Raw genomic sequence first — 72,089 nt, forward strand, 5'->3', positions numbered from 1 at the left:
TAGCCCAGACTTAAAAGAAGCAATGCTAATTATTATTCTGTTTAAAGAGGATAAAACAGTAAAATCTGAAAATATTGTAAATAATAATTATCAGGCAACATCAAACCTAGGGCATCCCATCTGTTATCTAATTTGTAGCAATAAACAATGTAAAAATACTAGTGAGATTGAAAATTAAGAAGTTTTAGTAAACTTGGCTAAGTTATCAATGGTCTTATATTTTGGTTGTCCATAATTATTCCTGTGGAGAAAACTAGATGTGATATTTGATGAGTCTTGGGAGAAAATAGTAAGCATGAAATAAAAGTTATCATCCCAGGATTATATTGTGTTTTTAATTGTTATAATGTATTTTGATGTGTACAGAGCAGTTTAAAAATTGCTGTTTTCAGATGCTATTTTTATGATAAAATAAACTGATTAGGGTAACATTCTTAATCAGAATATATTTTAAAAGACTTTCCTGGGAGAATAATTTTAAAAGATAAATTTTTTTTAAAAAGTGCTTTCATTATAAAAATCACATTTTGCTACCTGTGCTTCCACCTAAAAGGGAAAATACACTACTGCATTTAATGTCTATCTTAGATTATGTTCTTGAATGATATTGTAGCTTTTGCTGCAACATCCATCAAATCAAATTTTAACTATTTGCAGTTTGCCTCCCTTGAAATAGCAATAACAACTCTTTTCCTGGGGGTAGGAGAGAGGGGTTATGCTATAAAAGCTATCTTAAAATGAGCATTTTATTTGTGCTGTTTTTCTTGAGCCTAGGGAAGGTTGGAAGTGTTGAAAACTATTCAGGACTTTATGCCATCTGCCCTTATTTCATATGTTCCCTCATATGAGTTGGAACAAAGGAGTGGGCTGGATAGAATTAAAGAATGTATATAAAAAAAAAAGAAAGTCGTGATCAAACGCTACTGATAAGGGAAGCCAGTGTGCTCCCGGGTGATGTGTGTATTCAACTCCAGGCTGACTCCTCTTATGCTAATACAGCCAATTTCCTCTTTTATTTCATTTCTGGAGCCTGAATCTGCGATCTCTGATAAGGTTCCCAAGGATACCGCCTTCACTCACAAACGGGGAGGTGGAAGGGGGAGTGGATGATGGAGATGTGTAACTCCGAGAGAGCACTAGTGGATGAATAATTTAAAGCTCCGCCCGGAGATTTGAGGCAAAATGCAGAGATAAGAGACACCACAGGGTCCTCTCTGTTTATTCAGAGCTTCATCTTCCAATGACAGCTGACCTCCAAGGTCAAGGGCATGATGGGAAATGGAACCGACAGTGGGAAAAGGTACTGCATCCCAGAAGAAAGTAATGATTTACTTTGTGTCAAATGAAAAATTGATCTTTTTATTTAACTACTCCTTTTTTTGTTGTTGTTCATCAATGGAAAAATCTGTGATGGAAGACACTTTGCATAAACCTCGATGTATCCCCATGATATTGAGACATTCCCATAAGCTCTTTCTTAGCAACTGGCGCTTGACATTTTTTTAATACTGTGTTTCTTACGGAAATTGTTAAGGTCAGAATTAACTTTGATTGATGACCAAAAGTGTATACAACTTCAGATCTCAAGCGACAAACACAATATCTGGATTCAAAGTCAGTTTGGTCTTTAGTTCCTCTTAGGCAAAGGCTGCATTTCCTTAGCTTCCTACCTTTTAAACTTTGTATGAAAAAGGCTCCGTGTTTCCCTCATTACATTTTTCTGGAGCCTTACATAATCCCTTTTGCAGCATAACACAACATTACATACATTTAGCCTAATCAAATCTTTGTGTTTTCACTAGTTTGCTGCCTTAAATCCCTGAATCTAATAACTCTTTGCAGTTCGGAAAATTTGAAGCCATTTGTCCCGGGTAGAACCGTGTTGTTAGTTTTAGGATCTTACAAATTCTGACAGTAAGACACACACCTAGGGAAAGCTCTGGTCCCCATTATCAAAACCGTCTGCTGGGTCGCTCCTATTTGTTTCAATAGAATACAACCATGACCTCTACAGAGAGAGCGGCAATGTCAAATGTTTCTCAGGGCTGGTTTACATTTCCCTCATAGTCTCAAACTGCTGTTTCTGCTTTCCTCTGTTTGAATGTTACCCATGTTTTCATTCCTGAGCAATCATACCTTTTATCTTTTTTAGATAAACATGAAAACATACTAAGGTCACTGCCAGGTGAGAGGTAAGATGTGCGTGACTGCCACCCAGCCTCACCAAGCTTTTTTCCCCTCTCCCTTCCTTGGCAAACAGTCCTTGAAGGTTTCAGTGGAGTGAGACAAGTTCTCAGTATGATTCACAAGCTTGCCACATAGAGTGCCCATACAGGTTGTCCCCCACAGGGCCCCATTAGTGTGGCGCCAGCCTGCTTGGATTTCAGCACGCACTTTGCCCATGTCCCTCTTTCTTCTTTTTTCAACATTCTTGTTTTTATATTTATAATCTATCAAAGCAAATGCAAGGTGCACTACATTTTATTACTTCCTGGGTACATTTTATGCATTTTTGCCAAGGCTTTTTAAAAAACCCATTAGTTCTGGCCTGGCCTTTTTGTTTTTTTCCTAATTCTTCTTCTTTCTCCTGAGTAGTATAAAGAAAAATGGGAGAGAGAGCCCACAAGCTGAAACACAAAGTTTCTGATTAAAATGGACCCTGACAACTGCTACAAATAAAACTAAAACACAAGCTTTTCAGTAAGAATGGAATGTGGGTCTTCAAGTCAGCCCTACTGCAATTTTCTTTTATTGATTTAGAAATCAAGCATACAGTTTAATTTTGACATTGAGGAATATCTTTAAAACAACTGGGTATAACTTTTATTAACCACTAGTAAGCACAGCAGGTCAGTTTCTTAGCATTTGCCTCTTTTACAGAGATTGAAGTTTGATGTTATATTCAACAATTTTTACTGTCCTGTGACCATTTTTAATAAACCAGTGAGAAGTGTGCCTATTTTACTAGATAATATTTTACTAAATTATGTTTCTAAAATGTAGAGCGCAATATCACAATAGGCAAAATATCATATATAGCCCCACAATACATAATATTCATTTTATTCTAGAAAGTAAATTTGGCTTTCAAATTATTGTCTTTCTAGGGGTATGTTTCTACTCATTTTTCTCCCAAACTACAATTCTATGTAATTTCTTTTACTTGTACCTTGAAAGTAGCTAGTGCTCAAACGCAGAAGCTCAATATTTTCAGTTAAAAGTGATATTCGAATTTCAGGGTTAATTTCTATTAAAATAGAAAATTAATTTATAATAAGAAAGAGACTAAACTATAAGAAAATAAATTGTTAGTCTTCAGCTAAAAGACCTTTTTCTCAAGGCAGTTTTTAGAAAGTAGTATTCCTGTTCAATAAAATAACTAGGTTTTCTGTTACAGTCCATTTTCACATGCATATATATTGATAATCATAACATATTAGGTTTAGGGCAGACATCACAGATAATTTGGTATAAACTTTTTAAGAGATGTTAGCAGCAAAGCCAGGACTGAAACCTCTTTTCCCCTTAGCCAAGTGGTCTTTTCTCCCTATCATTTTCTAAAATTATTTTCGTTGATGTGAGTAAGTGGGAAAACTGCCAGTTATCACTCTGTAGAGAGGTAAAAGGGCCAGCATTCATTCATACGCTTCAACTTTAAAATCCCTGAGCTTCCGATTCTTCTTTAGAAGAAACAACTCAACTGCGCTGTTTCAAAGCTCAACTTTATAAAGCTCTTAGGCCAAATGATTCAGTACACAGGCATGAAGAGGTTAAATAAAGTATGCAAGTATCAAGCTTTTAAATTTTTCTAACTTTGCTAGTTCATAGAAATTTATTCCTACCACAATAAAAACTAGTATTACTGGGGATTATGAAAACAGTCATGTATGAACAGATAAATAAGGAAAGGGGGGAAATTAGTTTATAGAACTTTTTAACAAACATCTGTATTTACTATAGGTACTTTTAGTTTAAAATAATTAAATAAAAATAAAATATTAAAATGGCAACAGAGGCTATTATTATAGACAAAGCATTGAAATTACTTTTGCTTGGAAGAACTGAATTCAAAAACATTCATTAGAATTTTAGACATTTAGAGAATATTTAGTCTGATTCCTTCATTTTAAATTTGAAGACCCTGAGAAATTAAGTGATTTGCCTAAGACAGCATAGCTAGTTCTTAGCAGAGTTGGAAGTAGAACTCTTGTCTCTTTGCCCTGTCGAATGGAAATATAGAGAAAGGGAAGAATTAGAGACCAAAGATGCCTACATGATGGACCTTTCTTTCTATTCCAGGATCTGTTTGAAAATGGAAATGGATAATTTTTCCTGCAATGACTTTTCCTGCAGAGATCTTTTTCTGCAATGTCTTTGCAATTCATTCATCATGCCTCAGATTACCATAATCTGTGTTTTCTAGCCCCAAATCAATGATTCAAAAGTAGGGAAATATATAACTTTCAGTTATAATAAAGATATTCCTCTGTAGCTTAGTATTACAAACTCTGAATTTATCTGTGGAATAATTTGTGTAAATCTTAATGTTTAAAAAAATACAAGGAAAATAAAATATACAAACAGTCATCATACCTGTATTCTGCTTTGGGGTATAGTTTTTTTATGCTTACATATCACTATATGTCCCTGAGTTCTGACTATCCACTTAACATGCTTTAGACTTGGATTCAAATTTACTGAGGGCCATCGCTTGTTGTACAGAAGATTACTGGCATCCAAGCACTGTTTGCAGGTTTCTTATGACAGGGGCATTTTTACTGAGTGTAATTGTGCACTTTACTACACCTATGGGAATATTGGCAGGAGGGTGTTCAGTCATTAAATTAAGGAGAAACACATTCCCCTGGGCTCTTTCCTGTGGAAATGAATCTGGATGTCTGTGCCATACCCTGTTTTGTTTCCCCTGGGTGAATTAATCTATACATAAAACCAAGTCTAGGGGTGGTTTCCCTCTTATCTCTACTATTTGGATTTAGTTTCTGATTTGGGAAATTGGTTTGATCTAAGATTTTAACTTCCAAGGCCATTCTTATTCTCTACGGCACTTAACGTCGCTAGAATCCCAATCACAGTGTGCCGTTTGCTTAAAATCCTCTAGCTCATCATTGAGGTTTGTGTATTTTGATCATTTGTTATATGTTAGTATAATAATATAAATAACATAGTTTTGTGAAATATTTCTCTATACACAATTTAGGATTTAACTTATGTCGTAGTACATTTTTGGCAAACTCATTAAAATATACTTTACAATTTTATTCTTTTTAACTTACATCTACTTCTTACATTTAGTTTTAGTTATATTGTACATGCTAGTTAAAATATCAAGTATAGAGGTCAGTGAATTTGGAGAAGAAAGTATTACATTTAAAGTTGTTTTTCTTTTTTTTCCCACTCAATTGAACTCCTTCACTTACAGCTTATTTTTTTTTCCTTTTTCATAGAAGTAAAAAATTCCCACTGCCATTGAAATATTTTTTCCTGTCAGATTTAATTAATTTCCTTTAAATATTACTTTTGTAATATGTGTTTATAAAAAGGAGACTAGCAGATACTTAATAGCTTTACTATCTAAAATCTTCAAAATAATTCAACTTCATCCATATGCAAAATCTACCCCATAGTTTTCAGAATTAAGTTTTTCTAAGTTAAATCAAGCTATTAACTAAAACAATAGTTTAGCTTTCCATAAGGAGATGTTTCCAACCTTAATTTTTCTTTTTTTATTTTGAAGGACATGACTTTGGGGAAATGTTTTTAATCAACTTAAAAAAGTAAAAAGCAGGTATGCTTTAGTTTTTTATACAACAGTATGAAAATTTGTTTATTCCATGTAATTGTGAGTGGGCTAAAAAAAAAAGCAGTCCTTTAACATGTCCAAACTATGACCTTAGTAGGGCTTAGTTCTTTTGGTTACTACAATATTTCTATGTGTGTTAATCACATGACTCACTATTCTTCCAACAGAAAATGCATTCGTGCTGGTTGAGGCTTATAAACTGGACTTTATTCATTACAGGTCCTGTCAATTCTGAACTGAAACATAATAACCCTCTGTGTGTGTGTTCTGTGAATAGAACTCATGTTTCATATTCACCCACCTACCCAAGAGTTCACCTGTGTTTCCCATTCATATTTGTATATCCTGGGCTGTACATCTTTTCACAACCAAGATTCATAAAAATCAAGTGATGTAATGATCATTAGGGGAGCCTGGAAAGTCTTACAAAACATTAGTTTGCTTGTCAATTATAAAAAACTCTTATAAAATTTGGAAAACAGATTGTAAAGCAATCACATAGTATTTATGCATTATAATGTAAATAGTACAGTACTGCTTTAAAGAGTATCTTAAACATATTTCCAAAACTATGCATAGCAAAAATCATTAGATATTTTATGAGGCTGTATCTTCTTTTTGGACTAAAAATATTTAGACATTACTAAACTGATTTTATAAGTTTCAGCAGGGAACAGCTGTAAAGGAGATTGTTTTTAAAATAGTAAATACTACTTTGGAGGTATATTTAGGAAAGAGTCCTTGTTTCATCTCAAAAAAACTATAGATGATGTCATATAACAACTATTCTAACAAAATAAAGCCATTTTGATAAGATCTTCCAAAAGCTTTGTATTTATCTATATACTAACATATTAAAAATGTTAACTGTTGAGAACAGCAAATATGAAAATTCTAGTTAGTTGTGTATGAATAAAGAAACTATGAGGTGAACATAATATAGCAGAAAATTAGAGGTCACTTTCATATTAAAATTCCAAAAAAAAATTTTTGCATAGTTTTGAAATGTAATACATTGACAAATAAAACAATTTTTATAATTTTTCCCTCTGTAAATAACAATTAATGTAAAATAGTGTATGTCACCCTGCATTCTTTGTAAAAACACAGCAGACGGACTTAGCTTACCCTATGCCTTTGTAACTAGGTATTCACTAAAGGAACACAACTTTATTTAACATGTCTTGTTTAGAAAAGCCTTTTATGTGAAATTATATAATTAGTCAAATAATTAAAAGAAGAGAAGAGAGAAGTAGATAAGCAAATTAAAAGGCAGACAATTAAAATACAGAACGTGAGTTCCTAATTCAGGGTGTCTTTAAATGTTATTGATCATAATACTCTGAACCAATATAAAGTGGTATAAAATGCTAGATATTAAAAAGAACACTAATAACAAGAAAATGTCGGCCAATATTACTTTCATCCTTTTTCCCTTTACCAGTGATTTTTTTTACACACCCCAATGCCTTATTGAGTCAGTGTCATATCCTGTCTAACTGCATGATACATTTTTTTTATTTGGTTCCACGGGATGCAAGACTGACACTCTGATTTCACAGAGAAGATATGGATTCATAACAAAGGGCTTAAAATTAGGGTGTTTTTCCCCCTATCAGTATTGCAATTACAGATGACACTCAGTTTTCAGAACAAAATTATCTGTAGTTTAATTTGATTCTGTACCATGTTTAGAGGTTGAAATTTAGGTTCACTGATAAAGTAACTTCTTGTGGATGAAACTTTGCAGATGAAGAGACAGATAAAATAGCCAGGCCAATATCAATACAGAGCAGGTACAAATGGCATAGATATCAGGACGGAACAGTGAAAGGGACAAGGGGCTATCCTCCAATCTCTTCTTACTTGGGATCTTACTCTCTTTACTTAACATTACGGTGGCCCCATTTTCTTGCTTATCTATTAATATATTTTTATTTTGTTCAGGAAAAAATGTATTGATAGCACCCAGTGGTAGTGGTGGAGCACATTTTTTTCCTCCACTAGTGATTATGAAAAGGTAGATGGTGCAAGAAGGAGAAAGCAGAGTGGGGTGTTCATGGCTTAGCAGTTATTTTATCCTAATTGAATAGGCAACCGCTATAGGTCAGGTAGGTCAAAGGAGGACAAAGTGGGGCATCCACTTAAGCTTTAGCATCCCCTGAGCCCTGAGCCTGGAAGACCTCCCCACGGTGCCATCCCAGGGTTGGTGAATGTCGGGAAGGTGAGGATGAGAAGGTGGAGGAGGAGAGAATCATCAAATAAGGCGCTTCCTCTCTCAGCTCTTGCTTTAGATTTTGGCCTTTAGGACTCTAGGAAATTTGTACTCAACTTCTCTCTATGACTGTGCCAAAATAAACTGTTAGAGAGAAGAAAAACACTCTTAGAGCCATAATGGATCTTCTCCCTGGGATTGGATCACTGTTTTGTGTTGTTTTATTCTGCCCTCCAAAATCACTTTACATTTGCATGGCTCTGTGGAGCATCAAGGAGCCATGATGTTCAGAATGATCTCATTATCACAATCTCTCAAAATCCTTGTAAAACAAGGGAAAGATGATATCATAATTCCCATATGGGCATTGGAGACTTAGAAGGTTAGGTGGTTCTTCTCACAGTTTTGTGACCCTGATCCAGCGACTTTTCAAAAAGTCTTTTCTGTTTCTCAAAAAACAGGCATTTCTCAGTCCGGTTCTTAGAGATCTTTATTTTCAGCCTTGGTGATCTCATCTCTTCCAATTTCAGTTCTGACTTTCTGTACTACTCATTTGATAGTCAATAAAATACTTTTGACAACATATTTAATTATTTAACTTGTCGTATACACATACTTAGGCTGTGCAGAGAAGTCTGTTCATACAAGGGTAAAGTCATGATGTTATATAATTTGTACCTTTGCACTTTGCAAACAGTGAGTACTTAATCTAAGTACTAGTGTACATTGTTGCTCTGCTCGATGATCATCACAAAATAAAAGTAGTTATTGAGTGGTTTAACTAGAAATACCCATAAACAGGATTTGTGGTAGCAGAAGTTAGCACATTTCTCATTCACTCGTGAAGGTGGAGAGAAGGAATATACTCAAACTCTAAAGGAGATGGAGTTATATTTCACATTATAAACCAAACTTAGGGTAAAGTTTTCTATAAAAAAATTAAATATTTAAGACTTCAGAAAAACTGCCTATGAATCTTTAGATAAAACATTGTTCTTAAGAAACAACACATATATAGTCAAATACATTTGGCACTGAAGTTAAAAAAAAAAATAAGAGCCTTCAGGCTTTGTGAAAATACAACTTACCGCATAAAGAGGGAGTAGATTATTATCCGAATGCCTGCATGACCAACTTCCTTAGTTCCTTTCCTATTATACTTGTTTCAACCAATTTTCTTTTACTCATCTGATTCCCCCAACCTTCTATATTTTTTTTCCCTTCACCAATTCTTCGCTGAAATTCAGCATAAGACCCATCTCCTCCAAGTGACCTCTTTTTTCTCACACAGGGCTCATAGCAAAACATTTTCTCACTTTGCATGCCTGTGGCACTGATGCATATTATTTATATAATAGTATGTAGTACTTGCTCAATTCTGCCTCTCCGTAAAAATAATGTGTTCCATTTCTTTCCTACACAACTGTGTGCTTCCCCAGAGATTCTAGTTTTGTTTCTTTTTTATTCCTGAGGAATTGGGTCAGTGTTATGACTAGAAGGAGCACTTTGCAAATGCTTGATGGATTAATGCACACACAAATGAATGGACCAGTAAGGAACAACTAGATCTAAGAAGATTTGCATGGAGGAAAAAAAATGCAAAGAACTAAGTTGGAGCAATGAGTGTTGTTAATTATCTCAGTACAGACTGGATTGCATTAGGATGGGGAGGCTGGTCATAAAGGATTGTTTCCTAATTTAATATGCACATTGGCAAAGAAGGAAGGAGACTGTGCTTAATTTGTGATGAAGTATTGAAAGGGACATTACTGGATGTCTGAAGATAGGGAAGCCCTGCTCTGTGAACTCACACACTCTTTGTTTTAGTAAAAACAATTAGTGTTGTGGGTAAGGGGATGCAGAAGGGATGACCCTTCCATTTAGATCTGGGGAGTTAAGTATAGAAACAAAATAACAATTTCTAGTCGAATAGACAAATCTGAAGCTCTCTCTTTTCATGAATTCCTTTTACATTGACAGGCCATTGCAAATTACTTCTACTCCAACTACCTATGTAACACTACCAATGCATGTTTCCGTGGTCAAAGGAAAGTATAAAGGTCAGAAAGAGCAGAGTGTTGGATGGAGGAGTCCTTTGTGTTTGCCTTGAGAAAGGAAAGCAAGCTGATAGTTAATATCAATCAGCTTCAATAGCATCATCAAGCATTTGTCTGTTAGTGTTACTGTGTTAGGTCCCATACAGAGTAAATTTATGAAGCCATGACCTCTACTTATTATTAGTTTAAAGTTAAGACATGCCACGAGAAAACTCATGTTAAATTCGCAGAGTAAAACAGTGAACAAGTACAAAAGGTAAAGCACTTAAATGAATCAGGGCATTCTGAGGAATGAAGATTGACACTGCAACAGCAGCATTTGTAGTTTCAGTTGGTGAGGTCAAGTGGAAATGGCTACATTTCTCCCCATGAGTCAAGGAAAGTTTTATTTGTGGTTTGACATCTACTCCTGCCAGATGTCTAAGTAAATCCAGGTGAAGCCAGGAAAAGAATTCCCTTCCAAGAGGATCCATAGATCTCAGTGGTGTGTAGTGGTCAGTTGGAAGATTGGTGCAAGGAACAAAACAGGAAACCTGTCCAAATTCACGATGGGGCAAGGCGTTTTCAGACTGTGTGTTCTGGAGATTCTACAGCTTTGATCATTGGTCATTTTGTAGCCAGTGAAGGAATCTCTTACATTTTGATAACTCCTAAAAGCAATTTCTTAAGATGATGTATCAATATCACTTCAGAAGGCCGTGAACAGTTCTGTGTCTCTCTCCTGCACCTACTTTCCCGTGTTGTGTCTCCATCACCCAATTGTTCTAGAGCAACTACTATCTTGATATTTCGAGATGGGAGTACAAAAGTTTGCTGCCAACCAATGGACAGATACGTGTACTTAGGGTTGTTTTGTTTTTAGTAAGAACACATTCTAGTTCCTAGTTACCATTGCAGCTAAAACAAATTTCATTTTAATATAGATATATAACAGATTAGGCCAGTGTTAGTTTAATAAATGAGAGACCTGTTTAGTCTTTCCTTAAGAGAAAAAGAAAATTGTAAGGAAGTATATTTTTGAGCTGTTAGTCAAGAAAACTTCAAAGCCCCAAAATATACTACATTATAACTTAGCATAAAGAGTTTTAATTTCTCAGAGCAGCACCAGTTCCTCCTCTTAGCTCACAAGCAACACCCTCTTATTTTGGTCCAGATTTTTCAAGGACATTAAAGTGGCAGACAGGGAACAGGCCCTATCAGGAGAAATAGATGCAATGAATGTCTCCAGATAAAACAACAATCAAGGATATTAAATTGAGGAAAGTAGATCAAAGGGAGTTAAAATAAAAGGGATCAAGAAAAACAGTATTCCCAAGGACAGATAATTTGGGAGTGAGTCATAACAGCCATGGAGGGAGGAGAGTGGGTGATTCCATGACAGAAGAATTGGACGTTGCCAAATCTCAAATAGATTCGCTTCAAACTTCTCCAGATAAGTTAGAAATCTGATCTTGATGTTGCTTATTTCTCATGATCTCCATGCACACACAACACACACAGTGTTTCCAAGACAAAAGGAATTTGCAGCATGTCCTAAGTCATACAGAAAGCGGGTAATAGAAACAGGGCTAGAATTCATGATTCTATTGAAACTAATCTGTGACTAAAGTGAGAAAAATTGAGTAAACTGTGGTTATTTGTAGTAGATTCCAGTTTTATCATTAATATTAGTCTCCTGTCTACATAAAAATTATCCCTCATTGGGATATTTCGAGACTACTTGTGACCTATAAAGACCAGTCAACTACTGATCAATGTCTATCTCAATGTCTATCTGAAGTTTCAACTACCATTAACAGTACATTAGTTGCCACTGCTATTATTTATTATTTGTGAGAGGATTACTGCTCAGTAATGACCCAATTACATGAACAAGTGGCCATTATCCAAGGGAAGAAACTGTGTGAAAAAGGGACGCTGTAAAAAACAAAAATGATCCCTTAGGTTGGATCCAAGTAGACACAGTGCCACCCAGCAAACATCTTGTTCCAGTCATTGCTCTCTCTGGTCAGGAGTCCCCACACGCACCTTGTACTACAGCCTCGAGGCTTAACATCTGTTCTGCGGAGCCCACATTCTCTGCAGCTAGGACATATTGTTCTACAGAGGTCTGCCATGTCCCCGACTGTTGTTAGGGTTGGCTGGATTTTGGCGTTTCAATGAGGCTCACAGTGACTTCTAGACGCTTGCGCTTTGTGTGGTCATCATATGCCCTAGAGGAAGGGAGAGGCAATGTTACCCTATTTAACCCATTTTTGTGACTGGTCACAACGTGGCAAGTTACTAAGCAGATAGTTGTTTTTCAGATCTAAACAACTGATTTCAAGAGAAAAGTCTTGATGAATTTAGAGTATATTTATGATTTTTTAAGTAATCCTATCTTCTGAAGAAACATTTCTCTGTACCAGGGGATGTCATGGATATTGACAATGTGTAGACCAGAGGCAGAAATGCCTAGCAATGACTTAAATAAGATATGTTTTGTAGCAATGACTTAAATAAGATATGTTTTGATCTCACCATAAATTTTCTTGGCTTTGCTCTATAACGTAGTCTTGAATCTGCCAGAACCACCTATAGCAAATAAGACATTTTTTTCCAGCCACTATTTATCTGGCAATTCTTCCATGCTGGTGCTTTAAATTTTATGCACATTATAAAATTTAATTATTTTGGTGTGATTATTTTCTCCAACTCACTTATCAAAGAATTGAAGCTTCAGAGCAAATGGAAAGGCTAGGATTCAAGCCCAGTTCTATATTATTTCAGGATAATTTCAGCCCTGGCTCTAGAATAGATGGTAGTATTAGGAAACATGTTGGAAGTGCCAGACTAAGTGACTTTTCCATTCATGCAAAAAAATAAATGCTCTTTGTAATAATTTGAAGTAGCAAGGCACACTTTCTTAGCTCTCCACTCTCTCCTTGTTCTCCAAGACATTGATACTTTCTACTTTCTCTGTTCTGCTCAGCGTACTTTGTCCTGTTGCCTTGAAGGGCATTCATATTCCTGTTGCTATCTCCTTTAGTCACCAGCACCCCATGGCATTTGATCACTACTGGAAAGAACTGTGGATCTAGAGATGTGCTATCTTTTTGATTAATGCTGAGGATGCAACCTGTGAGAGCCAATCTTCAGGATATGAAAATAGATGCAAACTTAGGCCCCTCATACCTGGCCTCAGGTACCTGGCATCTCACAAATGCCCAAGGGCCAGTAATGGTTTGTAATCTCTCTAGTGATCAACTTCAGTTTACACTATATACCTTTTTGCAAGACATTGATTTATCAAATCCATGGGGCTATTTGGCTCCTTTCTTGCAAAACTTCAACTTTTGATTTAGCTGATTACTTCCCTAACATTTTCAGAGCTACAAGAAAAGCCTCAAAAATATGTTTTCATTTCTTTATAGTTCAACCCCCTAAGACAGTACCTGACAGCAGAACTTGCTTGGTAAATAAGTCAAGTTGTAGGGTGTCTACTTTCAGCTGCCTGGACTGTTCTTGAATTTTTAAAGCTTTGCATTTAGAGTCATTCAATTGTTTACGCTCCTCCAATGTGCTTACAAGCAAAATCAGTGGGCCAGTTTATACACTCCTGCATTGGGCTTGATTTCAAGGTTTTCCAGTTAAAAGCAATACACTACACAATCTTTCCTTGGTTTCAACACTGATGGTCTCATACACTGATAAGGAGAGGCCCACTCCTCTTAAAGAAAGCATCAATTTTATTTTATTTTATTTTTTTTAATTTGAGGCATGGTCTCACTCTGTCACCCAGGCTGGAGTACAGTAGCATGATCATATCTCACTGCAGCCTTGAACTCCTGGGCTCAAGCACTCCTCCTGCCTCAGCCTCCTGGGCATCTGGGATTATAGGCACATACCACCATGCCCAGCTAATGTTTTGATTTATTTTTGTAGAGATGAGGACTCACTATGTTGCCCAGCCTGGTCTTAAACTCCTAGGCTCAATGGATTCTCCCACTTTGGCCTCCCAAAGTGCTGAGATTACAGGCATGAACCACTATGCCCAGCCAACATCAACTTTTCAGAGACAATTTAGCCAGGTACTATTTCTGTAGAAACAAAAAGTTTACTTATTATTTTTTGATAAATAATTTCCCATAAAAATACTTCTGAAGAGCTGAGGATGCACCAATATCTCTATTAGCATCAATTGAATATATAAGTCTTTAGGAAAAGGAGAAAAGGTACAAGGATTAATAATGAGACGGAGAGAAAAGTAGAGATCTTAACCAGAAGTCACTAAATGGCAAATGTCAAATGGCATAGTTAGAATGGGACACTGTCAGAAAACAGTAGACAGTGCTGAACATCCCACAGCCCTTTGTAAATGTCATTTAATTCTAGTATTAACATCACTATTACCTCCACTATTGCTGTAGTTCTACTACTGCTGCAGCGAGTTAGCATGATAGTGTTTGCTCAGATAAGTGTTATATTCATTTTCTCATTTAATACTCTTATGATATATGTATTATTATCTGCATTTTGCAAAGGAAATTTCTGGGATTCTTCTACAGTCACAAAAGTAGTAGGATATCAAGCTGGAATTTGAACCCAGGTTTGTTGAACTTAGAAGTATGTGTTCTACCCACCCTGGCAGAGAAATTACAAAGAGGACTTATTTCCACCCTAGTTTTTACTTTTATTTCTTTCTTCCCCTTTACTTTGCTGAAATGCTACACCACTCTTTTTAATTTTTACCCCAGTGGCTAATGGGCAATGTTCCTTCTTTCTTTTCCTTTCTTTCTTTCTTTCTTTCTTTCTTGCTTGCTTGCTTGCTTTCATTCTTGCTTTCTTGCTTTCTTTCGTGGTTGCTTTCTTGTTTGCTTGCTTGCTTGCTTGCTTGCTTGCTTTCTTTCTTGCTTGCTTTCTTGATTTCTTTCTTTCTTGCTTTCTTGCTTTTTTGCTTTCTTGCTTGCTTGCTTTCTTTTGTGCTTGCTTTCTTGCTTGCTTGCTTGCTTTCATTCTTGCTTGCTTGCTTGTTTTCTTGCTTTCTTGCTTGCTTGCTTTCTTGATTTCTTTCTTTCTTTCGTTCTTGCTTTATTTCTTGCCTGCTTGCTTGCTTCCTTGCTTTCTTTCTTTCTTTCCTTCCTTCCTTCTTTTATTTTGTGTCTTGCTATGTCACCTAGGTTGGAGTGCAGTAGTGTCATCAGAGTTCCCTGCAGCCTTGAACCTTGAACTCCTGGTGTCATCAGAGTTCCCTGCAGCCTTGAACCTTGAACTCCTGGGCTTAAGCGATCCTCCTGCCTCAGACTCTTGAGTAACTAAGACTACAGACACACACCACCATGCCTGGATTTTTTTTTTTTTTTAAGAGGTGAGGTCGCGCTGTATAGCCCAGTCTGGTCTCAAACTCCTGGCCTCAAGCGATCCTCCAGCCTCACAAATGGTCTTTTAATTTTACCTTCCACCTGGTCAAAACTTAACTTCAGATAATCTGAAATAAGTTTTATTCTCTGTATGTGTTAAAATACTCAGTTCCGTGTAAATATTAAGATAATGAATTAATAATCGGAAAGAACATGGGATTTAAAGTTGGAAAGCTTGTGTTACAAAATTGTAAACCTCTAGCAAACATCTTAGCCTCAGCTCCCATCTTGGTACAGTGGGACCAGATGTACTTTCTCTTCCTGCCGCATGGGGCAATTGTGAGGGATAAATGAAATCACATCTATGAAAGTGATTTGTAGTTGAGCAGGGCTATGAAATGTAATTTTGCATCTGCTTACCTAAAACTTAATGGCTAATTATGGGTTGAAAGGCTTCATTTCTTGAATTAGCCATTAATGAATAAGTGAAATGAAAAGTGTATCTTAGATCACAAGGAGCCATTTTTGGTTCTTGGAATCAGAACAAGTAGCTATTTGCTTGTTCTAGGTACACAGAAGCAGAACTGTTAATTAGGCAGAACGAGAGTGCTGGGAGCAAGACTGCAGCTATTATGTTCCAACGCTCACTTCTGCCTGGGGGGGAAAGGAGGATGGGCTCTCCATGGCTGGTGGTTGCATGTCCTGAGAACAGGCATGTCAGTGCTCTGCTTCTTCGAAAAAACCCAGTCCCAGGCAGAATACGCAGTAGTGGACAACTAACTACTGAAACAGCAAGAGCTGCCCAGTCTCAATTGTAAGGACTTTTAGAAGGGGTGCTCTCAACACCAATAAATTAAAACCGTCTTCCAGAAGCATTTATATTTCAGGATTCATCATTTGTGGGCTTCTATCCAGTGATGAATCTGGACTTTGCACATAAAAAAATGTGCAGCTCATTTCCTTTGAATATCTAGAACCATCTACAGGATGTTTTCTGAAATATTTTGGTTATTGCCAATTACGTTTCTTTTGACAACTAGTACTACTGTATACATTATGCACACTGAGGACTTCAAGAGAGGAAAGGATGTAACAAGCAGCAACAGAACAAGCAGAGAGATGTCACACACTCCTACACAAAGGTGATTCTGAAACCACACGAGATAGGTGTGAGCCCAATGCCCCTTTGATTTCTTCACTGAATGGTCGCTCTACCTTTAGAGTTACAACAGTGTTAATCTCAATCATAATCTGAGAACACAACTATATATCAACAGAGGACTTTTAGCAAAGAGAATTTCAGAGATTTCTGGCTCATATTTTTAACTCAGAATCAAAATAACAGAAGAAGCTTCTTTGCAAAAATGACCTGAGTCAAAGAAATGCTAAATATTGGAAGTTTAATTTTTTAGTCTAATTTCTTCCCTTGCTCATTGTTCCAAATGCAATTGTGCACTGTAACCTCCTTGACACCAGCATCCATTTCAGACTTATCTTTGTGTCAAGAATCATCTGACACTTCTCATGCCAATGAGTAAATGAAATAAATCTTTAAAAGTCCTCAAAGCACCTTGTAACTACATCACTTTTCACTCTTGCATTTTACACTTGTTTGAATGATTGTTTGGGATCTGTCTATTAGATTGCATGAGTCCTAACATCAGGAAATTACATCTGTTCTTTTTCGTCTTTCTATCTATAGTGCCTAACACAGCTCCCAGTATATGGAAATTTTCAATTACCATTTGTTGAATGAGTGATGTGTGAATGAATAAACGGACAAATGACTTTTAGACATTCAAGAGTTTGCTGGATCAAATTGGAAAATTTAGTATTGCATCTTTCCATTTAATATTGTTGTGTAATAATTATCTTTACTTGCCATTTCACAGAACTCTGCATTACATGAAAGAGTTGGCCCATATAAATGGGTTAAGTAATGACAACATTTTTTATACACAAATGGCGTGAGAGATTTTCTACTGCTGTAAGACAGCTTTGGCAAATACAGCACCTGGGATGCACAGCTAGTTGTCTACTATAGCCATCTCCTGAGCCTCAGTGAAGAGGATGGTGGTTTTGTTCAGAGAAGCACTGAGTTACACTTTAAAAACTCCTGGTTATCATCAAGGGTGTCTGTGCAAGAGAGTCCTGGCCAATGAGCTGTGGACAGATGTGCATGGGAAAGCCATCTCTCCTAAAATAAAAAGGCTAAACTTTCTAAAAACAAAAAAACACCTTCCCACTCTTTCGCTATTATTCTTTTGTCCTGCATGAACCACAGACCTTAGCCTTAGAAATGCAGAATCATTTCATAACCATGAAAAGGCAGCATGAAAGGCAGAACATCATGTATTGAGAAAGACAGAAAGAACCTGAGTGTCTGATACTACTGATGAACCATTGAACCGGCTTTCAACTACTGTTTTGCGTTGTTTGTCCATGTCACCATATACTTCTTTCCCCTTAAGCTAGACTCCTGGGCCTGGTGTAGCCAAATGAGTGAATACCTAATATGACATAGTTCTTGGAATTTGTTGTAAAAACATTACATTGTAAACAATCCCATTCATTGAAATACTAGATTAACAAAAACAATACTTTTCATTTTAAAGTAATTCACATTATGAATTTTTTAAAAACCAACTCCCATAGTGATTTTTAGACTATTATCTCATTTAAAAACATGTTCATATATGTTAAAATATTTTCTTTCTAATTTCTCTTCAGCCTATTTATTCAAGTGAATTTTTTCAGATAATGGACAGATTTTCCACTTTTTAGATTCTTTAATGGCAGGATCCAGAAATATGCAACTTATATATCAAGTATATTATTAATAAATTGGCAGGCATTGACATCTATATTAGAGAGTAGATATGTATACCTGCACTGTGTTTACAGATGTAAAAGTTACAATTGCAAAAGCAATATCAGCACAGTTGCAAAGCTATAAATCTCTTATGATGACTACTGCTTTCCATCAATAACTTCATTTATATGGAGAAACTTTTAGACTCTCAAGATAACCAAATCTGGATCACAAATGAAAGGAAAAATCATAAACACTACTCTTATCAGAAAACAGGATAAGGACAGCTACAAACTACACAATCAGATTAGCAGTATTTTCTTGGAAATAAATGGAAATGCCTGTAAAACAGTGGGAACTTGGGGCCCTTGCTCTATTGCCCACTCTCATTTCCCAGTCGTCTTGACCCAATCTAATTCCTCTTTGCCATCCTTCACCCTGTTACATCTCAACATCCCTGCTAGCTTTCCCACAAACAGAAGCAAGTTTTCTAACAGCACTTGAAGTGTTCCTGGTAACATCCATCCCCTACTCCCCGGGCTCTCCAGTGTGTATATATCAGCAAGAGATACCCACTGTGAGAAAGCTGCAGTCAGTGTCAGGACACACTGTGACTCATGACATGTGCATGTACTTGGCCTGATAATCTCAACAAAGAAGAAAGGACACCCACAACGCTGTGAACTTGGTGGTGTGTCTTATGGGAATATTAGCCCTGGAAACAGACTTCTCCCTCTTTCTCTACATTTAATTCCTCCCTCTAATCTTTTAAAACTTCTGTCTCTACTTGTGTTTGAAACCCTGTTGCCATCTCCAGGCTCTGCATCTGGGACTCGCCTTCCTGTTAATGGGGAAAGAGGGTCACTTGCATAATGCTTGGTTGATGTCCACTGTGTTCTGTGTACTTCATATTGATGATCTCTAGTAGATAAATTTGTTTTCTATCAACTTATTACAAATTACAGCAAAGTTAGGAACTTATAACTGTGCACATTAATCATCCTATAGTTTCCACAGATCAAGGGTCCAGGCATACTTTAGTTGAGCCCTCTGTGCAGGGGCTCACAAGACGACAGTTAAGGAGTCTGTCAGGCTACTTTCTCCCTGTGGGCAGAACTGGGTTCCTTTCAGTTGTAGCACTGAGGCGCTCACCTCCTACAGGAGTCCTCTCCTCAGGAACAGTTTCCATTCAGCTGTCTGCTACTTCAAGGTCAAAAGGAGAGAGTTGCTCTACTCAAAAGCACCCAGGCTCTCTTTTAAGGGCTTTCACCTGATTAAGTCAGACCCACCTCAGATGATCTCCCTTTGGAGAGGGAGCAATTCCAAATCAACTAATTTGGGACCTAAAATCCCTTCACTTTTGCCATGCAATGCACCCTAATTACAGAGTGATGGCCCTCATACCCACAGCCTGTCCTCCCCACATATACTCAAGGGAAGAAGATTAGACAGGCTATACACACCAGATGTTGGGAATCTGAGGGATCATTGTAGAATTCTGTCTATCACAGTCTACCTTCTGGACCACAAGGTTCACATCCTCTCCAGTTGCAAAATACATTTGCCTTCTCCTAAGTCTTCTGTTAAGGCAACAACTCAGGCTTCCGGGTATGATCTGTGAAGGACAGTTCCTTGGCACCTTTCCTCTCTCTCTATGGCCCTTGGACACTAAATAAGCAATATATTTGTTCTCAGCTGCTGCTGCTTCTTATTTCAATGTACAAACCAGGGATATAAGGACCAAGGAAATTTGGCTATTTCACAGGATCTGCAGCAGGTCTGCCAAACTCCAGGTTTATGTTCTTTCAACAACTCAGGGTCCCCCTCCACACACACTTTTCTCAGACCATTTTGCATTTGTCATCATTGTGCCTCTTTACAACCACTTGAGAACACAAAGCCAATGGCTACAAAACAGTATGGAAATGGTTTACTATTAATGTTAGTGTATTTCAATTCTTTGAATGAACATAAAAAGAAATATTTTTAAATGGTGTGATGGACTGTTACTTTCAGTATTTTACCAAAAAACCTTATTTTTTAACCTATTCAATTCGTTATGTAATCCCAGCGACTTTAATCAAACTGCTGCCCCTAGATGCTTCATGAACTCAGCATTAGATTAGTAAAAGAGATTTCTTAAATTATATGTCTGATCATGCAGTCAACTTGAAGGAACTGAGATTTGGAAACATTTTGATTCATTGGTGCTAATTTAGACATGACAATGATAATTAAGATTGTGATTTCTGGGTCCTTCGACATTAGGGATTTATGCAAAAGAACCACACAAAATCCAATTTCTAGGCTTCAATCATTTTACTGCATCTGATTGAAAATGAAACATTAAAAGTTTTATTAAACTTACTAAGAACCTCCAAAGGGAACAGTGTTACATATTACAGAAGTCACCCTTTTAAAATTACCATCTTCTGAGATATATATAGAAGCTAATGCAGCATTCAGCATGTCTAAATAAAAATCTTTTTTCAAAACAATATCTGATTTTAGTCTCTCCATTTTATCATATCTGATGTTTTGCTGTTTTATATAGAAGGTGTGAATTACTTCCTTGCACTAAAATGATAGACTTTCAGTCATAACTTAAAAATCAAGGGCTTGTTTCTCACTGATTGAACCTAGGTGTTCTCCTGCAGAATTTTATAATGAAATAAAATGGGTGACTAAATCAAATACATTCTAAATAACAAGAGTTACACTAATATCAATTGCTTTATCTATGTATTGGGGGATGTGATTGAAACATTTCTGGTTAGTTCTATTCAAATACAAGTTTACTTTTAAAAATATTCCTGAAGTGTGTGAGTGAGTGAATGTGTGTGTGTGTGTGTGTGTGTGTGTGTACCACAGTGATTCTGAGCTTCCTGTGTGTGTGTGTGTGTGTACCACAGTGATTCTGAGCTCCCAGAACTTAACACATATGTAACCCTAAATCTTTGGTGTGTAAATCACATTTCTAGTTTTCTATAATATGGTTATATTTAATCATCACTACTGGCCTTCTTTTGTAGCTGTTTCAATGAACTTGAAATTTCAAAATTTCTGTCACTCATTTTTCTAAGAAAAGATGGGGGCAATGACCTACTGAATAGGAAGCAATACAGATATGGTACTCTGGTAATACTGCTGTCACGGAATTATAACAATATGACATTTAAAATACGTTTTCTTTGTAGCCAGGGCCTGTGTCCTGTTTTCTGGCTGAAAACCAGGGAGACTGCCACTCTGCAGGTCCATTAGACCGAGCAAGAAGTTTCCAAGGGTGGTATCCTGAACCAGGTGATAAAACCCTTTAGGGCAGGAACTATGTCTCTTTAACCCAGTACAGAAAATATTTGATGTACTTTGTCAACAAATAATTTAGATGATGAATAGGACTATGCTGTTAGGAATTCGTGTCATTAGAAGAAGGAGCCACACAGGGCAAGAGGTGAGGCTTGGCTACCGTCACTCCTCTGCTGGAAAAATACTAGCTCCTCCACTAGTGGCAAGGGTAACGGCCAGAAGCCTTTTTGGAATGAAAATGAACTTTATGTTGACTATTTTTCTTTATCACCATGATGAAAATGATCATTTTTGATAATGTTAGTATTTTTATCCAGAGGCATTTACTTGGGACCACAACTGCCTTCTGATCTTCACCCCCTATCCGTGATAGAAATCAGGCAGTATGCGAGTTTAATCAAGAGATGAAAACATCCTAATTATTGAAACAGTGAGAAACACAGACTTGTTGCTTCAACGGTTTTACCTGAAAATACCTGCAGATTGGTTTCCACTGCCTAGTTTGTTCCCTAATTAGCAGGATTCACCTGCAGGCAAACACCTGCATAATCTTACCTGCTGGCCCAGGCAGGTGAGAGAAGCCTACATGTCCTCTGCAGAAAGACCCTCCAACAAACTCTTTGTCACTGTTTCCACAATTTCATGAGCAGGTTTGTTATATATTGAAAGTAAAAAGTGAGATCAAGCACTCTCATAGATTTCTACCTGGAAAGTCAAAGGTAACTCCAATGCATTGCTAGGAGATCATTTAAAATATTAATTTAAAAAAAATCAACCACAGATGTGAGGAAATGAGTGGATTTTTCCCATTTGACAGCTTATCAGTAAGTTGACATTTTTTTTTACCCTGGGAGTGTACCTCAGTGATGATAGCCATGTATAATTCATAAAGAAAAATAGATTTCGATAAGCCTGCTCAGTAGTTTAGGGTGTGAAAATTCAACAAGCTAGTTTCTTTTCACCGTGCCTGCAGTCACTTTTCCTCCTGTGAGCTCCCCCTGTTCCACATTGAATTTACTTTTTGTATTTTGGATCATAATATAATTTGTTTCTAAATGTATATTTAAAGAAGGAAGCTCTGAGGGACACAAAAATAGCACCACAAATGAAACGTAGGATTGTATTTTCATGTAAATCATACTTGATAAATATTTAAATTACTTTCTTTTGCAGAATAAAAGTGTATGAATGCACTTTACCTGTAAGCTACAAATTATGCTGAAGGAATTTTACCTTGTCAGTTATTGTTCACAACACTGTATATTAATTTTTTTTTCTGTTCTTACATAATTCTTCAAGACATTTTACTGACTAGGGTCTAGCAAAGGCGAAAGATCATCCATCTGAACTTGATAAGAGTGTCATTGCATTCAATAACTAAATGATCTTTTATTCACCCTCAAAACTTTAAAATTTGATGCAGAATGGAATATCAAAGTTACATTTTACTTGGAAGAGTATCATTTTATAGTATATGACTTACGAAAACACGATGTAATCTCACTAATTCTAATGTTACAAATTTGGTTTCTATAATCATTCAAAGACAGTGCGTATACATTTGAAAAATATGGTTATGGTCTAAAAAGGAAGGGCATCAATGTACCATATCTGAGAAGTCTGAATCCAAAGAGAATAAAATCATGATAAACTAAAATTGCCATTTATTATGTGCTTATGACATATCAGGAATTGTGATAAAGTTTAAGATGCTATTTCTACTATTGTCCAAATGTTCATGGAGGAAGTCATATAATCCGAATTTTTCAGATGATGAAACTACAGCCTAAAGAGGTTGGGTAACTTTTTCATGATCACACAGTTAAAAGTACCAAGTAATCCCAACCCAGATCTCTCTGACTAGAAAATGTGTGCTTTTAATTAAAAATTATTTGAATATGCTCTTAATTTCTGTTTGGAAAAAGTAAGTCTCCTACAGAAAAGGACTTTTGTGTCTGTAGCATTTTATAAACTGATTTAGCTCTATCTTGAACTATCATTTTCCATGACTTAAATTTTGCATTTACATATATTGGTTGGTAATATAAAATAACTTAAAAGTAATAAAGCTGAAAAAGTGTAATCATTCTAATTTTTCCTCTTCCATATTATGTTTAATTAGTAAGTTCTTACTCTGTTGAAGATACACCTCTAAAAATAATTTAAGAAGAAGAATTCTTATTATATAAATACCATGGTTCACCATCCTGAAAAAAAATCTTCAATTATCTAAAATTAGGTTATTCTGTATCAAATTAGAGAAAATAAACAAAAAAAGAGAATTTTGTTTGAGAATGCATAACTATCATTTTCCTATCTATAAGGCTTAGAGAACAATTTATACTTGAACAATAAAATAAATAATATCATTTAAGCTGATAGATCATTACGCAATATAACCTCAGGAATTGTTGCTTTCAAATTACTTCCTATTTTAAGAAAATAAACTTTTAAAACTTCATCCTTTTCTGTATGCCTTCCATGGCTTTTACTGATTAAGACATTAAGATTTGGACAAAATTGTTTCATTAATAACAAAACCATTATTTTCCAATTCATTTCATCCTTCTTTAATACATGAAAGACCTTTTATAAACTGAACAATTGTCAGTTATGGCATCTAACGATTCTGGTTCAAAAATGTCAATATCAAATTGTGTCATGACACATGTAGAGAAGCACTCAAATGATTGTGTCCCTGCCTATATTTTTACATACTGAATGGTCTGTTAAATTTTTCATATTTTTCCTTTGCTATTAGGTTCAATCTTGAAATAAAAAATACTAAGCTGAAATATTCACCTTTAAAAAGTCTATGTATCAGATTGCAAAAGAAATTCAAACCCCTTGATTGGAAACTACTTTTACTGTTTTTTGTGGAGGTTGATTGTCCCTGGGATTTGGGACTTGGTTCAATTATTAAATACCACACTCTACTAGAGAATTGGATTCATGAGAAAAACATCTGTTGTTTTATGGGTCTGAATTTCAGTATGCCTCAAGATTAATTTATTAACTCACTTATAATCCAATCTCTCAATCTGTAAATGATAGGTATGTAACACAACCTAATTCACAGGACAATGCAGAAGTCTACAAGTTATTTTTAAAGAGTCCTGGTTAAGTGAATGGTGCATTTGGAGGAGAATGGAAGTCTGGCAGGAAGAATAGCTTGCTTCTGCTCTACAGTGTGCAGGTCAGGCTCTCAGGGAATTAAACTATAAGATGAAAATTAATAAGCAGGAAGTTCATTAGGAAGTGCTCTTAAGACTAACATCTGAGGGGGAAGAGAAGGGGGCAAAATTGTTCAGAGAAAGAAGTTGGGTGTGATGCAGTCGCAACAAAGGACTTAAATAGGATGGATTTGGATGTTCAACTGGTAAGCATACTAAAAATATTCCAAAATCCCCCAAAATCCAAAATCTTAAACACTTCTGATTCTAAGCTTTTTGGATAAGGGGTATTCAACTTGTGTTTATAATGAAAACAACAAACAAACAACTCCAGCCTTTAGAACAAACACATAATGCAGTTTGCTTTGGTAATGTTGTGGCAACATAACACCATCATAGGTTCAGAACAAAATCCACTGATGATATTTTTTAAATTGGGTAAGATCAGTGTGGCAGTTACCACAAATACATTGCTTCTCAGCTCCAAACCGTCATTGCCCTGCTTGTGGCTGCTGATGGTGTCTCTCCTGATAGCTGGCATGATGTTAAGTTTTGGCAAGAAGCTGGAGGAGAAAGGGGGTCTCCATCCTGGGGCCAGCCTGGGCTCTCTCCACAGGCTCACGCTGTGTGTGGCAGCCAGGGGTGCCTGGCATCCCCTTGAGGGCAGTCTCCCCATTCCACTAACGGACTCCAGGTGAGTCCTGGGTGGGCATCTTTTCATGAATGACTTCCTTCTGGCACCTGAGAGGGCAGATTCCCAGTGATTCCCGCTGTCATAGCTCTCAGCAAACCTCTCCATCCACTGCACCACTGCCATGTGCTTTCCAATGAGGTCTTAAATCTCAGCGTTGGGGGAAGGGGGACAGGCTACTATTCCAGATTTTTTCTTTCCTTGGGCGCACTACCTCAGCTTTTGGAGTAGAATTCTGCTATTCTATGTTCTTTAGAGTTATCTTTACTTCTTAGTAATCAAAACCATGCTCTAATCCTCTGTTATATTATACTAATATATATGTATATTTTACACATTCCTTATTGAATTTATTGGATAGAATCTGTTTTCTTATTGAGTTCTGTCTGACATAATTAGCAAAGTCAGTCATGTGAAGACTCAAAAAGGGTTTCACCATTTCCTTTGCAAAATAGGGGTATTTATAACATCTTCCTGTGTCATTTTAGAGATCTATTGCTAATGTTAAAGTTCAAGTACCCTGAAGATTTGGCTGGAGTAAATGTCATTATAAATCACATACAACAGAAATTAATTGCTTATGTATTAAAACTTTGCATGTCTGAAAATATTGAGAATTCATGGGAACAAAATTAGTGTGGGTGTTTTAAACAAATCCAATCATTTTTATGCTTTGATATTTTTCATTCTTTATCTACATCAGATAAAAAAAGCCTTTAGAGTTCCTCCAAAAATTTAGTTTCTTCTCCTACACTATACACTTTATACTTTTAAGAAAGAATATTCACATTATATATAAGAAAAATGTTTTATTTTGATAGGAAATTACAGTTTTCTGGATGACTTAATAATGGTATCTTGTTTCAGACAGTCTTACTCTAGCTGCCCATATCCTTATCCCAGATGACATCTTCAAAAACTGTGCCTAAATATTTAAATATAAGACAGAATTTTGCTAATTTTGCTTTTAATTAGAATGTAATAGTAAAAATCTATCTTTTCAAATTTTAAGCATCGTAACACATTGCCTAGATATTAATTTCTGTTAAATGTGACATTATATTCTGAATTTTTCCCCTGTAGTTGATACTGAACTATCTCTTCATTTCTGTTGCATATGTTTCACTTTAGTCATTGAAGTCAATATAAAACATGGATATATAAAGGATTAGATCTGAGTATGGAATTCTAGGAAGCTGCTTTAAGTGGAAACACAAAGTGAGAACATGAAAGAGATTTCCACCACTAATTAGAAATTCCAATATCTTTGAAGTATTATTAAGATGACTTATTTTTGTACATCACTCCACATTACTTTGCAATTAGTAACTTCTCAACATGTATTTGCAGAGTGAATGAAAATAGTTTAGATTTAAGTATACAGTAGACCCCCTTATCCACAGGGGATACATTTCAAGACCTCCAGTGGATGCCTGAAACCACAGATGGTACCAAACTTTATATATACTGTGTTTTTTCCTGTACATACATACCTATGATAAAGTTTAATTTATAAATTAGGCACAATAAGAGATTAACAACAATAGCTAATGATAAAATAGAGTGATGATAACAATATACTGTAATAAAAGTTCTGTGAATATGGTCTTTCACTATCAGAATGTCTTATTGTACTGCAGCACTGCACCCATCCTTCTTATAATCTGTCGATCTGATAACTGAGAGGGTACTAAGTGATTAACAGAATACCATACTATCTCCTAGATGTAGACTGTCAAGATACCAAGCCTTAAGACAGTTTTCAATGGGAAAAGTATGAAAATGGCTTATTTAAAAATTTAAAATTTAAGTCAACTACATTGCAAATTTCACCTAATAGTTAACACTTATGACAATGATTCCTGGCAAAGGGCAATTGAGACCTACTGTTCTGCTCTCAGTCCCAACGAGTCTTCCTATCATTTCTTGCTTCCTGCTGTCACTTTATGTCGCTTGCATTTGCCAATGACACAACCATCACAAAACTCTTAAAGTGATCATATGACACTGGATCTACAATAATAACAGCAATGTTTTGCCTTATAAACTCAAAGATTCCAAAAACAGTAATTGAGATCAGAACAGAAATATAAATGATATGCATGCATTTTTTACTATAAGTAATAAAATGATGAGTTAGTCAAATTGACTAAACAGATTGCCATACAAAGACAGCTCAGTATGCAGGCTCAAGGCCTGAAGAGCAGAAGATAAACACATGCAGTGCAACCAAGAAAAAAGTGGGCATTGTATAGCACTTCTAAGAATACTTAATTGTGTGCAGATTTTTTTGTTGTTGTAATTTGGATGAATTCCAACTTTTCTGGAAGAAAGCATTTGCATATATAGTAAGCAAATATATAACAGAAAAACAGAGAGGTAACAAACACCAGCTTTTTATTTTTAAAGGAAAATATTTAAACTATTTTAACTGATGAATATGCATGAAGATGTTCCATTCAATTATATATTTGATTCTGCTTAATAGAAGCTCTTTCAAAATAAGGGAGTCATTGTGAGTCAGGGTGTTAATATATACATACCTTGTACATACCATCTTTATATGCTTTTAGGGGAAGTTTTGGAGCTTGTTGGCAGCTCATGGTTTGTTGAAACTGACTGACATGCTAAAGACCAAAGTAAATGAACAGTTGTTTATATGCCAAAGGCCCCCTACAGATTGATTAGTGGGAACACTAAGGAAACACATCTCAGATTAACTCAATTTTCATTTTAGCTTTGTGGATTACCTTTAGTGCATTATAAATCTGTATTCATTCATATAGAATAATATAAATATGTATTCCACATAATAAAGTCTTTCTCTCTTAGGTAAAATAACTTCTACTCAGGCAAAAAACAAAACAAAACAAAAAACAGTACAATCTTTCTTATCAGATCTCATTTCTCTTTATAGTCTTCTCCTGTGAATGAAAACCTAATGGCAATGCAACGTTGAAAAGCAATGCCTATAAAAAGTATACAGAGTTTGTTACATAAGAAAACAGGAGTTAAGCATACATAACAGGTAGGTAAGAGAGGCTTGGACCCCTGAACTTAAATCATGCATCCAGGATGAAACTACTGACGTCTGTCAGACTCAAGGGTTAATCAATACATGCTATCTAGACAATCCAGCTCTTTGAAGGCACCGGAAGATGTGAGCTTTGAAGGATAGATAAAATGCTATTATTTTTAATAAAAATTGCTGAAAAGTAAGGCTATTTCAGTTGATAATAAATTCAAATGCAAAGGGCCCGAGTGGGGCCTCCATTGAAATTTACCCGGAAGATTAGAGAAGTGTTTCTTGTAAGTGTGAAATAAATACAGAAGTCTGCAAAGTGATAGAAAAACAAACGATGGGCCCTTTAACACTAAACAAAAGAGGGGAAAAAATCTCTCCTATGCCAGACTCTCCTTTCTCAGTTTATATGTTTATTAAACACACACATGAACTGCACCCTTCCCTTTAACCTGGAGAGCTTACATTGGTACAATATCAGCCTTGGTGTGAAGTAATGTCAATACATCTTTGGGTTAGTGATGCTATTGAAAAAGAATGGGCCAAATCATTGAGTTTTTTAATCAAAGGGTATTCCCGGATATTATAAGGAAATGTTTATTTGAGGTCCATTTTAAGTACTTTAAATCTTAGTTCAAAAATATTGTTAAACATTGAGTTGTCTAAAAATGTATTGTTTCTACATACCCTATATCCAAACCTAGAGAGAAAATAGTAAACTCAAACTTAAAATGAAGGATACTTTAAAAACTACTTGTGTTTGCTTATTAGTATTGAATTGCTAAGGTAGAAGATAAAATAAACGAAGCCATTGTATTTTATTCTATATAAGGTGCAGGATCTATTCAATCTCTATTTAGTTTCCAAGCAAAACAAATGGGGTTGAGCTGAACATGCAATAACTCACGTCGCCACTGGATGGCAATGACAGCTTTTGTCTCTGAAATGCACATGTTGCCCTTGACGAAATTTAGTCCCACAACCCTTAAGTCCGAAGTTTCTCAGGACATCAAAGTGTACAGTACGCTGGGGTGATGTTCCAACACACATTCCTTTTGGATCTCTTGGCTTCTGGCGCACTCGATGCTAAGGCAGCCTATGAAGCTTCCTGACTCGCAGTCACTCTTTAGGAACTCTTATGTTTTATAGAATAAGAAGTTTGCAAAAAGAAAAAAGGCTAAAAAAAAAAAAAAAAAAAAAAAAGAGGAAGAGAAAAAGAGATGAGAGAGAAGCACAAATCGGGCACCAGATTCCCTTCTGCCATGGAATGGTGCTCAGCTTGCAGAGAACCACAATTTCAAAAACATCTTTGCTATGTAATTGCTTTCTGCATATAGCAAGAATATCCTTCCTTTTCTTCAGCATTTTATGGTTTAAATCATTTCTTCTTATGACCTATACACACATGCATTCTAACATGTGTATGTACTTCCCATAATTGGTTGTAGTTGAGACAATTAAGCTGATGATAGTTTAATTTTCCAGAGTGAATCGGTTTTAAACTTACAATGAGAAAAATAAAAGACACTTTGAAAACATTTCTTTAGATCTACTTAGAATGATAAAAGTTTTTACACTGAATTTTATGTGGAGTTAAAATGTGTAAATATCTGGGATTTCATTAATTCAAAGATTAATCATAATTAGGAAGGTATTAGATATTATCTGGAAAAATGAACGAATTTTTTTCAGGGAAGGAAGGATTTAAATGCATTCACCTGAGTAAGGTGCCTTTGATTCTGAATGGCTTTGCTGGGTTATATGGAGGGGAAAGACCCAAAATCATAATTTTGATGAGTGGGGTAAAATGATTATATTTGTAAGGCAAAAAAAAGAGGGATATATTTTTATAAATATATGTATTGAACCAATATAGATAAATTTAATTATCCTTAGTTCAGGAAGCATACTTATATATTGCTTTTTATTCCTGTTTTAACTTATAAAAACCTTGCCCTACACCATATCATGCTTTTCTTAATAAATAAATAGAGCTTAATAATTAAACTTTAACTGACATCTCTGAGAAGTAACAATTGATACTAAAAGAACTTTAATATATGTATTTTTATTTACTATTTAAAACTACTTTTATTCCCTTTGATGGATGATAAAAAGGTTAAGAATAACAAAACAAACAGCAAGAACAAAAGCACAGAATGGGACTTCTAGGGCATAGTTTTCTTTATCTTTTTCTTAACAATATAGAAATACTAGCTGAGTAAAAAATAGTATTTAATTGTAGTAGTAGGTTTATAAAAGGAAAACTTATCTCTGTTCATATAAGGTACTTTTAATTTTGCATGCACAGATTTTGTCATTAAGTGGAGAAATACTGTATATATATTATAGGGATATATTATTGGATTTGTACGAACTGGGCAAGATAAAGCCTATATATATACATATATATACATATACACACACACACACACACACACACATACACATATATATATATGTAGTTTGCTTCCCACAGGCAGTCCATACACACATGGGACAACATATCAATGAAATACATTTGGTGAAAGTCATTTTTAGGAACCACAAAAGGACTGGTTCTGTCTTTTCACAACACTGTCAGATTCTTGCATGAAAGTGTGGCCTAATTCAGGAGCATTTGAAAACAACCTGAGCAAATTTACTTTATGCTCTCTAATACTTGACTGTGTAAAATCACTAATTTTTAAAACTTGCTTCACTTTCATCACATAACCAGATAAAAATGAATACAGTAAAACTACTTCGTGTTTTAATTTTCTATTTATTTGAAAGCTGAAGTTGTACAGGCTAAACTTTGTTTATATATAGTAGTAAGGTGAATTTCCAATACTGTCATATATATATATAGATAGATAGATAGATAGATAGATATAGATATATCTATTATGAAATACTGTCATACACATGACATAATATGAAAGCATGTATATAAAATCAAATAGATAATTCAAGCTAAAATCATTCCCCTTTGGGAACTGCAATGTCTCTTTTGACTGTATATACTGATTTATGATTTAAAAACTTGAGTAACATCCAAGTGTTCCCTTTTTGGATTTTTCATCTTTAGAGTTTTAAGTTTCAACTTCAATTTTTTTAGGAAAAATTTAGTCAAAGGTTATGCATAAGAGTTTGAAGGAATGGGCTAACCTGAAATCTTGGGAAATGGAACGTGAGATCCTGATAAATTATATACTTGTATCGATTGATCTTATATCTGAGAAATAACTTTTAAATTTCTTAGATCAAAAAAGAATAATTCCGATTCCAATGAAAACAAATATCAATGTTTTAGAAACATGAGCAAGAACTGCTTCCTAAGTTTTGACACTTAGTAAGACTCTAATGATGGGAAAGAATGAACAGTAATTTGTGTGTCTATAACCATACATACATCACATGTTTAAGAGAAGACACATGACTTCTGGGATGATCTAACTCAGAGTATGTGGTTTTATAGCTTGATGTTAGAAATTGGGAGATGTTGCTATATGTATTTATATCTAAATTTTGCTTGGGATGGTGATTTCCTCTGACCTGTATGTTTGCCAATTAACATACAGTAAATACCAGTTGCATTTAATATGTCATTTAAGGAGTATAATATTAAAAATTTATCACTGAATGGGGAGTTTGTGAAGACAGTACAGAAAGAACCCCATCCTCAAAGGTCTTAAAAATGAATGCAGGTTGTGATTGCTACAGCTTTGTTGTCCTGTGCTTAGTTTGTGTTAAAATGGCACTGGCTGTCAGTAAGGTGAAGTATTAACACTAGAGAATGTTTGAGAAAAGTTCGTTTAGAACAAGAGATGAAAGTAGCTCCATATTCCAGGGGTTGCATTTTTTATTTTGCAGGGTGTTTTTGTACTTAAGTATTAAATACATAAAAGTGAGAGTTCAAATTCTTACGTGAGTGAGTGATAAAAGTCAGGCAAATTCTTAAAGTTTTTAATGTTGGGAAAATTCTTTGACAAAGGGCTAAGCCATGTTGTGATTGTATATTTTTAAATCTACTTTCTCTTTTTCCCAGCCCTCATGGTTTCCTGGGCATTGCCAAAGGGAAATTCTTGTCCAGTAAAATGTACAGATTCCATAATTTGCCTCTGTTCCTACTTGGCTCTCTTCATACTCATTTCACTCGGTTAATATTTGTTTTCACTTATTTCCTCATTCTCGGGGTTGGACTGGTCTTCCTGAAAGTCCACTTTCTCTGTGGGTCTCTAAATTACATAAATAAAAATGTTTTTTACCTAAGGTCATTAAAAGGTTCACAGAAATCCTTTCATGATTTTAAGAATAGTCAACAGTTCAGACATGGGCATGCAGTAAAGAGCTGCCAAATGGAAAAGCCCAGGGCTTTGACTCCATTTGCTTCTATCAGTCGTAAGTTAATACTCACGGATAAATTACTAAAATGCCAGGAAGCACATCGGTCATCCGAGGCTATGGAGTAAACTGCCAGGAGACTAGAAGCAGAAGAGTTGCAAATATGGATGTTGTGGGACTGAAAGAAAATATGATGTATGACTAATTTTTTTCAATCTGGATTCTTATACATAAACCAAATATTAATAATAAGCACAATAATAATAAAAACAAGAATTCCAGATACCTACTAACTTGCAGACACACTTACAGACTCTAAGTACAAATGACCCCAATTAATGGCTTTAGGTAAACAGTTTTTAGATTCTATATTTTAAGCATACAAACAAGATTTTCTCTACATAATGGGGAAAGTAAGAGAATAAGGAAAGGAGGGGAAAAAAAAAACAAAAAAAGGTTCATAGTATTAGAAAGAAACCTAGTTTAATAAAAAGTTTAATGTAAGAAAAGTTCAGAGCCAGGTTGATTCTGCACTATTTGGGTGGCATTTTCCTCCGATTCTTCTCTGTTACTATTTGCCTTAAAACTAATATTAAAGCCTCATATATGATCACTTTCTAACTGTGTCTGCAAGGCTCTAATATATTGTCATACCTAAATACTGCAGTATTAGTATTTAGCCTACTACATACAATGATAAGCTCAAGGGAATATCAGTGTTTCTTGTGTGTTGACATTACATAGGGCAGCCATCAACTCTTTAAAACTAATTTTAAGTGAGTGTTTCCCCATTTTTCCTAACAAACATCTTTTCTAAGACATTAATTTTACTCTTAAAATAAATGGATCTGGATTTTTTTCTGAAGCAAAAATTTTAGTAATGCTATCATTTCCTAAGTGACCAAGAATACTTGATTTTAGCCATGTGTGCATCACAAAGTATCCAAAAAAGCCACATTGTTTTCAACACTAAATCATGTTAGCAGAGATAGTATGAGAAATCTACTTATCTAGTTTTGGTAATGGTCCCTCTTTCTTTGAGAGGATAGCACTTCATTTGTGGATACTGTATTGCACTTTGAACAATCTGTTCTATGTTATAGTTATCCATACTGCACATTTCCATATCCTACCGTAAACCCCCTATTAAAAACTTTCTTGGGGTAATAAATGTATTTGGTTTCAGTCCTGCATCTCTTAGTTTCTGGGACATCTTATCTACATATATTCAGGCATCCAACATATATATATTGAGCATTTACTATAAGCCAGGCTCTATGCTAAGCCAAGGGGATATAGCCAAGAACAAAACAGACAAAAATCCTTTCCTTACATTGCATATGACATAATACCTAGAAAGCAGCATACAATAAATTAATCACCCAGATTCTGTCCTCAGGCCTGAGTTCAAATCCTGCTTAACTAACTCCTGTAAGTTATGTTGTCATGCACTTATTTCTTACTTTCAATTTATTCATCTGTAAAAAGGTGGATAACTCATCTCAGAGATTTGTTGCAAATGCCAAATCAAATTAAGTTTTTAATACAATGCTGGAATATATGATGCTTATAATAAATGTAAACCCTATATTATTTAATATTTGTTTGCATCATTTTTTTCTATAACATTATTGATAAACTTTTATGACTGCATATTTAGGCAGAGATGATACATGGATATTGAGTAAAATACTTATGGCATATCATTTGTCTTATTAATGTAAACTATGCTGCATATCTACATATGGATTATTATAAGAGAAATTTCGTAGTTTTCTTCCTAAGGAACATCTCAATATTTAATTTTGCACTTTGTGAATTTTGCTGTAATCATGCTTAAAACTTCTGTGACTGCTCCAGGTTCAGAAATATTGTTATTTTTTAATCTTTTCTAAAAATTTTATCTTGTAAATTTTATTTTTCATTTTCTGTTAAATTCATATTAAATTAAAGTGTAAGATAAAGATCCAATGTAAGAATATTTTCCAAGAATACAATTAGTTCAGAATTATTTGATGAATATCTGTTCATGTAAAGTTCACAATATATTCATGATCATACAATAAATTTCATATCTACTAGACATAAGAATCATATTGTCACATTTTACTCATGGTATTAGTTATGCTTCTGGTGTATATACGGACTTAACTTATTTTTTTTCACCATGAGCATCTCTGTTTTTTATTTTTTTAATTTTTTTGTTTATTTTTTACTCTGAAGAGTCCCGATGACTGACCTTTAAAGGTAGCTGTTAGCATGTTTAGCAAATATTTTTTAAAACTATTGACAGTATATACCCCATTAATTTCAGATTCAATGATCTCATTCTTTAATTTTTAAATATTATTCCTCTCTCAGCCTGCTTATGTACATCTTTAAGTAAAAATAGCGGAGTGGTATATCCACGAGCAATTTATGTTTTAAATCCTGCATATGTGAGCATGAGAGTATCTGTGTTATCCCAGGACATAAATTAGTTTATGCTTGGTTAAAATATTTTTGGACCACATATTTTTCTCTCAAATTTTTGTTTTCATTGTTACATTGAATTCTGGCACTCTGAATTAAATAGAATCGTAAACCGGTGTAACATTTTTTTTTTACTTTTTGCCCAAATGGTGGTGAAATTTTTTTCTTTAAACATGAAATTCAAAAACTTGGCCACATTTAAGTTACATCATTATTTTTTATTTTGTGTGGGATTTAGTGAACATTTTTGACCTGTGTACTCAAGTAATGTCTTTTGTTGCTTTGTTGTGTTTTGTTTTATTGTTTTTTATAAACTGTGGAAAGTGTTCTCTTTTAAAAAAAATAATTGTTTAGCATCACTTGTTTAGATTCATTCCCAGTGGAAGCCAATGTAAATATTTTTGTTTGCTTGTTTCCTTTCCTCTATACAGCATCTTTCGTTATTATTATTATATTTTTTCTTGGGGGTTTTAGAAAGCTGTCAACTTTGTTAGTGATTTCGTTTTCTACAATGTCAATTATGTTCTTTACTATAGCTAAAGCCAATTTTAATTTTTCCATTGTGATATCTTCCCTCTCATATTCTTTCATTGCTGTGCCAAGCACCATTTACAGTTCCACATTCTCCTTTTCTTCTTCTTTTTCCCATTTTATATTTATTTTACATATAATAAATGATAGATGCTTTTATCTTACATGAAACACCACATTCATTTGCTCAGCATTGATGCTTTTAAAAAACTCTTGAAAGAGGTAAAATATCACTCCGTTGATATTTGCAAAGGGCATTATTCCCTTTGATGGATATCACAGCCTATCCTGGTGTTCCCAAATTGTCACAACCCTTTTAGCTTCCCTCCCTGCTGAAGTGTAACTTCCTTAGCCGAATCCCAGTATCAAGCAAACGTTCCAATAGCTTGGTTCCACAAAAGGTGGACAAAATATTATCTTGCTTGTGTCATCCTGCATTTTTTATATTACCAGATGAATTGGTTCCTAGATAATTTAAAACATTCTGTAAATCCTCAGAATAGATGGTTTTCAGGGTTTTGCGGTAGTTGACCAATTCCTGTTTCCTCCTTATGTCTAAGGACGTAAAGTTCCTTCACCCATTAATTTTCAGTCCTGTACAGGAGGAAGTTGTGGCTTCCCATAGAGGGGAGATAGTCACATATGACAACTTAAGGAGAAGAGACTTCTCTCCAATTCTCAAATGAGAACTGAGAATCAAGCTTTCTCATTGGTGCTTTGGACAACAATCTTTTTGGGTGGATAAAATCTTCTTTTTTAAACTTTCTGCCTATATTATAGCATTCCTCTTGGAGAAATTCAAACATGGATTAGCCTCTAATCACTTATTAAACTGGCCTATATAATCTTTCAGCCTTGAGATTTAAAAATATCTTATCATTCTTCTTGGTTTCATTGGCTGTTATAACTTATTTTTCTGTGTTTTCACAGTTATTTCAAAGGTCTGGTAACAGCTAGGTAGCTGTCATCCCAACCAGAAAGTTTCCCCATTACTGTCTAACATAAATTTCAAAGTCTTTAATTATAGTTGGTAATGATCTCTATTGCCTGTTGATATATTCGCTTTTAAATGATTAAGATTTATCATGATATTAGAAACTCTCAAATAATGAAAAAATGTAATGCAATCATCTTTCAGAAAATTTCACATGAATGGAATAGCTGATGATATGCCTTTAAAAAAAACTCCGAGAAAATAATTTTTCTTGAACTTTGGAGAAGTGTAACTTGAAAGAATAGTACACTTTTGTTTTAAAATTCATATTTTTATGATTATGGAACAAATTTTGTGCAACTATATAGAAAAATATGAAATTCCAATTTAGAATTCCATCATGAAACTACACCATTCTAATTTCTCCATGCCACGGTTTGTTAATATTCCACAAAGTCCCAGGATGCAACTATAAGACTGCATTCAAATCTATGAACATGAGGCAATCATGCTCAGCAGAGTATAACAATAATTATAATAGAGATTAAATAAAAATAATTAGAAAAAGTTCATCTAGTTTTGATGTATTAATTATTCTGACCCTGTTCTATTCAGAGTCTAATTATCTGGTTCAGTGAAAATGCCAAGATTTCTACGACTCATAAAAATTACATTCAAGTAATTATGTCAGCAAACTAAACAGTATTCATTTACCATGCCTTTTTATGCACACATTTGAATATGCTTTTTTAACTGTTTTTGCTCTTTGTTCCTATTCATGGGAAATAATACCTGTAGAGAAATTTGAAAGTCAGTTGCCCTCCGAGCGTAATGTGCAATTCTTGCTGATATTCTTCTTTTGTAAAACTGCTGTAAGTCTCATATAACCTTTGTTTAAAAAACATGAATTAAAGTTCACTCTTCAGTTGTTTCAAAGAAATCTTTAAAACCTGTAACTGTAGTTTTAAAAAAAAGTTTAAAGCTGTAATACAAAGCATCTCTTAGAAAGTTTCTTACCTTGGGTGGCTCAAAGGCTGACTAAATAGGTCTCTCTGTAGTTGCTTTGCTACCCTAGGGACATATGACACCCTATAAGAGAGCCTGGATTTAGAAAATATATATATATACACACACATATGTTTTTATATAATAATTTAGATTCTCCAGCAATGTGATGATGTAGCTGAAAATTCCAAATCACTGAAAATTTTTAAGTCATTCTTTTGAGCCATAAGAATTTTTACATTCTGATGGTACAATTAGGGCTTTCTCAATGCTAACAACTAAATAACTTCATGTAACAAAGACACTGAGTTATACTGTTGAAAAATTCAATATCTATTACACCCATCATGATCTTTTTTACTACTTATAGCAAAATATTTGATGACATATTAAGTAAAAGTTTGTTTTCTGAAGTATTCAGATTATTACTTCTGTTTTCTTCTTTGTTTGGACAGATGGACACACAGTTAACATTATAACGTTCATTTATATTCATATCAGGAAGACTGTATTAACGGGTCATTTTAAACTATTTTCTTGGTGCTCTACCAATAAGACATAGGTACACATACAAATATATATAGTTATAGCTTATTTGTTAAAAGGGAGCCTATGTCTTCCTTGACTCCCATTTATCTTTCAGGTACTATAAACTAGTTCCAAACTTTATTCAAGATGGGGAGAACAGAGGAACCAACATGTGCTATTAAAATTGATAGAGTTGAAATGGGACAAAGGTGAGAAGAAGGAGCTAGAAAAATTTAAATTAAATGCACATGCAACCAAGGCAAATAGGCAAGTCTCTATTACAGCCACCATGGCTCTGTATTCATGAAATATAGGTTTCACCTAGATAAAATACAGGTAGCTAGAGATGGAGCTGGAGGGTGACATAAATGCTCCCAGTGACATGATTTTTTTGTGTTTCATATATACATAGAAATAATCCGGCCAGGACATCCATAACAATATTTTTCTTAGTCTCCATTTTGAGCATATGTTGAGGTGTTGGTCAAACGTAATGAAGTGTCCCAAGAAACTTTAAAGCTCTGTTGAGAAACTGTTCTTTGAACTGGTTGGCTATATTTGGTTCATTTATGGAATCTTTAAATTTCTCTAGATATAAGATCATGTCATCTGCAAAAAAAGGATAATTTGACTTCTTCCTTTCCAATTTGGATGCCTTTTACTTCTTTCTTTTGCCTGACTGCTCTAGCTAGAACTTCCAGTACCATGTTGAATAACAGTGGTGAAAGTGGGCATCCTTGTTTTGTTCCAGATCCTAAAGGAAGGGATTTCAGGTCTTCCCCAGTCAGTATGATACTAGCTGTGGAATGGCATATATGGCTTTTATTGTGTGGAGGTAAGTTCCTTCTATGCCCAGTTTTTTGAGTGTTTTTTTAATCAGGAAGGGGTGTTGAATTTTATCAAATGCTTCTTCAGCATCAATTGAAATGATTGTATGGTTTTTACTCTTTGTTCTGTTGACATGATGTATTCAGTACATTTTAAAAGCCTTAAAATATCAGACATTGAGACTCAAGTGCTAATGTTTTATAAGTAGCAGTCTGCTTCCAGGTTTTACATAGAATGGGATGCTAACATTTTTCACAAATTCCTGTAATTACATATACAGAAGGAGAATACAGAGCAGGTCACCCTCTTCCTTCTAAAAATAGTGGAAGTATTAGGAGTAACTAACTGTGGATTTTGCTATGTAGAGTGCCTCGTTTTGATACCTGTTATGAACTCTCCTTGAACATTGTGCTCTTATTTTCTATTGATGAAATAGAGAAAATAAGATAGTAATAGGAATGCAGGCTTACAATGCACCATCTAAATGCATGGCCCTAACAGGCAAAGCCATGAAGAGGATTTGACGATGGCTTCAGTGGAGGTATATGTAGTTCTTTTCTGCTTTGGTTGAGCAATTTTCAATATGCTGTGCCCTCTTCATTATATCTCATCCCTTAGGCCAGTGGTCCCCAAACTTTTTGGCACCAGGGACTAGTTTCATGGGAGACAATTTTTCCACAGACTGGAGTGGGGGGAGGATGGTTTCAGGATGATTCAAGTGCATTATATTTATTATGTACTTTATTATTATTATGTTATAATATATAATGAAATAATTATACAACTCACCATAATGCAGAATCATTGGGAGCCCTGAGCTTGTTTTCCTGCAACTAATCTGCATTTGCAGTTGCTCCCTAGTGCTAGCATCACTGATGATCAGCTCCATGCCAGATCATCAGGCATTTGATTCTTGTAAGGAGCACACAACCTAGATCCCTCCATGCACAGTTTACAATAGGATTCACGCTCCCATGAGAATCTAATGCTACTGCTGATCTGATAGGAGGCAGAACTCAGGCGGTGATGTGACCATGGGGAGTGGCTGTAAATACAGATGAGGCTTCACTTGCCTGCCTCTCACCTCCTGCTATGCGGTCTGATTCCTAAAAGGCCATGGACTGGTACTGTTCTGCAGCCCACGGGTTGGAGACCGCAGCCTTAGGCCACTTATCCTGTACCCCAATCAGCTGCTCAAATGATATATTGTGTGGGATATCCCAGGGCAATTTCTGGAGGTTCCGTGCCACCATGGAATTTTACCTAGAGAGCCAGAGCCCTTCTCAAGGAACTGCTTAAAGCTGAGGTCTAGATGCATCCCTTCCATCCTCTTTTCTTCACTCTTAGGGTAATGCTGTATCATTTTAAAACCAGAAACATTGTTGTAACAGTCAAATATGGTAATTAAGACTACAGTGTCAGATAACTGGTTTTCTAGTCTTTTTCTTAACAGCTCTATGATCTAAGGCAAGGTACTGAACTCCTTTTATATATAACATAATGGCCCCACTTTATAGATTGTTGTGGGAGTAAATAAATGAGTATATGTGAAGCCTTAGTGAAGAACTTGGCAAATAGTAAGTACAGTACTATGCAAGTTTTAGCTATAAAACGACAATAACATTTCATATCAAAATGTTATTGTTATTATCATTCCCTACTTAGTGATTTATGTCATAAACTATGCCCAAAATCTACCAGGTTTGGCTCTTGGTACTAACATTTCCTATGGACTGAATTGTAACACCATAAAACTCATCTGTTGAAGCCCTAACATGATGGCATTAGGAGGTGGAGCTCTGGGGAGGTAATTGTAATAGATCATAAAGATAGAGCTCTAGTGATGGGGTTAGTGCCCTCAGAAGAGACACAAGAGAAATCTTGCTCTTTGCCATGCGAGGACACATTACAAAAGACCGAGTCTACAAGCCAGGATAGAGCCTTCACCAGGAACTGAATCAGGTGGCACCTTGGTCTTAGACTTCTCAGCCGCCAGGCGTGAGAAATGCACTTCTGTTGTTTACATCACTCAGACTGTGGTATTTTGTTACAGCAGCCCAAGCACACTAAGACTGTCTTCAAGCAAATGATTTAGAACCCCACGATATTTTTCTCTGTCAGATGTGTGGTGTTTGCAAATGAAAAGCATTTTGGATTTTAGCTCATTATCCCTAATGCACACTTTAAAATTTATTTAGAAGTTCAATTGGATTTTTTAAATTTGTGGCTATGTTCACCTTTCTCCTGAGGCAGTGAATGCCACTGGTGCAGGTCTGAAAGTCCTCCAGCCAATACAAAAAATACAGAAAACTCCAGCTTAAAAATATACATTTTCATATGAAAATTTGTGTAGAGTTTGATGACAGAGAAAGAGAAGTTTTATGGTCATTAACAAACAGGAGCTTCTTGAAAGCTTCCAACATGAATCATATGGCTTAGTATGGATGAGATATTTTAGAGGGTTTCTCTTGCAGGATCTCACTCAATCTTACACCCTTATGGAACAAATATCATCGTGCATACAGTGAAAGTGATACTCGGAGAAGGCCGAGAATCCTCTGCCAGGTCAGAGAACTAGTAAGTGAATAGCAAGTAACACCACCATCAAATGGCTTCCTCATGTGGATCATTGGTTTTAGAATCTCTAAATGTGATCATGCACTGTATCCCACTGCAGTTGCCACAGTTTCTCTTTGTCATTCTTGGTTCTGAATAGAAGAAGTTATGAGTTTATTTTTTAATAGTTGAGATCATATCTAATAAGACCAGTTTTGTTTTGATCCCCTATAAGCAGAGGGATCAAAAGAGTTTTTATTGACATAACTTATCATGGTTTTTATACTCAGCCCAGAGAGAGGTGTTTGTGGTGTCAGAATGTATTTGCTGTCCTGATCTGGAACATAGAAGCTCTGCAGACTCAGTAACCATTGATATATTTACCTCTGCGGTATTAAGTACTGCCCAGAGGGTATTCATGGCATTATCCATATGCATATCCATATCCATATCCATGTGCATATAAAATTCCTGAAGGAATGTGTATTCTCAGGCAAAATTCTTAATGATAATGTTGAAATAAAAAGTAGCATGTAAAAACTCTGACCATAATTATTTTAAAAATGGTATTAATTTGGGCCAAAATTTCAGGAATAAAGTCATAGTTAAACTTTGCATAGAAAAATTAACTTTAATTTGTGCTAAGGCTTAGATAGTTAAGTTTTAATAGTTTCTATAAGGAAGAACAGAACAAACCAAACAAAGTATCACTTATATGTTAAGGTATTTTCGTTATCCCAAAGTAATTAGCAGGGGTAGAAGAATTAATTTAACCTTTTACGTATCACTATTATAATATAAAGATGACATGACTCATCTAGAAAGAAATTCACTTTGCTAAGTTTTTTGGCAAATGAGGTTGGGGGAAGGTCCAATCTACTTTATATAAGAAGAGAGGCTTGAAAAAAGAAAATGTTGGGGAATTTCCAAACTTAATACATAATATGGTAGTGAGTATCAGGAATAGCAGAGAAAAGGTAATAATAGTAAAGGTGTAATTTGCATCTATGAAAAGAACATTATAACATTTTATTACTAGAATATTCTATACCAAAAACGCTAGGAGCATTGACTGTCACATCTTTGAAAACCTCAAGAAAGTATATTTCATATGTGCATAAATCCATATGTTCAGAGTCACTCTTTCATTGTGCTTGGTATGCATCTTTTGATATTGTAATGATGAAATATCTCTCTTGAGAAAAATGGAAAGGTAAAGCCTATACTTTTTCAAAAGATTGAAAAGAGAGACGTTGTTACTGTTCTCGCAGTAAGTAAGATGTCCTCTTTATCTGGACACATTAATATTCTAAAGGCAAATGGATATTTCTCAATAAAGAAATATGGAATCTTAAAATTTTTGAAGTGTTGAGGAGAAATAAAGGGACAAAAATAAAGATATCTGAAGTTACAACATTCCCTGGATTTATTATACAATGTAACTAGATAGCAAAGAGTTTAAAGTAGAAGAAAATTAGGCTTTGCAACTCTCAATTTTATCATGGCTTCTTATGAATACTTTAAATCATAACTTTTTTATATCTTAGATCCCTCACCTAAAGATATTAATGTATATACTGAACCACCTTTAAGCTCTCTTCATGTTCATTATTGTAAAAGTGTAATACAATAATTTGGGGTATATCTTAAGGCACATTTGAAAATCATATTAAAAACTCTCATGAGCGATATATATAACCTGAACTTTTGTACCCCCATAATAAGCTGAAGTAAAAAAAAAAAACTCTCAGTGAATAGAGAAATATGTTTCTCTGTTAAGATGCAGGTGAAACTTGTAAGCTAGTTTAGGCATGTTCCTTCCTAATTTCTGCCAAAGGAACACATTTGGAGTTTACAAAGTGCTATATAATCTTAAAATATTTTTGTGGATTTTTCCTTTATGAGTAGAAATTTTTTTTCCAATAAAAATGTGAAGGATATGGTGAACCATGGCTATCAATTTCTCTCTGAATACAATCTTTAATTATGCCTTGCTGTCAGCTCATCCTTAATAAGACAGAGGTTAACCTGTTAAGCTGGGGATGGAACCCAAAGTAGAAATTAATGTTTTAATGCAGTTAGAGGTTGTAGATATTTCTCAGCTGGGGATAAAGAATAGACTGATTCTTCCCCCAAAGTTATAACATCTTATAACTTAACTAGGTCACTAATCACACCAGGTCCCTTAAAAGTTTGGGTAAATTAGCTCAGTTTATATGTTACTAGTTATTTAATTCAAAGCTATTGTTAGAAAAGTTCATGTATCTGGAATATCAAAAACTAACAGAAATATTCCTTAAAGCATTAGAAGGCAGACTTCGTTAGCTTATTTTGTGTTCCAAATTAATTACTGAAATAATTTCATCTTGTACATTATGAAAGAACATGGGATATATATCTTTTTGTCTATTTTTTAAAAAAATACTAAATAGTTAAATACAGAAAAGAATGTTAAGTGCTAAGTACTAGCACACACTCAAGCACACACTCTCCAGCTTTAACAAATAAAAACATTTTCCCCCATTTGTCAGTTTCTTTTTCTTTAAGAAATCAAATAGTAAAATACCCAATTTAAGCATTGCCATCCATACGATTTCATCTCTCCCAAATGTAGCCATGGTATTGAAGTTGATGTTTATCTTTTCTGTTTTTATACTTTTGCTTCATATGCATGCATACATAATATAGCCTTTTGATTTGTCTTAAAAATTAAAACAATGAAGGTCATACTATATGAATGATTTTATAACTGGCTTTTTATTTAACATAGCATTTTGTAGATGTATACATGTTGACTGATGTATACATGTTGACTAATGTATACATGAGTCATTAATTTTAACTACTTTATCACATTATAAGATTATACTACAATTTTTATTCCTTCTCAGTTGATATAATTTGATGATTTTCTGTAGGTTTTCTTGGTATAAATAGTAATGCTGCAAACATAATAGCACATTTCTCATTGTGTGGATGTCAGAATAGTTCTTCAGGATATAGACCTGACATACATATCATTTTGGGGGATGAGAACATTTAAAATCTCTTTTTAGCAATTTTCAAGTATCCAGTACTTTATTGTTAACTATATTCATCATGTTGTATAATAGATCTCTAGAACTTATTCCTACTTAATGAAACTTTGTGCCCTTTAACCAACATCTCCTCAATTGCCTTCCCAATGGCAACCACCATTCTACTTCTATTGGTTCAACCTTTTTAGATTCCACAAGTAAGTGAGGTCATGAAATATTTGCTTGTCTGTGCCGGGCTTATTTGACTTAAGCTAATGTCCTCCAGGTTCATCCACGTTGTTGCAAATGGCAGAATTTCTTTCTTTTTTAAAGCTGTGATTCTTTTTATAATTTGTATCTTCAGACAATAAGTTTAACATTTATATTAATTAAATTTAAGCATAAATCCATATATTGGCCATTTGGTTTCCTTCTGCTCAGAATTGCTTATTCATATCATTTTTATCATTTTTTTAAATGAGATTTTTGGTTTTTTTCTTACTGATTTATAGGATTTCTTTATACAATATGAATACCATTCCTTTGTGACATGTGTTGTAATTTTATTCTTCAGTACTGTAATCTGTGTTTAAACTACATTTATGGTAACTATATTAATTTTTAGCTTATTACTATACAAAAGCCTCACATAGATTTATGAAAACAGGTAAAACATTAATTTGATGAAAAAGTGAAATAACAAAATAAAAAAATCATTGAAAGACAAGAAAAGAGAGGAAAAGGAATATAAAATATGAGGAAGCTAGAAAATAGTAGTACAGTACCCAGAAAGTCACATATACACGTATTTAAATTGAATATAATAGACTAAATATAATTATTAAATAGCAAAGATTTTCAAGCTAGATTAAAACAAAAACTGTCTACAGCTTATGAGAGACAAACTTAAATAATCAGAATGCACAAAGGTTAAAAATAAAGAATAAAAAGATGTAAAATAGAAATGAACGGGTGTGGAGGTCAGTGGGGAAACAAGCCGTTTTCCTGTGGGGCTGAACCCACCTCACTTGCTGGTGAGGCGGGTACAGCCGTCAGGCGCTCCCCTCTCTATTGTCCGTCCTGCACTCTCCAGATTTTCGAGATCTTATTTCCCGTTCACCTCAGGGATTGCCTGAACTTTTGTACCCCCATAATAAGCTGAAATTAAAAAAATGCAAATGAAAACTAAAAGGAATATGGTATATACTAATGTTCAACTAAGTAGGCTTTAAGCCCCAAACTCTTACTAGAGATAGAGGCACTCATAGTGATTATTATTATTATATTAACAATTATAATACAGTAGAAATACAAGAGAAATTGTAATGAATATACACTAATTACATAGCCTATATAAAGAAGAACTAAAATCAAAAGCAGAAATAGATAAAGCCACAATATATCTATATATTTATATAGGGGTTGAATATCACCAAATTATTTTTCTGTATTTTAGAAATTATTATATATGTTTTATGCCTTATTTATGGTAAATTAGATTGATTTATGAATATGTGAGTGAGCTTGCATTCCAAGAATAAGCCCACATTTACCATGCACTATATATAAATAACATTTGATAAAGTATGTTTCTCATATATATAACATATTACATAAAATAATTATATATTACATATATATGTATTTATAATAGGTATATTATATAAAAACATAAAATATGAAACATATTATTGAATTCAATTTACTAACCTTTTGTTAAGGATTTTAAAACTGTATTCATAGGAATATTGATGTATAGTTGTATTTCATCTTATATCTTAATCAGATTTTGTTATGATATTAAGGTTATACTAGTCTCATAAAGTGAATTGGAAATAATTCCCTAGTTCTCTCATTTCTGTAAAAATTTATGTATGGTTTGGTATTATGCATTCCACAAATGTTTAACAAAATTCTGCAATGAAACCATCTGGACCTGGACTTTTACTTTCTCTCACTTTTCACATCCACTGGTTTGTATAAAAATTGAATTTCTTTAATAGGTATATATATATATATCTCTACTTACATTGTTCTACTTATTTGTGTTCATTTGGTAAATGGCATTTCTCACCTATGTTTTAAAATTTATTAGCATAATATTGTGTATATTACCTTTTAACGTCTCTATTCTGTAGTAATACTCTTTAATTCCTGATAGTAAAGATTTGTATTTTCTTTCTTATTTACCTCATCAGTCTTGTAAGACATTTATGAATTTTACTAATTTTTTCAATCCACCAAGTTTTGCTTTATTGTTTTGGTCTACTCTTTTTTTTATTATTATTTCATCAATTCCTGCTCTATTCTTTAAATTGTTTTCCTTCTACCTACTTTAGTTTGCTTCTGTTTCCTGGCTTCTTAAGTTGGAAAACTTCAACCACTGAGTTGAAACTTTCCTTCTTTCCCATTATAATCATTCAAAGATATATATTTTCTTCTGCCCACCACTTAAGCTGCATTCCACACATTTTGGTGTGTTATATTTTTATATCATTCAGTTCAAAACATTTTCTAATTTCAGCTGTCATTTCTTTTCTGGCTTATGCATTATTTAGGAGTATGCTATTCACCTTCCAAGTAGTTAAGGATTTTGTAAATATTTCTTTATGATTGCTTTCTTATTGAATTCCATTGTAGTCAGGTAACATTATCTGTAAGCATTTAATCTTTGGAAATTTATTGTGACTTGTTTTATGGCTCACCATATGGTCTAAATTGGTGAACATTTCATCTGCATGATAAAAGAATGTGTATTCTGCAGTTGTTTGGTTTAGTGTTTGATAAGTTTCAATTAGGTCAAGCTGGTAACTAATGTGGCTTAGATTCTATATCCTTACTGATTTATTATATTATTCTACAAGTTATTAAATAACGGTGTTAAAATCTTCAGCAATGAATTTGGATTTGTCTATTTCTTACTCTCTTATTCTCTCAGTTTTTACTGTATGTATTTTATAACTCTTTTACTAGTTACTTCCATATTTAAGATAGTTATGCTAACAAATAATATCATTCATTGTTATTAAATGTTTCTTTTTATCTCTCATAGTACTCTTTATCTTAATATAACATTTTTTCTGATATTAACAGAGCCACATCAGTTTTCTTATGCTTGCTGTTTGTAGAATGTCTTTTCCATTCAATCTATCTGTGACTTTATATTAAAAGTGAATGTCTTTCACAAACTGTCTAGCAGGTTCTTACTCTTTTTTAAAATCCCATCTGACATTATCTACATTTTAATGGTGGTTTTTCGTCCATGTATACTTACTAATTAATGACATATTTATTCTAAATATACCAATTTATTATTTTGTTATTTGACTTTTTTCTTTCTCTATTTCTTCATCCTTACCTTCTTCTGGATTAATTAAGAAAAAAATTCATTTTCAATAATGTATTGACTTTTAAATCACATCATTTTGCTCTGTTTTTTACTGGTTGATTCAGTAATTACCATCCTCTTAATACCACCCCTTAACTTAACACTTGATACTTAACAGTCTACTTAGACTTGGAATTATATCACTTTAAATAAAAAGTAAGATTCTTACACCTATATAGTACTACTTATCCTCTTCCTTAGGACAATTATCATATATGTTATATTTGAGTATATTATAAACCCTACCAGTGTTATAGTTTCTGCTTAGCAATCATATGACTTTGAAGAAAATTGAGAAGAAAAATATATATTCTTTGTAGTGATCCACATACCTTCCGTTTCTTGTGCTTTTCAATTCTTTCTGTAGCTGTGAATTTCCATCTGTGTCATATCCCTTTAGCCTGAAGAACTTCCTTTCGTATTTCTTGTGCTACGGATCTCCTGGCAACATATTCTTGCATTTCTCATACATATCAAGAAGTTGTTATTTTCCTTTATTTTTGTTGGATAACTTTACTGAGTATAGAATTTCTGGTTAACCTTTTTTTTTTTTTAAGCATTTTAAGATATTGGTCCATTGACTTCTGTCCTGCATTTTTCTCTATCCCTCTTTCCCCGTAACTAATGTGTTTCCTTTTTTTTTCTGGGTGTTTTGTGATATTGTCTTTATCTTTGGCTTTCAGCAATTCCACTAGAATGTGTCTAGATGCAGTTGTTTTGCCTTTATCTTGTTCTGTGTTAGCTATGCACCTTGGAACTTTATGTTTGAGAAATGTGTGATAATTATTTCCTCAAAAATATATTCTGCCATATTCCCTCTCCCCTCTCCTTCTGGAATTTCAAATATTAGATATGTTCAATAGGTAACTGAAGCTTTCTTTATATTTTTAAAATCTTTGTTTCTCTTTTCTGTAGAATAGATCATTTCTATTAATAGAAATTATACATTCTAAAAATCCACTGAATCTTTCACTACCATCTTCTTCTGTTGTCTATTTAGTAAATTTTTTGTTTGAGATATTACAATTTTCAGTTTTGTAATTTCTTGTTTTTTATAGTTTTGAGTTGTCTGCTGAGATTCCTCATATGTTCTATCATTATGATAATATTTTTGTTAATACTCTGAACATATTTTTAATAGTGACAAAAAACTTTTCTGCTAATTCCAAGATTTGTTTCATCTTGGGTTGTATTAATATTTTTATTGACTATATTTCCTTTCCTGACTGGGGTCAGCTTGGTCTGTTCATTTTCATGTCTAGAGAATGTTATCATATACTGAAGAGTGTAGCCAACACATTATAGAGACTCTGGATGGTGTTTTCTAACTTTTAAGAATGTTGATTTTTTTTTTTTTTTCTAGCAGGCTAGTCACATATTTGCACTAAAACTCCAAATTTTATTTCCCTTGTGTTGGACAGTAGCTAAAATCTCCACTCAGCTTCTTCCAACTCCCAGCGTCTGATGCCTGCCAGGCCTTGGACCTTCCCTGATGGTGTCCAATTCAGTTTCTAGGTTACATGAAGATCTTGGGGTTTCCCTTTTTTCAATTGTCTTATAGCATATGCATTGCTATAAAGAAATACCTGAGGGTGAGTAATTTATAAAGAAAAGAGGTGTATTTGGCTCATGGTCCTGCAGGCTATAGAAGGAACATGGCCCCAGCATCTGCTTCTGGTGAGGGCCTCACGCTGCTCCCACTCATGGTGGAAGGGGGAGGGGAGCCAGTGTGTGCGGAGATCACATGATGAGAAAGGGAGAAAGAGGGAGGGGACAGAGGTGCCAGGTTCTTTTTAATAACCAGCTCTTGTGGAAACTAATGGAATGAGAAATTGCTCATTACCAGGAGGACAGCACAAAGCCATTCATGAGGGATCCACCCCCATGACCCAAATACCATTCACTAGGCCCCACTTCCAACCTTGGGCCTTCAATTTCAACATGAAACTTGAAGGGGTCAAATATTCAAACCATAGCATCCATGTCCCCCTGCCCCCCCCCCCACATTCACACTTCCAAGCACTTTTCAGCCTGAACTCTGTTTTCTGATTTCAAAAACTCATAAAAATGTTGCTTTCTAACTGAGTTCTAGCCATCCACTTGACATCCGGGAGTACACTGAGGTAGGAAGCACATAAACTGGCATTTCCCTCAATGCATTTTCCTTCCTCCAAGGGTCAATTATTTCTTCCCTCTTTGGTTACCCTCTAGTGTCTCCAAAACTGATTTTGATACTCTTCCTAGAGTTTTTAATGGTTGTCTGTAAGATAGCCATAAAAGCAGATGCAAGTCACTCTACCATGACCGGAAGTGAATCTCACTTTTCTACAATAGTTTAAACTACTTGAAGGGATCCCCACCCAGAGTAGTCACAAACCAGGCTCACAAAGGCCTATCTTTGTTTTTTCTTGGTCAGTTATACAAAGGAAAGGGCCAATGTCTTACTGTAAAACTATCTTTGTGTCTATTAATATAGCCACAGTGAAATCTATCTAAGATCTGCTTTGTGGGTAGAACTTAAATTCACATCTCAGTGGAATTGACAAACACTGGGTACCCAGGGGAGAGTAGCCCGAGGGTTGCTCTCTCATACTACAGGATTTGTTGATCAGTCAGTGACCTTAAACCAGGACTAATTTTTTTTACTCCATAAAATAAAAGGCGTTGATACACAAAAAAGGATACTGTGTATAGATTTTTGTTAGGTCAAAGATGTTTAAATTTCTCTAAGAAAAATACTATGTAAATAGATGATATGTCTTATGAGAGAAATCATTTTATTTGGTCTTCTAAACAACTCCCACAATGTCCTTTCTACTGATGCATAACTAGTATTTAATGTCAATACTATTTGCATTTTAAATTACTTTGTGTGCACTGGATATTTACTCTGATCATAAGAAGTATATTGCCTTGGGGGAGTGGTTATGCTGCAGTCATAATTAACTCGATTAAAAATACTACATGATCTTAGAAAATAAAGAAACTTTGTTAACAATGCTATATTTATTTTTCGTCATACAGCAGAAAATTAATACATAATTTTCTTTTATTTTTTAAAATATTTTCTACAACTACCTTAAACCAAAAATTATATTTTCTTATATGTTATTAATTGTTAAATTGAAAGCAGAGTATTTCTATGACCATAAACATAGAGGATTTGATAGGTCTATTGGAATTAATCTACTTCTTATCAGTCTGTCACAATACCACGATAATTAGAGTTTATAATTACTGCAAGGTCCCAATCTACCCTGCTTATTTTTTTCCAGGTAATTTTTACTAGTACTCCCTTTCACTACCAAATTTTCTGTGTGAGCAATACAATTTTTGTTGTAAATCATAACGAAAACTTTCCTCACACTATCTTGTTAATCCATTTATGATACCAGTATTCATAAAGTAAAACTAATAGTTATACATTATATTTTATTAGAATCTGGAAAGAGGCACTATTATTTTTCATTGTGGAAGTTGTTACCTATTGTAGATGTTATAACATAATATAAAAAGTGAGCTAGAATTATAAAATGGATATGTTTAAATAAGTATAGAGTAATTTTATAAATATAACAAAATTAAGTACTCTAATGACATGTATAATAAACCTATTAATATTTGTGCAAGTGTTAAAGAATAGATAATTCAAATATAATGAAAAAACAGCTTATGCCTGCCATATACTTCAGAATATCAAGATAAAGTAAACCAGTGTGGTTCAGCCTCACAACTGATTTTTTTTTTCATTTACACAGTTAATGTACAAACTAATATAAATTCAGGTCATGGCCTGGAGCAGAAGAGTATCATATTCGATATTACTTACATTTTTTAATTAATCTGGGTATGCTTCATATTTGCTCTGAGTAGAAATATATGCTATTAATCAGTAATGTTGCTCCAGCTTTATCATTTAACTAACAAGCAATCAGATTTAAAAAAAAAATTTAAATCTTTTCTGTTGTGTGTTGTGCCACACAAAGCTGTCTTTTCCTTTAGACAGAGAAGCACAGTATCTGCCTTTGAATGGTTAACATTTTACTGAGAGAAAAAAAAAACACACTAGACAAACTTAGAAAAATTCTTCTGTCTATTCACAAAAAATAAACATTCTATTCTGGGTAAGGCCATGACGTACATTTCTTGTGGAATCTTGGGTGGAAACCTGTCCTTTGTAAGCAGGTGCAAAAATACCCAAACTGATGACCGTATTTTGGAACAGATAAAATTGGAAGTGAAAATAAAAATATAGGCTTTTTTGTGATATGTTCATTATCAACAGTTAGAGAAATTGTCCATATATTTGGATCTCAATGACTTCATATCAATTATATTTTTTTTAAAAAAACATACTGAGCACAGTTGTTTTGGAAGTCAATGTGCTAGCCACAACAGAGAATCGAAAGTGAGAGCCTGTCCTCAAGGAGTTTTACCTTTTCCAATAGTTACAGAATAAGACAGAAGTTGATAAGAACCAGGAAAAAAGTCTAAATTGTTTTCAGAGGTACAAAATGGGCTTTCAGAGAAGGAAGTGAATATATCTGAAACGACACTGGAAAAGTAATTTAGAACTGTATTTGGGAAGAGCTTGCTAAAACTTGGAAGAAATTTATAAATGAATTGAACAGTTCTAGGGATTTATTATGCAATTTTTGAGCTGAGAATTGGCATCATATGCCTCTGGTTAAATTTCAATATTCAATCTCAATGGTTCTAATGTTACTAATTTCTTTAACTGAAGGTTTTTAGCAGCATGGTATTCAATGTCTTTAATTCTAGACTTATTAAAACTCATAGCAAAAATATGCTATATTATGAACTGAAATGTTAGTAATAGAAAGCATTCATTTAAAGCTGAATGGAAAAAGATGTTAAATACATTTTTTGGTCCAGTGGCTACACTAATAATAACAGATAATCACTGCGTACAACAGCAAGAGTTTAAAAAAATTGCACACAGTCTGTAATCTTTTATCTGAGTAAACCCAGCTTTTCAGTCTCTTATAATATAAGACAATCCCATTGAATTCACAGTCAAGTGTCATTCCTACTGCTATCACTGATTTTCATAGTATACTGAAATAAGTCCTGCAAGAATCTGTAATTCATTTCCTGATCCCTGAACTAGACACTATTAGGTAGATCCTCATCGTCACTTAAAAGTTTTCAGTGAAATGCAATGTTATTATGATTTTTAATTATAGTGTTTGTACTTGAGTGGTTTTCTGCATCATTTAGATATGCTTAGAAAAATATTTTCCGTAGTATATTGATGCATCACAATGTAAACAAGCTCTCATGTGAAAAAGGGTTTCATTGACAAATTTGCCTCGGGAAATTTAACATCAAATACATTTTTTAACTTTCAGTAATTAAAAGTTTAGTTACTGTGTATTGTAAATTTTCAGTAAGTGATAGCATATGTAACATTTTATTAACTTAATCAAATTTTTTTTGCATGTGTAAAAATACATATATGCACACGTAAAAACACATATGTAAAAATATTCACCAGAAATATTTTCAACATAATGTGACATACAGAGAAGAATCTTGCATGCATTTCTGATTATTCACTGATACTGAATTTTGATTTTTGCCAAATGATCTTGGCCCTGCCCTAAACTAAGTCTCTTGCTTTCCGCCTGAGCTAAAATGGTCTTTGAAAGAAGCATCTGGGTATAACTTATACAGACACAGGGCTTGAGAAGAAATTCAAGAGTAGGGCAAGAAAATCTGACTCTCATCTTCCTTTCTGGTTTTCCATCTCTCCCCCTCCTTAGAAAATTCAGTACAGTGAAGGCATTGTTCTCCCTTTATGTTAATGGTTAAAAAGTATATTGGACTATGTCACTGGTTTCCAGTACTAGCTGCACATTTATATCACTTGGAGAGGTTCGAAAACATCAATACCTAGACCACACTCCATGCCAAATAACCAGTGTCTCTGGACATGAGGCTCCAGTATGGTTGGTTTTGTTTTGTTTTCTCATTAAGTAGGCCAGGTGATAAAAACGTACAGCCAGGGATGATGGTGTAAGTGTACGTGGAGACTGAATGAAGAAATCACTCTTCTGGGCTTCTTGTTGCTGTTGTCTGAATCTGCAGTTCTCCAACGAGGCACACGTGAAGAAATCTCCTTCCACTCCTCCTTGCTTCATCCTTTGCTTTTCCTGCCTGCACTTTGGTTGCAGTCATGTGTCTTTGACATCCTTGCGCGATTTGATCTAAGGATAATCATAAGTTAAAGGGAAATGGGATTCAGTGTATAGAATTTTGTACTACAGAAATTTGAGGCAGTGTGTTTAATGGGTAAGAGTGATGGCCTTTGGGTTAGGCTTGATACTTGGCATTGTGTTCTGTTGCCGTGACAAAATTATTACTCTTTTATTGAGCTTATTTATTTATTCATCTTTAAATGAAGCTGAAAATAGTACTTACTTCAGATATTAGAGGTGAGGATTGATAGAAAGCATTTAGTAAATAATACATTTTAGTTATTTTAATCTTTGTTATCACATCAGCAGATAAGTGTATATATATATTCAGAGGTTCGAGCGTTTGTCTTCTCAACAAAGGAGAAAGTCACTCGAATCTTGTACAGAACTGATTCCTCTTGGTCCTTATTCAAATACTGTTTGTTCTCCTCAGCAGACATTCCGAGTATTCTAAGATCTAGCCTCACTCAGTCTTTCTGAGTTTTCATTATCATCCAAAAGAAAAAAATGAAGATCATGTAATATTGGATCATGCCTAGAAAGTGACATGCCCAATCCCCATCTCTAAGGTCACACTCTTTTCTCTGTCCATCCACCTCTCCATCTATCTAGATCCTAGTGGTTGTTCAACATTCACATGAATTGCCTGCTTCCTCCACAGTGATTTGCCCTGTCTACACACTCTCTTACAATCCAACTGTTGTAACACTTGGGTTGCATTTATAATATCTCTCAAATCAATCATTTCATAATATAAAATTTAATCAATATACAAGAGACTAGACAAGACTATTTCCCATTGCAACTGAAAGGGAAAAGTTATCTACTACTTGCATCTACACATATTTTTAGAATATTCGAGGCTGCATTCAAAACCCATAACAATATTTGAAGCCAGAGTTGTATAAATTACTAGAATGGTATCTCTTTCCTTTAAAGGCGAGAGACATTATGTTCTTGCTACTGCTGAGATATTAACTGAAGGCAAAAGTAGGTTAAGAATAATTTAAATAAATAATTTAAAAGTGAGTATGAAATAGTTTGGTTACTTCATTATGGTTGCCAACAAGTCATTATCCAGGTTGGGTGCAAAGGAAGGAGTTTAGAAAATCAAAAAAATGTGAGGACCATGCACCTATGGTATATACTTAATACCAGCATTGGGAGTGTTTGCAGAGTTCTCAGGTGATCACAGAAGTCATCAGGACACCAATACTGCTACCTCCAGGGTTGCAATAATGAGTATGGTATTTTTGGCTGCAAACTTTTTGTTATCCATACGAATTTCTGCTCTCCCCATAAGATTTTTGTAATCCATTATTCATCATAAGAACCTGGCAGACGATGACTCTATGAACTCCAGAAGCTACATTTAATTTTGTTCTACTAGAAAGCTGGGATATTTCATATCGTCATAACAATAGCTTAATTCATATGTTTTCTTTTGGGAGGCTAGCCCTAAACAAAAGTGCCATGTTAGCTTTCTTGCCATAATGCCATGATACCACCTTTAACTGAAATTCTCATTATTCGAGTCACAAAAGCATTACACTGCAAAGCTGGGTCATTGTCTTCTGAAGCTACCATTGTAATACCTGCACAGGGGAAATATACAGGAATGATAGGATTCTTGGGAAAACTGCCAGGAAGGAACATGTCCCTAGGTACGAAGCATCCAAAAAAGGGCAGGAGAAAGTAAGATTTTTAGACTTGCCACTTTATCAATGAGGACAAGATGTTAAATTAATTCTATAGAATTAATGCAAATATTGGTTATGATTTTCCTCTTTATACTTTAAACTCATCACAAGTTTTTTTAAATGATCAAAGTTCCTTTGAATTTTGAGGTGTGTGAAATTCAGTATTTCTGTGAAATCTAAAGATGCTTTAATTACAGCCAATAATCATTCTAATGAAGACAAATGAGATACATTTAATTTATCAACTAAAAACAGACTTGGGGGGAAGAGAGGAGCAAGGGCAATATATGTAACCTAAACATTTGTACCCCAACAATATGCTGAAATAAAAAAAAGAGAAAAATAAAATAGGGAGTAATGATGCAATAGTCCAATAATGAATATTTCAATTATTCTTTCTTGCTATGCTCAGGGGATAGACATTAAACATGAGCTTAGGATCACGGAATAGTCCAAATTCAAAGGCAAATGCTGGATCTATTTTATAGAGTAGTGTGAGGAAACAGAATTTTAATTTCTTCCTTTTCCATGTTTATTCCACCTTGTTGATTCTAAGAAAGATAAGCATATATAAAAATATAACTAAGTTGCCTAATCTGTCATATATGATTCATAAATATCACTTCACTTTTGCCTAAATATTGCTTTCTTTACTTAACTAAATCTGGAGAATTGTAATGACAATTCTGCAATCAAGACTATTAAAAAAGAGTGCCAAAGTCATCAGGCAATGGTTGAAAAATGGAAAAAAAAATTTAAAATTGTTTACTAATAAATCTGTTTACTATGTACAACTTTTAATCTTTTGGCAGTTTGGATAGGCTAAGGGGAAAAGACCTATCACTTCTTACATTCCTATGTTTCTACCTTTAATTTATATCTTTTCTTTGTCCATGTAGGATTTGGGAGAAAATCTGAATGTCAGATTTTCGTTCATATATCTGTGGAAAGACGACAAGGCTTCTTTTCACATAATGAACTGGTACATTTAGTCACTTACAGACATGGAACCCTTGTCTCCCCCTGCCACAATGAGATTCTCTGTGTCCCCTTTATTTCTAACTACTGCTGTTTATATGCCATATTACATTCTCTAATTTCCTTTTATCTTTTCTTTATTTTGCAATGTCTCAGCACGTGTCTTTTTAAGACAAGTTAATTTAGCCAATTACTCCAGTTTGGTTGAAGATAAAATCTTTAATTTATCCAGCCCTCCTTTTATTCTTTCTAGGATACTCTTTCCATTAATTTCATGAAACATTCTAATTCTCTGATTTAGGGAAAGGCTAATATCATCCATATACACTTGCACGCGCGCACACACACACACAGGCTCATCCACTCAGATGCAAACCAATATTAGACTTCAAAACTAATTTTTAAGTACAGAATTCTTTACATTTTTCAAAGTATCTGAAGTAATAATAGATTTAAAATTGAGAAATACGTACTTATTACATATCACATTATTCTTAAACTGTTTTAACTCATTTGAGTTTTGCTAAAACTAAGTTTCATCTCTTGAGAGAATGTTTTGATAGAATAGGGGACATGGACCCAAAATGCCTAGAGGAATATCTGGGGAAATTATTATTGAGAAAGGCAAAAAGAACAGTACTGACAAGCCTGGAGCACTTGAAAATAGAATTGCCATTTTTTAATTCATCCATTTATTAAAACATTACATGTATGACTTACTGTTTTAGGCAGATGAGAAATGCAGTCCTGATCATCAGGTTAGGGAGAGACATATGAGATATGAAAAATGAGTGGAATATTCTAGTTGAATGCAGAGATGGAACTGACCCACTCTACTTGGGGCAAGTTTCAAAAAGAAGGACATTTGAGGTCTTGCAGATGATAGCAGCAGCTTAAAATTGCCTATTTATATGAATTTCATTTTTCTGATGTATTATGTGAGTTAATCATGGAGATAGACACATCCTGCCCATACAACTTGCCTGTACATGTTTAAATATCTTTATTCTTGTATGAGTATAAACTACTTCTGCTTCTAATTTGAATGACCTAGAAGCGGTGATATTTGTTTCAGGTACTGTATGTTTTGTTCCTAAATATGTGGTATTTGCTGCTTCCATTTGTAAATAGATTTTTTTAATTCAGACTATATAAACATTGCAATGAAAATGATACACCCAAAATATAACTATATTGATTCAGCTCATGAGAAGATCATGATCACAGAAAGTGTGTTACAAATGAAAAAAAATTCAGTATTTGATTATTGGTTTTTTTAAAAATTAGGCATTACAATATTTGTACACCTTCTCCAATCCTCTTTCTGGCCCCTTTGCTGACTCATTTACGTTTTGTTTCCTGTCACTTTCAGAGCCTGGTGCTTGAACTTCTGAATAAATTTAATCTTGGCCTCAAGCTCTACTTTCTAGAGGGCCAAGGTCAACACAATTCTTGCTTCAGGAAGAGGTTTTGGAGCTGGATCACTTAGCTCTTGGAAAACAAAAATGGTTGCATTAAGTGGCTTCATAATAATTATGGGACTGGGGAAATTATTTATGACAAGAGTAGAATCTTTACAGATATTAGACTAAAAGAGCCAGAGGGAGAAATTATTACATGATCAGAAAGCCAGAGGACACTAACTTTGCAGCCTTGGTACTCTTTTCTATAACAAAGTTAAGACTTTCAGAGTGAAAAGGTAGGGCATTGAGATCTGGGATGGAGATGGTGGGTGGAGGAACCTGACAAGAGAGAACCCCCAAATTTCAGTCCTTGGCTGTTGTCATAGGATCTACTTCAGCCCCACCTCCCTCACCTGGAGACTCTGCAGTGGCATCACACGAGGCGGGTGTCTCCCTATAAGATTTATTCTCTCAGAATATTCTCCTGTCACCCCATGTTGCCTACAGGCCATAACCAAAGTCAGATCTTGGCACAGCCTCAAAGGGAAGTCAAAGCTGTAGTCCAGAAAGAAAGAACCTACACTGGGAGAGAAATAGCAGTACCTGGCCAAGTAGTGGTGAGAAACCAGAAAGGATGTGTGGGCTGAGACTGTGAGCCTGGAAGGGAAGTGGAATATACCCAGAATATCAGAAGTCAGGATTTAATATTTTACAAAGCACTACAGCAGTTGGCCCTCGTAATTTGCTAAGTTTGCTGCCAGAAACCTAGGCCCAGTGATGGCCAAGAGCACACAAAGTGGAAATGCAAAAAAAATTCTTGGCAACATGTTAAAGAGGTAAAGAAAAGTTCTGGCACGTGAGAAAGTTATAAGGGATTTTTGTGTATAGTTCAAGAATCCACACATGTCCAGCTTTCCCAGGAGTGAATAAAGGATCCCCTCTTCACCTAGGGAGTGAGGAATGTCCTATTGGAATGAAGGTAGGTACAAGGGACTTTGATAGGATAGTAGTGACTGCACTCTGTAGGGTGAGGTCTTTAGTATAGGATGCATACTGGCTTCCCTGTTCTCTCTCTGGAAGATAGGATTCTGGAATGCCTGCAAGTAACAGCAGTTAATCGTCAGCATTAATGGATACAAGCACCACAGTGGGCAGTAGCACCAGAGTGGCAAACAAGGTCTTAACCTACAAAGATCTATGGTAGTAGCTTACGGATTGCAGTATTCACATGGTGGTAAGACAGATAGACAACTTACTAAGGTGCAATATGATTTATGTAATAGGAAAAAAAAAAGGGATCAAGAGCAGTTAAGCAGAAGGTTAGTGACAGCTATTGCAATGTGATGTCACTACTACTTACCCAGTTCCTATATATAAGCTGTGCCAGATGCCCAGGGTGCACTATGGGGACAGGAAGGCTGGGTTACCTAGAGCAATGACCCTCCAATTTCACAGCAAATATATGCAATAAATACCCCTACAGATGTCCCTCCAAAGAATCATGGAGCTCTTTGCCAAGGCAACTCTCTACTGGAGAATTGAAATAGGCAGATTTCTAAAAGAATGTTAGGTATGGGGTTCTAGATGACACACTGATACCTGGAGATTTGAAATGCTGCCATGGCTCACCACTTAGAGCAGGGATGAAGATCAAGTGATAAATGCAAGCCTGGTTCGGGGTCATTTTGCAGGTCCCTGGGCCCACCTTGTAGGGCTTTCCTAGTGACCTGAGACACTGGAGGGCCACACGTGGGTGTGGGCAATATGAATGAGCATGGCCTAGGACACAAACACTGCAGACCTCCTCATATTCCCCTGACAGCCTTTTTTCTGTCTTGTGGTCAATAGCCCTTCCACGCTGATTTTCTTTTCCACTTCCAGACTTGGATGAAATGTCCCACCAGATAGTATGATATTTAGTAGCCAAGAGGCTGAAAGACACAATCTGAAGGTGTGATCAAGTTAAGTCTCCATAGGGAGAATTTTGACAATGGGAACTAGACGACTGAAAGAAATTAACCGAGTAGATAAATTTCGCCTCCTTTAGCCTTTCATGGGCTGCTCTCTGGTGTGGGCTCTCCTTGCAAACCTGTCTGGAAAGTCCTATTTGGCAGGTAAACTCGTCTTCTGATTAAACAATTTGGTTTCTCCATGGCTTAAGGTAAAGAAGTTGCGGTCACAGCAGTGAATTGCAAAACAATGTTCTTTATCTTTAATGGCCTCACTTTCTCTGTTCTCCTCACTTTCTCCAGCCTGGGGTTGGACTTTCCACACAACAGTCAGCACTTTGACTCTTGCCTTAGGCTCTAAGATATGGGATGAAATAAAGACATTGTATGAGTATTTAAAGGCAATTAACCACTTTTCAGCAAAACAGGTGTTTTGTTTTCTGGGTTTTTCTTTTTTTTTTGACTATTTCACATGTTCTGTTAGGCCAAAGTTATTGAGCGTGGAAAATACAGATTCAGCATTATTTTCTTTCCACTTGGCACAGACTGAGTTATAATTAGTCATTGTGGATAAATCGTTCTAACAATCCACCTTTGGTTTATTTCCTATCATTTGGTCTGCCTCTCACTTCTTTTGGAGATTTTTAGGTTGGCAAGTTGAATGAGAATTTATGCTCATACCTCTTTTTAGCAATAACCACTTTCTCACTTTCTCTTTTGAATTTCAGACAGTTCTAACTAAGCACTGTTATCAGTTTCTTCCTCTTCCAGCAATGCCATTTCCTCTCCTCCGTCTCACTTGCTGTCTATGCTATCAGGTAACCCAAGATAAAAAATTTAGCTCACACATACTTCATACGCAAAGTGATTTGTGTGCTGGTTTTAAAAGAGCAGGTGAACTGGACAGAATATCAGAGTAGCACTCACAGGAGGCTTCATCACCAGTGTCTGATGACAGAGGGGAAGACAGAGTCCTCCCCCCGGAGGACAGTAGACCAGAAATTAATCTGGAGGGATTCAGGAAGGATGCTGGAGGATGGCAAATAGTTTTAGCAGAAGGACCCAGAGGCTGACCAGAAGATATAAATGCCAAAGGGACATTCCAAAAAGAGTGGTGTGTTTTTACTATAAAATGGAAGACATCTGACTTAAATGAAAAAGAAAAATACAAGCTCTAGAGAAGTGAGGATCCCCTCACTCATGATGCACTGTCACCTTACAAGGTTTAAAGGTTGAAGAAAGTCCAACAGATAAGATCTCATGCTGCATAAATAATAGTAGCTCAAGAGAACTCAGTATGTATGAGATGTGCCCCACAGCCAGTAAGAGTGCAGTGGCTGGGGGGTTGGAAACTGAAGGCCATTGTCCTTGACCGTAGTCTTGAAAAGTTGCAAATTTCAGAATGGATAATATCTTTGACAGCAAATAAACAGCAGCCTTGGCCATATGTGCCTTCATAATGATAATCTGAAATTCACTGCCAATTCAGAACATACTGGAAGGAATTTCAGCAGCAATAAAGCACAGTGGCTAAGAACCCTCTAAAGTCAGCAAAAATGATAGAAACACATCTCACTGTGACAGATGAATTTCCTGCCAATAAAGATCACATGCATTTAAATATCTGGATTCATCTCATTAAATGGCATTGACCATCAATTAAGAAGATTAAAGAATTAAGATGAAAGAAAGGTTGAAGGAAACATTTTTTAAAGGAAACATAAATAATCAACCTCAATACAGGCAACAGTATTAAAACAAGAAATTCCTTTTATTAATAATTTCCAGTACTACTATAATTTAGTATCATAAAATTATCTGACAAAGAGAGAACTATGGTTTGCAATATTAGAGAGTTAATTATATATTATAGTATATACCACTCCAAAACTAAGATGTCTCAATCACAGGAAGAAGGTAAAAGTAGAGTAAATTTTGTCTATAATTATTTTACGGCTGCACAACAAAGGAAAACTTCTTCAACCTGTACCTCAGTAATTAAAATTATTGCAGTTTAACATTCCTGAAGTTTGGAAATATAACAAGTACTTTTTAATCTATACAGAAAAGAAGACTATAGTAATTCAACAACGAGTTCAGTCAAGAAAGCTTTTATATTATCAAGCAAATAGAATGATATGGAGTGTAAAATATAATACTTAATTTGTATTGTAAAATATAATGTTTGTTAAGCTTATTTAGGATAAGTTGTATGATAGCATAAATAACAGCATTTTATACTGATAAAAGGTCATGCTTCATCTCACATAAAACTTAAGAGCACAGTATGCCTCTGTCTTCTGTAAAGTTACTAAAGCCTATTCAGTTGATGCTAAAATTAAATAGCCACTATTATGTAGTGACTGAATTAGTTAATGATTAGAACATATTGCAAGTGTAAACTTTAAGACTCTCCCGAAAAATGAATATTCAAAGATCGCTTGGCTTAGTTCAAGATAAAAGAGCAATACAGTCTAACTAAAAGTTATACATTTTCTTTTATGTCATAAACTTACAAAATTACTTAAAATATCAGGAATACTGTTCCATTTAGCTAAATTGTCCCAAGACTTGTTTTCCAATTAATATGCATTTCCTGCTTCTTTGGCCTTGCATGTCCAATAATTAGTTACCATTTGGCAAAATCCTACTCATCCTTCTAAAACCAATTCCAATGCCCTTTCTTTATGTATTCATCTATTAATTTATTCAGTACACATGTACTGAGTGACTACTATACCCCAGGCACTATTTTAGGTTCAGTGAATGGACAGGGAAATAACTGTTGCAGTTATGGAAATGACATTTTAATAGGGGACTCAGACAATTAGTGAGCAAATGCATGACTATATTCTGCAATTCCAAGTAATCTTAAGTTGTACAGTAAAACTCACTAGGATAGGGCAACAGAGATGGAGTAGAGCTGTGTCTACTATTTTAAATAGGCAGGTTGTCAGTGGCCTTTCCAAGGACATGATATTTAGGCAAAAACTCAAAACAATTGAGATCTGAGTATGAGTGCAAGGCCCGTAGATGAGAATAAGTTTTGTTATTCAAAGAACAGAAAAGACTTTGTAGAGAAAGCAGAGTGATCCAGTAGGACAGCGTTAGAGCAGAATTTGGAAAGGGGTTTGGATGACAATAAAGCTTTATGGACCACAGCAAAGCAGTTGAGTCCTGTTCTAGAAGTAGTGGGAAGAATTCTAAGAATTTTGAACAAGGTTGCAATGAAACCTCGGCTATAGTTTCAAAAGATCACTCTTGGTGTTGTGGGGGGAGTACATTCTAGGGGTCAAAAATATAAAGAGGAAAATTAGTGGCCAGAGTGAAAGACATCTGCGGGAAGAGGACCACAGCTGTAAGGTTCCAGAGGGAGGGAGGGGTGTGAAGGATTGCAGCAGAATCCACCTTGAGTATTCTCTCTCCAGCTTTGGGCGGGGGCGTGTATGCGGGCTTGTACTTGCAGGTGTGTGTGCTTCCTGCCGTCATGTGAGTGATGACCAGGAGAAAGATGCGTGGAAGGAGAAGGACACTGTCTGAAGCCCATGGGACCACCCTGCTGCAGCAGGGTAGCCCTAAGTCATCCTGAATGGTCCCTTTTGTTCTCAATTCTCCTCGTAAATTGACTGGGGATTAGGAGGCTAGGATAAGCCATGCTCATATAAAGTTCAGTGCTAGAGGTAGGATGTGGAATTGAGAGTTAGATCACAAAATTAATAATTGCCTCAAATCAGTCTGTGGCAGAGAACAAGGCTGTTTGCCAAACCTCATTTTCTTTTCGTCCTGAGAACACAGAGAGCCATTTCTGTCTTTCCTAGAGTTGGGTGACTGAGTTCTGTGTGTTGGAATGTGGGAGAAGGTTGTACATGCCACTTCTGGGCCTGACCCCCAAAATCTATGTGGCCTTCCACACAGCGTAAATAGAAGACTTCAATGCCTGAGGGGGTGGCTTCCCTCTCCACAGCCAACATACCTCCCACCGTCCCATGAGTCAGAACTAAACCTCTGGTGTATGAACCTACCAAGATTTGGGGGTTGGCAACTGTGGCTGTCGGCCTACTCTGTGTCACATGCATCCTAAGTCGACTCTTTCTCTTAAACATTTTCATTGAAAATGAACATTATTTTTATTTTCTGTAAGAATTATAGCAAAAAAAGATATCAAATTAATAAAACCTAGACAGTGGTAGAGAAAAGGATTTCTCTCTTTAAACAAATGATACATTGTGGTTAACATTCTCTTAAACTCAAAGAGGAGAAACGCATTCATTTCTTTTAATAGAAAATTAGAATCCTGAATCTACTCCATAAAATTTAATTCGAGTGTCTGAAATGGATACACTAAATTTGGCCTCTTAAAAGTGTGACATATAAGAATCATTTTTCCAATGAAAATATCATCATTGGGGCTTACATATGGAGAACTATTTACATACTCCATTTTCTTATCACCAACTATTTTATTAATTATTATATACTAATAAGAACAAACAGAAATGAGTGAGGATTTCAAATGGGCACTCATTAACTTCCTCTAGACTGATTATGCAATGTCATTTTACAGTATACATATTACACATGATCAAATGTTTCTTTTTGCAATTTTATGTTAATTATTAAACTTAGAATTAACCATTATAAATAATTATTAACATATTCCATTCATTGCTACTATCATTCATATTTTTATAACAAGAACTACATTCCAGAAAGAAAAACCTCATTACATTCAAATATCATTTGTGCACTTTAGGCTTCAACTATTTAAAATATCAGAGCAATAACTAACATATGCAAGGACAATTTAAAAACTGCCCTAATGAAAATAATGAGAAAAACAGAATTCCTATTATTTTTCCTGACTCCATATTTGCTATTTTTCAGACATTATTTTCCTACTATAGACACTATAAAAACAAGTGCAAACAATGATTAACTAGCTTTCTGTAAATGATGTTGAACATTAATTTATGATATAAATATAATGAAGAAGTTTTGTGAATTGTCAATCTATAATTTGTTCCATCAGAGAAAATATCACTTTGGATTTTTTTTCTTAACAAGAAGGCGAACTTGTTTGGTGAAAAGAAAGACAAAAGAATACTGAAGAATGCAAACACATTATCTTAGAGTTCATGGTATCTGGCAATATAAGCAGACTGAAACCATGCTTTAGGTAGTACACAGGTTGCAGGAAAAAAAGATATATTTCATTTGGAAAATATTTTATGGAGACAGAATAAATATCAGTCTATTTAGAAACAAAATAGCTCTGAGCATTATTCATGTAGAAAACTATTATCCATAAGACATAATTATGAATGGTGGGACAAAATTGTAAGAAGGAAGTTTGAGGCTTAATATAATGGGGAAAACAATTAAATATCTTAAATTAGAATGAACTACCACTTGAGATAGCAAGTTGCATTTTGCTGCAGATAATTAAGGAGATCATAATTTGTTGGTGGTGCTGTGGATACAGGATACATATGCAAGTGCATGCAGAATTGGACTAGATAACTGCTAGGTTCCCTTTTACTTCTGACATTCTGTGGTTTTAAAAACTAGAAAAGCTTCAATTTTCTTTGTATTGCATGAAATGGATGTTAACTGTTTTCATCTGATTTGTCATTGAATTGGCCAGAAATGGAAATCTTATCAAGTATTTATAGTTTCGTTGAATTATCAGGTTTTAGAATGGTTGGCATACAGATAAGGCTTTGTGGTTCAGGTAGAGCATCAACCATTTAGAACTTGATAAATACTAGGTCCTATACTTAACTCTGCTCCAGGAGAAATTGATCACAGGTATGCATGCATTTTTCTGTAGCCTCAGCAACACAGGAGAGTACCATGAAATGGTACTGTCGCATATAGCTATAGTAGAAAAATGTAGGGAGATGTGCTGTCTCCTTCCCTCTTCAGTGAAAGGGTGATTGTCCCAGGTTTTAGGGATGCTGTCCTTGTACAGCCCTCAACTGTCAGTCTCTTCAGGGATGGCTTTGGGGCAGAGAGCTACCTGCTCATACTCCTTACTGATGGAGCTGGGGTTTTAAAGGCTCAGCCACTTTGTCCAGTGAGGGACAAGTTTGGTACTATTGACATTTGGGGCTAGATAATTCTGTATTGTAAAGGGTTATCCCATGCCTGATAGGTGGTTTAGTGTCATTCCTGTCTATTCTACTCATGAGACACCAGCAACAATATCTCATTCTTATCCTGGTTAAGATAATCAAAAATGTCTCCAGCATTATCAAATGTCCATGGCGGGGGAGCAATTTTGCCATTGAGAAGGACCGAGATAAAGCTCTCAGGTCAGCAGTTCCTCCCAGTTTCCGATGCCCTCCCCTACCAGGTATTGATTGCAATGAAACTTCACAGTAAATATTTCAAACATTAAACTCTGTCTCAGATTCATGGAAAACAGAAAATGTTATTTAAACCCAAAATTCACTAGTCACTAGGTTCTTAGGAAGGTGGCTATATGTTAGCAAATCCATTCTTAACTCCTTGCAGAGGCTGCTTGAAGAAGCAAAGAGATTCAAAGCTGTGGTAGGTGGGCAGCACTTGAGCAATCTGAGGAGTTTCTGGGGATGGAAAGATGCAGATAGAGGTGGATTTGGGGGGTGGAAGGAACTGCTCTGCACAGTTTGTAAGAAGGGTTTTTAAATATTATCTAAGGTCCCATGGGGCAACAGTCTAGTCAGGAGAAACACAGAGGTGGACAACACGGAGAGAGGCTGGGGCCTGTGGAGAAATTACTCTAAGTTTATTAGCATTATCATGACTTAAGTAAGGTTTTCTCTCCTCTAACCTTCAGCAAAAATCTCCTTGTGGGTACAAGTACGTTATATGCATGGTGTGTGTGTGTGTGTGTGAAAATTGAGGAAAAAGGACTGTATTTCATCTATGGGTGTAGCCTTCTGTAGAAAATCAGCGTACACAGGTGCAGGGATGTTGATCCTTAAAATGAATATCTTCAAGAGTAGCCTTGAGTTTGATGCTCAAGAGGAAATCTGAATGTTCTCAGGCCTCCTCCAAATCTCAGAAGAGCTTGGTAAGGCACTGAGCATTCTTGGGGAATCTATGCCAGTTTAGTTTGAATTTTAAAAAGCTGAGTTCCTCTGCTGACATTCAGTTTATCCATAAATACAGTTAATATTTATGTATTATTTCACATTTTCTAAAACGTTTTCACATATAGCACCTCAACCGAGATACATAGTGTACGTATTTTGGGGTTTTTTTTTGTGTGTGTGTGTACGTATTTTGCATCTTTACTTTGACATAACATCATTCTTCAAGACCCAACTAGAGGATCTCATCAGATACTAGACCCTGTTCCTTCTATATCCACTGACCTTGACACATATTTCTATTAGAGCACTTAAACCATAAAATCAATAATGTTTTTTCCTCTACTAAGATGGAAGCTGATTAGAGGCAAGGAGTATAACTGACTCACTTTGTATCACTAAATCCTAGCATGGTGCCTAACACCCATTAGGCATTTAGTATATGTTAACTGAAAAATAATAAAATATATAAAGGTGACTGTCATTTAAGTTTTTAAAGATGCAATCAAAATATACCCATGTAAAATGTGTTTTTATGCTATTATGTCCCTAAATTATAGGCTGTACAGATTATCAAAATGCAAAAAGAAGGAAATAGGTAAAAAAGAAAATACAACATGCACACCTGTTAAGTGTATGTTAATATAAAATGTGTTTATATAATTTTCCAAATGTGCATGTTTAAATGTGATTAACCTAGAAGCACCATTGAAATTATCTTCTTTGGCTTTTATTGGTGGTAAGTAATTATTCTTCTTAGTCGGAATAATAGCTACAAACAAGGAAAGTGTGCATATGCTTGTTTTTGTTCACAAAGATTTTTGCTCCAAGTTTAATAATGTGGACTTGAAAAAAAAGAAATTTGAAAAAAACTGTTTTATCTTATTAATAACACCTCATAAAAAGCTGTTCTATTGCTGGTGCAAAGCGACTTTCAAATATTTGTAGCGTCAGATCATACCTTTCTTGTAGTTACGAGTTGCTAGCCCTGAGGTACATTTTCACGTAGTTAGTTAGATGCTTTGTCTTTTATCTCTAGCCAGACCTTCCTTCTTTAATCACTTTGGTTTTACGTGTGGAGTAGACAGTTGTTGTTGGATTTCTGCTTTAAAAAAAATATATATGTCTTAATTGGGGGAGGTGTGGGTCAGAATTGGGATTACTCTTCTCTGAACTTCTTCCAACCTGTCTGGGGCTTAGATGCCTCAAACTGAACTCAGCATGCAGGTGTGGTCTTCTCAGAATTTCGGAGACCTTGTCAGTCTGTAATGAGATGAAACATATCTTCATGTGTCACTTGGTAGAACTTCTTTGGTGTTTAAATGCTATCACCTTGGTTCTCATGTAGATTTGAGTCAAAGAGTGAGTATCAACAAGCTAGTATGTCTATGAGTCTTAAATAGCTCTTCCATAAAGGTGCTTTTTTTTGTTGTTAAGTAGTCCAGTTATCTATGGTTGTGTAACAAACTACCCCAAACCTTGTTGGCTTAAAACAGTCATTTTGCACATGATTTGTGGATCAGGAACTTGGGAAGAGTTTGGGTATTTCGTCACTAATCCACGTGTCATGAGCTGGGCCCACAGGGCCGAGCAATCCATTTTGAAGACAGGATCTTCACTCCCACGTGGGACACCAACATGCTCCTTGGCTCCTCCCTCTCTCTTTCTCATGGTCTCTTGTTCTCCAGCCCTAAGTGTCTTAGGTTTCTCACAGTTTCACCTTCAGGAAGGGTTTATATCCCTTTAACCAGCACCAACTCTACAGAACTCCAGGGAAAGATCAATTTAGGTGCCAACCATCCAGGTCAACATATTGTAGCCAGGGAGGCAGGGTCCGGGTAAACACAGAAAGTCTCATAATCCTCATTATGGAAGAAGAGAGGTAACTTTTTAGGCAAGAGGAGAGCACCATCAATAGTATTCCCATCTTACAGATGACACACCTAAGGTATGACAAGAGTGGAAAGTTCTCCTGGCTGCACAGGTAGCATGCAGAGCAGCTGCAATTCAAACTGGGCAGGCTATCCAGGGCTCCAGAATCTTAGCCCCGGATCTTTTCACCATTCCGTGTGCTTTTCTGTGTTTCCAAATCAGTTATCAGTTGCTCCCTAGTTAAGCAGAGTTTGTTTTCCCTTTAAAAACAAACAAAATTCCTTGAGATCACTGCATCCCTAAGGTTTCTGAGTCATTTCATTTTCTCTTTAACTGTAAACTATTTCAGATAACGAGCTCTTTTTTTCCTGCTTTACTATTTTCTTTGCTTCAAATCATAGAAGAACAAGATTGTGGTCTTCCAGTTACACATTTGTTGTCCAGGCATTGTCCCAGTTGCTAAGGTTTCTCTCCCATTCTGTCTATTGAATTGATAGGAATCTAGTTCTCATAAAGGAATGACAAAATCAGACGTTTTGTGTGCTACAGACCTCCTCCAGCTTGCAAAGGAGTCAACTCCACAGGAGGCTGCCTCGAACTGGGGCTTTCCTATAGAATGCTACAATGTTGCTTGACAAGCACACCACATCACAATGCAGGCACTTGTGCCTGTGTGACTGCTTAACCTCTCTCCTCACCTGAGCAAAGCCCTCAGCACAACTTTCTCTTTGGTGTGAAAAGGGGGCTCCAGAGAGTAGCTGCTTTACGGATGCTGATGAATATCAGGAAATAACAGCAGGATCGGGATAGATAGAGGAAGAGTTATCAGAATATGAGCATAGGAACTATACACCAGCTCTGGCATTCCCTTATCAAATGATCATACATAATTAAATTGGGAAGGGGAAAATGACTATTTTTAAACAAGCACAAAAAGTATTATTTTGGAGACTGGTAGAATGTGAGCAAAGCCAGCTATTCATGCCGTACCCAGGAGCTCAGACAGAACTAAATTATGCTTCAGATTAATGCATTGGTCAGTTCAAAGGTTAGACAAACAGCTGTTTCTCAAGGAGGCACACTACAAAGCTTAACTGTTCATTGGAAGGTCTGTAATGGTCTCAACGGATTCCCAAAGGAGTCACTGTTATTTGTTTCTGATTGGGAGATACCCAAAGCTGACTCCATGCTACCGATGACCTTTATTGCTAGGGCAGGAGGGCCAAACTCTGGAGCCAGTGTGATTTGACCAGTCTCTGGGAAAGAAAAAGAAAAAAAGAAAAAAACCCACCCACACATACATGTCTTCAGTGACTCAAAGATTATGCACAAACCTGAAGTTCAGATGGGTGAAGGTCTACTTGCTGCAGAGATGTAAAATAACTTAAAATAGTAAGCTATTCAAGAATGTGGTTTTATAGTAGTCAGGTTTGATTTAAGGCAAAACTATGTGACTGGCAGTAAAAATAAGGAATAAAATAAGTTACATCTTTTTTCAATATTTACCATCATTCCCTTGATGATTTTGATGTACTTGAGTTGAGTAACTATCCCTATGAAACAGTTAATTGTAAAGGGAACAACAAATCTATAAGATAATGGCACAGAAAAGAGGGAGAGAATTGAAATTAAAGTTGTAGATTGGGATATATTGTATATTCAAATATGATTATATTTAAAGTTAAAAATATTTAAATTCAGGTGTCAGAAAGATAAGGTAACTTCTTGAAGAAGTCCTGAGATATTTTCAGGGGTTCTTCCCAGATGGATTCAAATGTCTCCCAAGAATGTGATCCAGCCATTTATTCACCCGCAGAGTCATTATCTGACACCTGCCACTAGTTATTAACTGTTATCTTCATGCTTCTTTACCATAATAAATTCCTAGGGCTTATTTATTTATTTATTCTGGGATTTTTGTCTCATACGTAAGTTCTGTGTTGAAATTAATAAAAACCTTCATGAATTTTATTTCATTTCCACAAGATCATTCAATATTCATGGAACTCAAAAAAACTCTTGAGCACTTATTAGATACAGAGCACATTGAGGTTTAGGAGAAGAGAGGGGAGAAGCTTCTTAGTAGAGGTGGCCTCCACCTAGGATGAGCCCAGCAAATTCATGAGTTTCCTGGGGAGAGGGTGGAATAGATATTCAGATACTTACTTATCAATGCATCAAATATGTATTCATTAGAGTACTCACTAATTTATTCAACAAATATGTCCATGTTATATCTTAAAGAGAGGATGTTAGATTCTTTACAGTTTTAAAGTAATTCTATAATTTTTGGCTGGTATAAGCATGAAAACAATTAAGATGGCATCAGAAGTCGTTATCAAGAAATGAGTTTGGGTAGGAGAATTCGGGTAGGTTAAGGGGACCACTTGGCAGAGAATACATCAAAATTGAGTTTATATAGATTAGAGAACAATGGTGCCTCTGACAGACTTAAGGATGTGGAGAAGGAACCCTCCTCGAGGGAATGAGAGTACTGAATAAAACACACTAAGTTCCAGTAGCATTTTCACTAAGCAGATAAGAAACTTGAAATTGGGAAAGTTGAAAAGACTTAGTAAGGGTTTTGAGAGTCATATGTTGATAACTTCATTAGAGAATGAATAGGAGGAGAACAAAAAGAGTTTTGAATAGTAAAAATGGCCCAATTTCAAAAGCTTACATTTGTAATGAAATGGGTTCATATAATCAGCTGCACCTCGAGGTCCACATGTAAAGAAAACCCACAGTCGAGATTATTTGAGTCTGAGAATTGTCACAGTGGAAGACCAAGGAGTGATACTGTCCCGGGTATAAGCCAGGGCTATAGCAAAGCCAGTGACTGGGTGGTCCAAGCTAGGAGGGAAGAAAA

The sequence above is a fragment of the Lemur catta genome, chromosome 1, assembly GCF_020740605.2.
Source record: "Lemur catta isolate mLemCat1 chromosome 1, mLemCat1.pri, whole genome shotgun sequence".
Taxonomy (NCBI): Eukaryota; Metazoa; Chordata; class Mammalia; order Primates; family Lemuridae; genus Lemur; species Lemur catta.